This window comes from Elaeis guineensis, chromosome 6 (genome assembly GCF_000442705.2).
Source record: "Elaeis guineensis isolate ETL-2024a chromosome 6, EG11, whole genome shotgun sequence".
NCBI classification, from domain to species: domain Eukaryota; kingdom Viridiplantae; phylum Streptophyta; class Magnoliopsida; order Arecales; family Arecaceae; genus Elaeis; species Elaeis guineensis.
The window spans coordinates 35433437-35505525 of record NC_025998.2 but is presented as its reverse complement, the minus strand read 5'-3'; the positions used below and the strand labels follow the sequence as shown (position 1 = coordinate 35505525).

General features: G+C 35.3%; 2 protein-coding genes and 1 pseudogene across 2 annotated transcripts; 1 reads left to right on the top strand and 2 right to left on the bottom strand.

The window, feature by feature from the left end:
• Nucleotides 1-12196: 12196 nt before the first annotated feature.
• LOC114914315 (uncharacterized) lies at nucleotides 12197-22003 on the bottom strand (annotated as a pseudogene).
• A 31735-nt stretch (nucleotides 22004-53738) lies between these two features.
• Nucleotides 53739-54116, bottom strand: LOC105046817 (uncharacterized). Its single transcript, XM_010925543.4, has one exon. It carries the CDS (start codon nucleotides 54114-54116, stop codon nucleotides 53739-53741), a length of 378 nt encoding a protein of 125 aa, XP_010923845.1.
• Nucleotides 54117-54298: 182 nt separating this feature from the next.
• Nucleotides 54299-60056, top strand: LOC140858791 (uncharacterized). Its single transcript, XM_073260076.1, has 3 exons — nucleotides 54299-54524; nucleotides 58285-58964; nucleotides 60039-60056. The coding sequence occupies exons 1-3, from the start codon at nucleotides 54299-54301 to the stop codon at nucleotides 60054-60056; spliced, it is 924 nt and encodes a 307-aa protein (XP_073116177.1).
• The last annotated feature ends 12033 nt before the right edge of the window (nucleotides 60057-72089 follow it).

Here is a 72089-nt window from a genome sequence, read left to right as displayed (position 1 = left end):
CAGCCTAATGATTCGGGCTCAACCATTGAACCTCAATCAAGGTCTATTTGGTTTAATCAAAGACATGAACTTGATCAACTACAACTATTATATTTGATATAGAGTATTTTTGACCTAATCTAAATCAACTATTGATTAGATTTGATCAACTACTCTTTTAGTCCATTAAGTTTTTGATTCTAACCTTAGGTCTAACTCAATTAAAAGGATCTAATTTGAGCTAATCCATATCCCATATTTTATGCAATGTCATTAGATCTTTAATCATAATTTTAGATCTAAAATATATTTCTTAATTTTTAATTAAGCATAGCATTAATATGGGTTAAGATTATTAATTGAAACTATTTTAATTTTATAAAATAATTTTACATCAATTTTTATGTAAAATTTTTTGTTCTGAAAACTAGGTCGGCTCACCCCTAAACTGAGTTAGCTCACTTCAGTGGATCGATTAAGTCTGATACTTGATCGACTAACTGATCATGAATAGTAACCATTACTGTTCGGCCTGAGACAACTGAGTCGGATCAGTCAATACTAAGTCGATTAAACTAGAAGATTGGATCGACACAGTTCAAAATTGAGTCAGCTCAGTTGCCATACTAACGGTATCATATAGTTTCAGATCTGAAAATTTTTACATAAACTGAAATAAAATCAATCATAATGAACTTTAGATCATATCTAAATATTTTATAATTTTAAATTTTATTTTTTATGATTAAAATAATTTTAATCATATAGATCAGATGTTCTATTTTTCATACAACTCAAATTTTGTATCATATACAACAAATCCTAAGGTTTCATCATCTAGGATTTTGTAAAAAAATAAGTTCTTCCTTTTACTTTCTTCTTCATAGGATCAAATCACATGGTATTCCTACACATCATAAGAGCACCCTATCGAATAAGAAGAGAGGGCTTTTAAATTCTTTTTGCTCTTATGATTGGATGGCTTAGTGATCAATCCAATCCAAGTACTTGCTAATCGGATCATCAATTTACTCACATATCATATATGCAAAAATTTACATCTAATCTAAATTATATTAGATCTGATTTTTATATTAGATCATATCTAAAATCAGATCATAATACATCTCATACATTACTAAGTCTAGATTTCAACTTTACATGCATATATGTTCACGTCATAACGAACCTTCGCTCTGATACTAGTTGAAGGGAAGCATGGTGGTTTTGTGCATATATTTTTAAAATTTTACAGTAGAACATGCATAGATTAAATAATTTAATCGATAATGTATGCATAGATCAAATCTAAAACTACCATACAAGATCCATGATATGAACTAATATGCATATATGTAAATCTGAAATCTAAAATTCAATTTGTATAGATCACATCTATATGTAATTAGATCATATCTAAATTATATTTAAATCATATCTAAATATGAATTGAGTTAAAACTCCATACCTGAGTGTGGGTAGCAGATCACCACATCTGAAATTTATGGTGGTTGGTTCTTCATAATGCTCGGCAGCCACACATGTGTCCAACCTCTACAGGTATTCACACGAAGCCCATGTGCTGATCGATCTCTTCAGGAGTACTAGCTTATGAAGACACCTGCTTTGACTGACCTAAGAGGAACATGAAGAATATAAAGAATAAGGAGATCCTCTTCTTTTCTTCCTAGATCTACGCATCAAATCTCTATGATGGAGATCAAGAGAAGAACCCTTTCTTCTCAATTCTCCCATACGCGAGAAAATTTTTCTCTTTCCCTTCCACACCTTTAAGAAGAACTTTTCTTTTCTAATTTTTCATGATAAAAATCACATAAAATCTTAAGTTCTAGAAGAATCTAAAAGAGAGACCCAAGAGAAGAACCGTTCTTCTCTCTTCTTCTCCCTTTTCTCCTTGATTTAGAACTTTTGGAAGCCCCAAACATCCAATCAAATTTTTTTTAATATTTTTTTTAAAATTTTTATATTAAAAATTAGATCTAATTTAATTTTTATCTTAAAAAAATTTTAAAAAAAAATTGAAAGAAGAACTCCTTCTCTAAGGCTGCGCACAAGAAAGAAGACCCTTCTTCTTCCTTCTCTTCCTCACATTGGAAAGAACCTTTCTTCTTTAATTTTCTACTGTAGAATCAGCAAGAGAAGCCCTCTTTGACACCTAAGAATCAGTAGCAAAAGTCTCACAAAATTCCTTCAAAAGGGGTTGGAAAGGAAGCCAAGGTGCATGGGATATGGGGTGTCCAACTCTTAGATGCCCTTCCTTTCTTTTTGGTGAGCAAAAGAGGAGAAGACACCCCTTGTTTTACATGAAAGAGAGGAGAGGATGTGGGACCTTGTGTGGGGCATGAATATTCATGGTGAAAGGGAGTGGAGGTATGGAGGATCACTTAAATAGATGGGGTTTAATTGGTTTAGTCCTATTCCAAATAGGGCTCATGAATCTTGATCAAACTCTAACTAATTCTTGGATCCAATCCTAACTAATTTAGAAATTAGTTATAACAAATTAACTAATTAGGTCTTAGCCCAATTATAAAATCAATTAGGTTCCAATCCAATTATAAAATTAGTTAGATTAAAATCCTATCCATGGAAAGTATTTTTTATTTAATAGGGCTTGATCCAATCAAGCTTATTATTCAATAGGATTTAATAGTCAAGCACTATTATCTAATAGGATTTAATCTAATCAAAGCTTATATCAAACTAAATTAAATTTTATTTAATTTAAAATTTGATTTATATCCCTAAGATCAATTAGGAAAAGCTCTATTATTCAATAGGGCTGCATCCAATTAATCCAAAGTAAACCTAACTGAATCCAATTCAATTAGATTTGATCCAATCTCCATTGCTCAATCAAATTGAATCAATTAATAATTAAATTATTAATAAATTATTTTTTTAACTTATTAATCATTAATAAATAATTTATTACAACCTTTGCATAGGATTAATTATCAATCACATTGATAATTAAATCCTTCAACGATTCATAATCGTCGATCTGTCATTTGATCAGACAGTACTTCTATATGTATGACCTCATAAGTTTGAATCTAAATCAGTAGCACAAGAATAATTTTTGTACCAATCGATGTTACCATCTAGCAATGATTTTTGACGTCCAAATAGGCCGAATGTATGCCCAACAATACTCTAGAATCTATGTGGATGTAGTTATCGTATAATTCATCCCTTTGACTCTCGATGCTCAAGAATGACTAAGGGATAAACTATCAACTCAGGAAGAGTGTTCCACATTATGTCTCAACCTCAAAATTTTTATGACTCCTCACTAGGTTTACTTTGGCCAAAGTTTTGCTGAATTGAAACATAGTAATGCATCATCTTCAATTTTACTTGGAGCGGTCAATCCCGTCTTGACTCGCACTCAAACTTCACAAGTACTTGACTGCACCCAAAAATCTTTCATCATCGAATTAGAAATTCAAATAGTCCGATATCAAAGTACAGTGAGTTGCTTGTAAGTCACCGAGGCAGTCTCAAATCAGAGGGACACTTATACCCATATCCCATCAAAGCAACCCTTGACAGTAGAGTGCTTCAGAAGTGGTCACGCTCAATGAAATATACTTCTATACATCACTCATATACCATATCCGTGTTACCACATACCTTGGTTAAGAGGACAACCAACTAATATGGCACACAATGACCTACACTTGATATAACTATCATCCTTGTAATAATTATAATATTTGGTCATGAGCAAAATTTAAGAACCACATGATAAATCCTTCTTTATCATTTTGAAAGTAGCTGTTGCCCAGATATAGAGCCCAAGAGGAGAGGTGAATTGGGTCTTTTTGAAATTTTAAAGATTGAACTACTTAAGCAATGTGCCAAGGTGAAGAGTGATATGTATTAACTTGCAATAGAAATAAAATCAAATACAAAGAAGAAGTAAGCAAGTAATGAGTATAAAGAACAAGATAAGAGAGGCAAGCACAACAAACATAAGAGATTTATAGTGGTTCGGTGCTAACTTTATACCTACATCCACTCTCCAAGTTCCTACTTGAGAATTCAATCTATTAAATAGATAACAATGGATTACACTACGTCGGACACCTCCGACCCTTGCCTACCAAGCAAAAATATTTATTTTTTGGGTATAAGCCAACCCTCAACACTCTGATTTAGGGTTCGGATCAATCCAAACGAGTTTTGAAACCCCAAACACCCAAAAATTATTTGAGAAAAATAGAGTGTACAAATTTCAGCACACAAACTCCTTAAATACACATAATAAAGGCAATAGAAATATAATACTTAAGGGGTGGAAGCCTTTGCTGTTCACTCTCAATGAATTTCACACTTGATTACTACTAGAGAGTGGTTGGTGAGGTGCTTAAATACTTCAATCTCTTTTTTAGGGCTGAAAATGGTTTTTCTCAGACTTTATCTTTGAGCTTGCAAACATCTTGTGATTTCTCACTTGAATAGAGCATTTATAGTTGTCATTTACCCTTAAGAATATCTTAGAATTGGTTTAGAGCCATTGGAGTGTGTTTAATGCACATTAAATGATCAAAAATGAGTTGAAAACTAGTCATTACGTAACTCACCCAGAATGGGGCATCCCACTGGCATGGGGCATCCCAAATGGCTAGACAGAAAGTTCTGCTTTCTATTTTGGTCTCAGGGGGCATCCCAATTATATGAAGCATCTCAGTTAAGTCATCCCACAGTGTGCCATGACCCAAAACACTGCGTGCCGGCTACCAACAGAAGGGGATGACTCAGATGGGTCGTGCCATCATATTCTAACCTAGTTTTTTTATGCATTTAAGATTTGAAACTTATCAAAACTCATCCAAATGCTCTCAAATGAATTCAAATCAGTTTGGACACTCTCAAAAGCCTTCAAAACTTCACCAACTTGCTGAAACTTCAACTTTTGGCATATTTGATGAACCTTTTCAAATTCAATCTCTTGGACTATCTGAAATATCATAAAAATAATCTTTAAATATAGAAAACTCATTAGTAGTCCCCTTAAATGGTTTGTGATCATCCAAATTAATTTTTAGAGGAACAATCTCTCTCTTTTGATGATGATAAAATATTTGAGTGTTCATAAAAAATATCTTTAAAGTTCAAGTAATTTGGGTTTGTGAAGCACTAGAAAAACTATGCCAAGAGTTCAATCATAGAGGATCATGATATACAAACTTTAATAAATTAACTCATTTAGCTCAAACAATTTATGAATAAATTAAAAAATTTCTAAAGATTATCCTTATTCAATCAAAATCTTCTTTTTTCTTGTATGGATTAGATTATTTTGATTATTTGAAAACAAATCTCCTTCTTTCTTATATAAAGTGTGTGTATATAAAAAAAATTTTTTGATTCTAGTATCAGAGCAATAGATGTGAGAAGGTATATCTCTTTTCTTTTTCTTGTCTTGATGTTAAAGTAAGAGTGAGACAATTAGAGTAAGAATCAAAAACAAATGTATCGAGTCAATTTGGTATCAATGCAAAAGTAAGATTAGTAAAGCATTTAAGATAAATAGGTTGATCAAAGTAATTTTTTAAATAATTTCAAAATGAATATAAAAATGGATGTATCAAAGTTTTTTAAAAAAAATTGTGAATCAGTATCAGAGTTATTTTTTTAAAAAAATGGGTGAAACAGTATCAGAGCTTTTACCATTTAGTATAGAATACTGTATCAGAGTAAAAATTATTAAAAAGCTTAAAAAGAGTAAAAGATTTTCAAAAGAGTTTAAGAACTACACTATTTTTATACTTTCCCTCAAATGCATGATTTTCTCCATTTACCTTTATTTCTCCCCCTTTATCATTATTATATATTTTTTTTATGTTCCATTATTTCTCCCTCTTTTTGACATCATCAAAAAGAATAAACTAGGATGTTCATACATCATCAAGAGTAGGATGTTCATGGTGTTGAGTCAAGTATCAAGAAAATAGAGCATGATACCACATTCATCCATCCAACAAGAAATGATACTAAGCATTCATTCATCCAAAGGGATATGATAATAAGCATTCATCCAAAAAGACATGAGTAGAAAGGAAACAACCTCATTCATATACACCAAAATAGAAGTTACAAGAGTCATAAGAGCATAAAGCTCTCATACATCCAATTTTAAAAATATAACTAAGTAATTTAATACAAAATAAAGTTAGGGAGACAGGGTATCGAGTACAAGATCCAGAAAGGTGAAGACATGATCAGCCTCATCCACGATCGAAGGGTCTAGTCTGAGAAGAGGATGCAGGAGGACAGAAAGTAATTGGCTGAACAAAGACTGGCTCACTAGATGTAGAGGGCCTAGACTGAAGCTGAGTCCTGATGGCATCAAGTTGGGACAAGATCTCCCTCACAGTAATTTGGAGCCCATCAAGATCAGCAGATAGGAAGTCTCTGAAATCTCTGATGTCTGTCCTAAGCAGCTCAAGAGAGGAACGAAGCTGACTGTGAAGTCTCTCTATCTCTCGAGCTAGGTCATCCATCTGCGATGTAGAAGAAGTCAATGTGCCCACTCCAGCAAAGAGAGAGACTACCATCCGTCTGACCTCCCTCTCTATATCAAAAATCCTACCACTAAATCTGAAAAGGGAGCTCTCCACACCCTCCAATCTAGTGCTCAGAACTGATAGAAGCTCCATCAACGAGGAAATATGTGGCACAATGGATGAATCCAATGATGGAGCAGAGAAGACACTCGAAGAGGTAGGATGAAACTGCTGTGGCTGTTGCTGTACCTACTGCTGTACCTATTGTAGAATCTGCTTCTGGTACAGCTGAAACTAATGGAGCTGCTGCAGAATCTGATCCTGAAATTGTTACTGCTGGAATTGGTGAGACTGAAAAAGTTGATCCTGAAATTGCTACAGCTGAACTGATAAAATCTCTGTCACTCTCTCAGCTAGCTGTCCCATATCAACATCTCCCAAACTGAAAGTAGGCATGGTATGACTAGATGGGGAGACTCTAACCGAGGGTCCTATCTCAAGCTCTGAAATATAGTGAACAACTGGACTCGATCTGGGCACAGGAGAAGATGGACCCTCCCCCTCAGCATGTTCCTCATCCTCATCATTATCCTCCTCTACAGCATGACTCTTGGCCCATCGGCCATCCACTCTCACAAATCCCATCTTCCTAAGAGAGTGGTTGTTGTAGGTGTCAGTGTATAACAGCCTACAAATAGCCTCTCCATCAAAACTGACTCCATTCTCTCTGAAGATAACTGTGAGGACCATACCATAGGGCAAGGGAGCCTTGGACCAGCTCAAGGCATCCCTCATAGCATCAAACATCAAAAATGGAAGGTTCAGGGGAGACTCTGAAATAACATGGTGCATGAGACATGTTTCTCTCTGTCATCATATCATATCTTCTCCCTCTAGGGAAGAAAATTCTGAAAACCATATAGTGGAGCAGTCTCATCTCCACACTCAGATCTTTAACTTCAATTTTTAAAAAATCTTCCACATCATCCCTCCCAAGTATGGTCCCAAGTCTAATTTTTTTCTTAGGTAGTTCATCCAAACAACTACCTTCACAGGGCATTTGAAGCAATCTACCTAGTCTTGGAGTATTTAAAATGATCTGAACACCCTTAACAGTAGATTTTAAGACTCCCTCAGAGAAAACTAGATTTGAATAAAATTCTTTCACCAAATCTATGTAAACTAGTTCGAACTAGCTCAAAAAGAATTTCCAACCTTGCCAAATCATCTTCTCCCCAATAAAAAATCCATCTTGCCTTGAGAACATGAAATCAACATTCCTACCCAATGCAATTTTTCTAGCAGACAAGAGGATCTTACTTGGTGTCACAGGAGGTGAAGCATGGGTTGACTCTTGTGCAATCTTCTTCCTTCTTTCCTCTGCCTCCAGGGATCTCACGAACTTCCTCCTTTGTGGCGTCCTCATCTTGGGGGCCATGATGCAAGAGAAAGGTGGAAAATGATCTTGAGAGTGGAGAAGGGTTGGATTGAACTGAAATCAAGGAGGAGAAGTCAGTTTTCGAGAGGTTTTCCATGGATTTGATGGCTAGGGTTTAGAAATTTAGAGAAAACCAAAAATGAGTCATGAGAATGAAGGATTTGAGAAGAATGAGTTTTGGTTTGGAGGGATTTTGAGGTTTTTGGGAGAGCAAGGATGTGGATTCTTGATTGGGACGAGAGGGAGAGGAGAAGGCTTGGGATTTAAGGTATGCCAACTCCCTATTTTATTGAGAAATGATCGGGTGGGCTCACTTATAAGTGACCTACCCGCATGAATGGGATGTCCCATGGGACACCCCATTCAGGGCTCTTTCAGGCGGTGGAGAAAATAATTTAAATAGAGAGAAAAATTAAAAAAAATCAAAAAATGGTCACATCGAGTTGAGAAGGTCATGGAGGGTCTATGTAAATTTTGATGTGATTTTTGACAGAAAATTTCAACGGATTAAAATCCAAGAAGTATCTGAATAGTATTGAAGAATTTTAAATGATTTGAAAAATTCTCAAAAAATGATAGATGGCTCCCAAAATTAGGATAATGAAATTAAAAAATTTTAGAAGAATTTTGAGAGCAAAAATATGATAGAAATTCAAATAGAAGGATCTAAGATGACCAATTATCTCCTAATTTCATAAAATTTATTTTCATTAAGGGCTTTAGTGAAAATGTTAGCTAATTGATTTTCAGTATTTATGTTTTCAAGCATTATATCATTATTTTGAATATGTTCTCTTATAAAATGATGTCTAATTTTAATATATTTTGACCTAGAGTGTTGAATTAAATTTTTGGTTAAATTGATGGCACTAGTGTTATCACATTTTATGGGAATATTTTTAAGTTCAATGCCAAAATCTATGAGCTGTTGCTTAATCCATAAGATTTGAACGCAGCAACTTTCAGCTGTAATGTATTCGGCCTCGATCGTGGACAAGGCCACTGAATTTTGCTTCTTGTTAAATCAGGAGATTAAGTTTTCTCCTAGAAATTGGCAAGGTCCACTAGTATTTTTTCTATCAAGTTTACATCCAGCAAAGTCAGCATCTGAAAAACCTATTAAGTCCATTGATGATTGTTTTGAAAACCAAAGATCTAGATTTTGTGTCCCTTTTAAGTATCTAAAAATTCTTTTAACAGTATTTAAGTGTGATTCTTTAGGGTTTGATTGATATCTAGTATACATACATACATTGAACATTATATCAGGTCTACTTACAGTTAGATATAATAAATATCCTATCATACCTCTATAAAGTTTTGTATCAACAGTTTTACCTTGCTCATCCTTTTCTAATTTACAGGAAGGGGTCATAGGGGTACTTACAATTTTTGAGCTCTCCATTCCAAATTTCTTTAAAAGCTTTCTTATATACTTACTTTGGGTGATGGAGATCCCTTTCTTTATTTGTTTGATCTGGAGTCCAAGGAAGAATGTGAGTTCTCCCATCATGCTCATTTCAAACTCCCCCTATATAAGCTTGACAAATTTTTAATACAAATTTTTATTAGTAAACCCAAATATAATATCATCAATATATATTTGTATGACTAGAATTTTTTTATCTTTTCTTTTTATAAAAAGAGTAGTATCAACTTTTCCTCTTGAAAAATTATTTTTTAATAAAAACTTACTTAATCTTTCATACCAAGCTCTAGGAGCTTATTTTAATTTATATAATACTTTGTTTAATTTAAATACATAATCTAAAAATTTATGATTTTCAAAACCAGAGGGTTGTTCAACATAAATCTCTTCAGCAATATTACTATTTAGAAAAGCTCTCTGAACATCCATTTGAAACAAATTAAAATTCATAAAGAAGCAAAAGCAAATAACATTCTTATAGCTTCTAGTCTAGCAACAGGAGTAAATATTTCATCAAAATCAATTCTTTCTTATTGATTATATCCTTTAGCAACTAATCTTGCTTTATTTCTTATAACATTTTCATCTTCATCTAATTTGTTTCTATATACCCATTTGGTTCCTATTATTAGATAATTTTTAGGTCTTGCAACTAGTGTTCATACATTATTTCTTTCAAATTGATTTAATTTTTCTTGCATGATAATTATCCAGTTATTATCTTTTTCAGCTTCATTTATTATTTTAGGTTCTAACTGAGAAATAAAAGCTGTATAATTGCAAACATCTCTAAGTGAAGATCTAGTTCTTACACCTTGTGCCGGATCATCAATTATTAATTCTTTAGGGTGATTGTGGACATACCTCCCATTCTCTTGAAAGATTATCTGTGTCTTGAGGTTGCTCTTGAATATTTTGATCATTGATGTTTTCATCCATCTGATCCTTGTTTTGTTGATCCGAGTCATTCAGAGTGAGCTCCTTCATTCCATCTTCTATGATACCTGCATCATCAGCACTCTCTCTCTTCCTTGATGGAAGGTCATTAGTTTCATCAAAAACAACATGAATTGACTCTTCCACTACTAGTGATCTTTTATTAAATACTCTAAAAATTTTACTAGAAGTAGAGTAGGCAAGAAAGATAGCTTCATCAGATTTAGCATCAAATTTATCTAAGCTATCTTTGCCATTATTCAAAAAAAAATACCAGCAACCAAAAACATGAAAATAACCTATATTAGGCTTTCTATCCTTCCATAGTTCATAAGGTGTTTTCTTTAAAATTGATGTTATTAAGGCACGGTTTAGAATGTAACATGCTGTGTTAATTGCTTCTGCCCAAAAGTACTTTAGAAGCTTGCTTTCACATAGCATGGTATGTGCCATTTCTTCTAGTGTTCTATTTTTTCTTTCAACTACTCTATTTTGTTATGGTATTCTAGATACTGAAAAATTATGATCTATGCTTTTTTCATCATAAAAATTTTTAAAATCTTTATTTTCAAATTCAGTTCCATGACCACTTCGAATAGAAATAATTGATAAACTTTTTCCATTTAAAACTTTTCGGTAAAACTTAGAGAATGCAAAAAATACTTCATCCTTAGAAGCTAAAAATAAAACCCAAGTAAAATATGAAAAATCATCAATGATTATAAAATTATATCTTTTTCCTCTTAAACTAGTTATCCTTGTAGGACCAAATAAATCCATATGCAAGAGTTCTAAAAGTTTAGAAGTTGAAACAATATTTTTAGATTTAAAGAAAACTCTTGTTTGTTTACCTAATTGATATGCATCATATATTTTATCTTTATCAAAACTAATTTTTGGCAAACCAAAAACCAAATCTTTTTTAATGATTTTAGAAAGTGGTGCATACTAATATGTGCAAGTCTACGGTGCCAAAACCAACTAGTCTCATTAATTTTAGCATTCATGGTCATAAGACGTTGTATGCTTTGTAAAAAGAGATTATCCAAATCAATCATGTAAACATTGCTATGCTTATGTCCGATGAATCTAGTGCTAGCATCAGTGGAACTAGTTACAATGCACATAGATGATTCAAAAACTACTTTATAACATTTATCATACAATTGACTAATACTTAATATGTAATGTTTAAGACCATCTACAAGTAAAACATTTTCAATATAAGTAGAGGGAGTGATACTAATGTTACCGATATCGATGATTTTTTCTTTGTCATTATCTCCAAAGGTGACCATCCCTCCATTCTTGGCTTCTAATGTGATGAATTGTGATTCATCACCTGTCATGTATCTTGAGCATCTACTATCAAAATATCACTTTCTTTTTATTGCTTGGGATGCAAGACACACCTGCACACATGAGATCAAATTTTAACCTTAGGTACCTAAGCTAACTTGGGTCCTTTGAGGTTAGTCACAATGGTTCCTTTTAGAACCCATATTTTCTTAACCTTTCTATCATTAAATTTATTTGGTGAATATGTATATGCTTTATGCCCTACCATACCACATCTAAAAAAAGTAATATTTGGCAGATTTCTTGTGGATTCATTGACAAAAATATTTTTGAAGGACTTTTGTTTTCTTAGAGTGTTGTAGCCAAGTCCTGCTTTATCATATACAACCTTTTGACAGTCAATAATCATCTAAAGTTTATTTAAACTTAAAGTAAATTTGTCAACTATAGGTTTTAACTTTGATATCTCTTTCTTTAGTTTTTGATTTTTTTTTTATAAGAATTTTATTTTGACTAGAGAGTTCATCTTTTTCTTTTATTAGTGATTGATTCTTTACATCTAATTCTTTATTTTTCTTATCAATTTCTTTTTTTTCTTAATTTATGGTTTCTTGATTTTAGATTTTTATTTTTAATTCTTAATTCTTTTAGGTCATTTAAGAGTTCATGAAAAGCTTCTAATAATTCATCATAAGTAAATTCAGGTTGAGTTTCAGATGATACCTCATTTTCATGTGCCATAAGGCGTAGGTTGGCTTCTTCCTGGATTTCTTCATCAGTGGTGGAGTCGTCACTATCACTCCATATAGCCATCATGGCCTTCTTCTTCTTGAACTTCTTTTAACCTTTCTTGAGCTGAGGGCATTCTGATCTGAAGTGGCCAGGCTTCTTGCACTCATAGCAAATTATAGGCTGCTTCTTTTCTTTCTCTTTACTTGGCTCTCCCTTAGCTGGTGGCCTTCTCTTGGTCCCTTGTCTTTTTCTTCTCATGAACCATCTGAATTTTCTAGTGATCAGGGCTAAGTCCTCATCTTCTTCACTGTTGTCTGATTTTTCTGAGTCATCCTCTTCTTGAGCTATTGACTTGAGGGCTATGATTTTCTTTCTTCTGGTTTCCTCCTCAGTGAGCTGCTTCATGGTCAGTTCATGGATCATGAGGGATCCAAGCAGTTCCTCCAATGGTAGAACATTCAAGTCCTTGGTCTCTTGGATTGTAGTGACTTTCGCTTCCCATGATCTTGGTAATGATCTGAGCACTTTTCTCACAAGATCACTATTAGAGTAATATTTGCCAAGACTTTTTAAGCCATTTATGATATCAGTGAACCGAGTGAACATTTGTGTTATTGATTCTTCAGGTTTCATTTTAAACAGTTCATAGTTGTGTACAAGCATATTGATTTTAGATTCTTTTACTTGGTTTGTGCCTTCATGTGTGACTTCTAGCTTATCCCAAATTTTTTTAGCAAATATGCATGTGAAAATATGATTAAATTCATTAGCATCCAAAGCACAATATAAAACATTCATGGCTTTAGCATTGAGCTGAGCCATTTTTTTATCAAAATCATCCCATTCACCTTCCGACTTAGGGATAGACATGCCATCAATCAATTTGATGGGTGTGTGTGATCTATTTACTATGACACCCCATATGTCATAGTCAAGTACTTGAATGAAAATTCTCATCCGAGCTTTTCAATAGGTATAGTTTGACCCATTGAAAAGTAGAAGTCGGTTTGTGGATTGCCCCTCGGATAGGGATGTGCTAAATTGGGCTACTATGGATCTTTAGCTCTTGATGATTAAATCAAGCAAAAACTAGAGCACGAGCTCTGATACCACTTATTGCCCAGATATGGAGTCCAAGAGGGGGGTGAATTGGGTCTTTTTGAAATTTTAAAGATTGAACTACTTAAGCAATGTGCCAAGATGAAGAGTGATGTATATCAACTTGCAATAGAAATAAAATCAAATACAAATAAGAAGTAAGCAAGTAATAAACATAAAGAATAAGATAAGAGAGGCAAGCATAACAAACACAAGAGATTTATAGTGGTTCGGTGCCAACCTTACATCTACATCCATTCTCCAAGTTTCTACTTGAGAATTCAATCCACTAAATGGATTACACCATGTCGGACACCTCCGACCCTTGCCTACCAAGCAAGAACACTTATTTTTTGGATATAAGCCAACCCTCAATACTTCGATTCAGGGTTTGGATCAATCCAAACGAGTTTTGGAACCCCCCAAAACTCAAACACCCAAAAATTATTTGAGAAAAATAGAGTGTACAAATTTCAACACACAAACCCCTTAAATACACACAATAAAAGTAATAAAAATATAATACTTAAGGGGTGGAAGCCTTTGTTGTTCATTCTTAATGAATTTCACACTTGATTACTGCTAGAGAGTGGTTGGTGAGGTGCTTAAATGCTTCAATCTCTTTCTTAGGGCTAAAAATGATTTTTCTCAAACTTTATCTTTGAGTTTGCAAAAATCTTATAATTTCTCACTTGAATAGAGCATTTATAGTTTCCATTTACCCTTGAGAATGTCTTAAAATTAGTTTAGAGCCGTTGGAGTGTGTTTAATGCACATGAAATGCATCAAAAATAGACTAAAAATTAGTCGTTACATAGCTCACCCAGAATGGAGTGTCCCATGGGGCATCCCACTGGCATTGGGGCATCTCAAATGGCCAGATAGAAAGTCCTACTTTTTGTTTTGGTCTCAAGGTCTCAGGGGGGGCATCCCATGAGGCATCTCAATTATATGAGGCATCCCAGATGGGTCATCCCACAACGTGCCATGACCTAAAATACTGTGTGCCGGCTGCCAACAGAAGGGGATGACCCAGGTGGGTCATCCCATCATGTTCTAATCCAGTTTTTCATGTATTTAAGGTTTGAAACTTATCAGAACTCATCCAAATGCTCTCAAATGAATTCAAATCAATTTGGATACTCTCAAAAGTCTTCAAAACTTTACCAACTTGCTGAAACTTCAATTTTTGACATATTTGATGAATCTTTTCAAATCCAATCTCTTGGACTATCTGAAATATCGTAAAAGTAATCTTCAAACATAGAAAACTCATTAGTAGTCCTCTCAAATGATTTGTGATTATCAAAATCAATTCTTGGAATAACAGTAGCTCTAAGGACTTCATCATAATATATGAGTTCTATTTAGGAAGATGTATTTCTTATGATGAATCTTGTCAGATAATATTTATTATTTTATAATTCATATATATATATGGAGCACAATCATCTACAACCTAGATGATTGGCTTTAAGACATATTTTCCAATATCAGATTTTGTGCAAGACATCAATCCATGGCTGGTATCGGAGCGGTGCCAGGTTCCCTTCAGGTAAGATTCAATGGCTCTAAGGAAGCAAATTGTATACTGGATCAAAAGATCCTGCCAACATCATCCATCAAGAAGCATTGGATTTAGGAGGAAAAAAGAACCAAACACCAAATGGATGCAACAGTCAGGAGAGAAGCACTTGTATCTCAGTCTTCTAAACCTAAATGAGTTTCTCCAATCAATATAAGAAGACCACCTCTATCTCCTTCTCAACCAATAGCCCCCTGTTCTTCATCTCCTAGGAAAACCATTCCCTTATCTTCAAGATCTGTAACAATCGGAAGGAACGTTGATTTTTGATTCTTAAAATCAAGAGGATTTGAAATTGGAAGAAGGATTAAGAACCTAAGTTGGGAGTTCATCTGTACATTGAATCTTCCAATGTACCCCAATCTAGTCAGAGAGTTTTATGAAAATGTCAAAGGAGAAGGGAATGTCCTTGAAACTGAAGTAAAAGGAATAAGGATAATGTTAAATGCTACCTCCCTTGGTCGGATTCTAAAAGCTCCAACAATTGAATCAGATGAAATTGTGAACAAGGAAACTACTCTAAAGACTATTCTTGGGATAGTGGATGTAGTAAATTTTGAGGAAATTTTGGCAAGCAAACTCTCTGTAGATTCAAATTACTATATCATATGATTGTCAAGATCTTCATTCCCAGAATTGGAAGGTTTGATTTTGTCACAGTAAGGAATATGATTCTAATGCATCATATTATAAATAAGCTTCCCTTTAACTTGCCAGAAGTAATGATCAAAATCATGCAAGAAGCAGCTTTAAGAGCAAAACCTACACTACCTTATGGTATGTTCCTCACATTGATCTTCAATGAGTTTGGAATTAATTTAGAAAAAGAACCCTCAAGAAATTTGAAACATTTTGATACCAACAACATGAATTCTTTGAGGAGAATGGGGTAAACTAAAATTGATAACCTCTGGTTTAAGAAAGGTAAAGAAAGAGAGGAAGATGAAGGAAGAGAAAGAACTGATACTGCCTCTCAGCCTATGGATCATCAAGCTACTACTTCTTTAGCTCAACCATCTCAAATGGAACCTTCTACTCCTCCCTTGGTCCAACTGGGAGAAGATCAAATTGAAGACATTGTGCAGGGGGTTCTCACCAGGATTCATTCTGTTGTCAAGATGGCGGTCAAGGAAGCATTAAATGAGCCCGATCATGCTTTTGAGCCATTGGATCCTCTTCACCCTTCTACCTTAGATCCACCTCCTTCCTTAGAATAGAGACCATACACCACATGCATTGCCTGTTAGTGTGTTTTCTCTTTTTGGTTATTTTGCCTGCTCCTAACCTGACTCTTTTTGTAAAGGACAGGCATATCTTATACTGTAAAACTCTTTAGTTATCTAATGCTTAAATGTTTGCTTTTCCATGCTATGGGTCATCTTGTTTGAATATTATGCATAATGCTATGTGATAGTTATATGTTGATTGGACAACAAATTGATAATGATTGCATAATACTCTACAAATCTTAAATCACTTAAAATTTAATTAATTGTGATAATTGCAACCTTATCCCTACTTTTGGATATGACAAAAAGGAGGAGAGATAGGAATGGAAATAAAGATTGCTAAGATTATTAAGATGATAAAAGTAGAAAGAAAATCATATTAAGATGATAAAAGCAGAAAGAAAATCATATAGAAGCTAAAACTATGATGATGTCAAAATTATGTTGAATTAAATAACCAAGGGGGAGAAATAATGAGATTTGATTATGTTGCCCAAAAAGATAGTAACCCAAGAGGCGGGTGAATTAGGTTATTTAAAAATTTTAATTAAATTAATAATTTAAACAAGTATGTGCTTCAAATTAAACTTATTTGAATATTTGTAGAGAGTAAATAATGTATAGCAGCGGAATAAGTAAAATTGTGCAAGAATAAAAATGATACAAGGCATGCAAATCAACAGAGCACAATACAAACACAATAATTTATAGTAGTTCGGTGCAACTTCGAACCTATGTCTACTCTCCAGAGTCTCTTGAAAATTTCACTATAATCCTCTTGATTACAACATGTTTGTTTTATACGAGCTCACAAACAAACCCAGTTGGTTTTTTCTAGATCACCAACCAAAATCTTATATGATTATTTTTTTGGGATCATAATTAAACTTAGTTAGTTTTGTAGGCTCATTAATTAAAATCTACAATATCCAATTTTGGGCTTGGACGGGTCTTTACCCTAAATTTCTTTCCTCCAAAGAAACTTGTAAAGAAAATAAAATACAAGATATAATTTTTTGTATAAATAAAAAAATAGAAAAGAGGAACTCTTTTAAGTCCGAAGAAGTTACTGATGAATTGCACAAAAGATGCTTTAACTTGTTTTGAATGATGCTTGAGAGGATGTGGAAGATGATCGAGAAAATTGATCTTGAAAGCTTACTAAAATCTGTGCACAAAAATCTTTTTTTTCTATCTTTTCAATGATATTCAATGTTCCTCAGTTAAACTGATAATTTTTACTTTTTAATCCTCTTGACTTCCTTTTCAATTGATTCTCTAGCTTTTAATAGACTTGGAGTTAGCTGGAGAATAAGTTTTGACCATTAGAAGAGCTGAAATAGCTGTTAGAAGCAAAAATTAGCCATTAGAAGTAGTGCAAAAAATTAGTCGTTAGTGTTGTCCCAGGTCAGGGTCGACTCTAGCTGTATTGGGGTCGACTCTATATTTTTTAGAGGTTGACTCTAACTACAGTTTTAAAAATATAATCTTCTATTTTCTCTGAGAGAGTCAGCTCAAATTGATTTCGAGTCGACTCGAGCCTGTTCCAGTCTTTTTCTAATATGTCAGAGTCTCCAAACCTTGTGGAGTCGACTCCAAACCTTTCAATAATTTTTTTCTTCATATTTTGATCTTTCAAACTTGAATTTCTTAACCCCAATACTTTCAAATAATATTTATTTTTTATAATTTTATTTTTTTTAAAGTGAGCCATTCAAACTTGTGAGAACTTTTTTTTTAAGCACTTTGGCTTGGCATCTTAAGAGGATTTGTTCTTATATTACAAGAAAACTGACTATTAGTGATGGCTATTTATCATTGCTAATAGTCATTTTGCCATTGCTAATAGTATTAGTGATGGCACCCTGTCACTAAAAAATCGATGAAAATTTTCTAGTCAGTAATTACCATTATTAGCGACGGTAATTTTACCATCGCTAATAATGATAATTAGCAATGGTATTAGCGATGCTAATAATTTTTTAATTTTTTAATTAAAATTTTAAAAAAAAATTATTAGCGACATCATTAATACCATCAGTAATAGTTTTTTTTAATTAAAATTTTAAAAAAATTATTAACGATAATATAGTCGTCGCTAATAGTTTTTATTTTTTTAAAAAATTTATAATTAAATAATTTAAAACTTATTTTATAATTATTTTTAAAATTTATTATAAATAAAATAATAATTATTTAATATAATTATAAATAAAAATTAATTATATTATATTAAAAATATAAATTATATAATTTTATAAATCTAATTTATAAACTTAAAAATTATATTCATATAAAAAAATCATGTAAGATCCTCCTCATCCTCCTCATCCTTCTCTTGCACATGTACATCCTCTCTAGCAGCTGGTGGATAAGAGCTGAATGTCTCAGTATCTTGTAACGAAGAAAATAAAATATTATTAATAAGTTTTGATACAAAAGCATATATATCGATACGGAGATATATATTTCGATACACTACTCTGATTCTTGAATAAATTATTTTTAAATATTTTATTCGATGATACGAAGCTATAGAAACTCTCGACCCACTATTTGTATGGTTAGATTAAATTTTTACCCTCAATATCTCTTTTCTGGATTCAAGACTAAATATGTGAAGCTTCTAAATATAAAAATTTAAAATAAAAAAAAAAATTATTAATAGGCTTACCTGCTGTAATGGCTGTGACAACAAGCCCAATTGATGGTCCAGATGTGAGTCTCAAAGAATCTCAATGACCATATTGCAAACGACGTCTCGAAAGCTCTGAGGTCACTGACGGCATCCCAATTGCCATCGTTAATGCCATCTCTAATGCCATTCCTAATAATTTTTTATTTTTTTAAAAAAATTATTATTAATTTTTTTTTAAATTTATTTTAATCACAATAATAAATAATTATATTTTTTAAAATTTATTATAAATAAAATAATAATTATTTACTATAATCATAAATATAAAATTAATTATGTTATATTAAAAATATAAATTGGAGTTGATCCTAGGAAAATTGGAGTCGACCTCAGCTCATTAGCATGAAAATGGCACATAGAGGGGATGCCCCATGGGATGACCCCTATGCCAAGGGACGACCCATGGGTCGACCCTTATTGAACAGAAAGCATAGATAGAAATCTAATTTTTTCAGAATCCAGGAGGAGTCGACCCCTGAAGAATTGGAGTCGATCTCAGAGCGGATGGAGTTGACCCCAAAAAAAATGGAGTCAACCCCAAGCACGAGACATGCTATAACTTTTGCGTTATTACTTTAATATCTTAATTCTACTATAGCTTATTACACTCACCTCACAACCACACTAAGATTAAGTTAATTCAAAGTACATACTTGTTAAGAGTTTAAATTTGGTTAAAATTTTATAAGAACACAATTCACCCCCCCTTGGGTTGCTACCTTTGGGCAACAATATATCAATACAGAGGTATATATCTTGATATACTACTTCAATTTTCGAACAGATGTATATTTAGATTGAATTTTTACCCCTTAGGTCTCCTTCCAGGATTCAAGCCTAAACATGTGAAGCTTTTAAATATAAACATTTAAAACAAATAAAGAAAATTATTAATAGACTTATCTCCTCATCCTCTTCCATCATCCTCTTCATCTTTCTCCTACTCCTGTACATCCTCTCCAACAGCTAGTGGATGAGAGCTGACTGTTCCAGCATCCTGTAATGAAGAAAATAAAATATTATTAATAAGTTTTAATATGAAAGTATATATTTTGATATACTACTTTGATTCTCGAATAGATTATTTCTATAGATTTCATTCGATGATATGGAGCTGTAGACACTCCCAGTCCATCATTTAAATGGTTAGATTAAATTTTTACCTCCTAGATCTTATTTTTGAATTATTAATAAGTTTTGATACAAAAGCTATATGTTGATATGGAGGTGTATATTTCGATATACTATTCTGATTCTCAAACAGATTATTTCTACATATTCTATTCGATGATACGGAGTAGACACCCCCGATCTATCATTTAAATGATTAGATTGAATTTTTACCTTCTAGATCCTATTTTTGAATTCCTAATAAGTTTTGATACAAAAGCGTATATATCGATATAGAGGCGTATATTTCGATATACTACTTCGATTCTCAAACAGATTATTTCTATGCATTCCATTCGATGATACAGAGCTATAGACACCTCCGATCTATCATTTGGATAGTAGATTGAATTTTTACCTCCTTGATTCTATTCTCAAATTATTAAATGATATCATATGCATTTAAATGTCTTCTTAATTTTTAATGATTATAATTTATTAGTAGTATCATCACAACAACCTATCATGCATACATCAATATACTCTGCAATGATATTTAAGGTACCTTCTAAACTTGATTTCTTTATTTTTTATATTTTATCTGATTTGAACGCCTTTTTTTTTCTTGCCTATTCTTTTTTTTAGTTGAGATTTAAGAACTCAAAGCAAACTCTACAAAGCTGTTGAAACTACTGAAAAGAAAACTTCATCTGCTTGGTCTACATTGAAAGAAAACTGACTTTTGACCCTAAACCTTGGACATTTAGGCAATGTTGCTAAAATGGGGTAGAATGGACAATCTAGATGCATTAGGCCATAGTAGTGGTATTTTTTTTTTTTATCACTGCGCAGTGCTCAAACATACAAGAGATGCCAACACAAACACTAGTTCTACCTTTTTTTATTGTGTGCGTGTGGGTGGGGAAGGCGGAGGAGGGGTGGAGTGGCATATGGATGTAGCATCTTCATGAGTGAGCATCTTAACAAATTGAAATCTAAAAAATAGATACAAGAAGAAAATATACTAGAAAAATTATGTATAGGCATACAATCAAGATAATAAAATGGCACTAACTTACATAAACCAATTAGGGTGATTATAAAAACTATAACATAGTTTCAACATGTAAAAGAGAAACAAGCAAATCATTAGATGCTAGCATTAACAAAGATGGAGATTTTAATGACTTGCTAGCTCATGCATGTTTTTGATGCACTAAATAAAAAATAAAAAAATAAAAAAAAACATATATACAAATTAATGCTCAACACATCATAACTAATTATTCTATATTATCCGATGTTAATGTCTAAAATTAATAAAATATGAAGTTAACATAAATATCTGAAGAGTAAAGTTTACTCTTTTTGAGGTCATCAGGATCGGCATGGATAACAACAGCCCTTCCAATAATGAAATTTGGTCCACTGAGAGGAATCTATAAAAAAAATAAATATGAAAGAGTTTAAAAGATAGAAAGAATAATATCTCATTAAAAATATATTAAATATAAGAAAAAAATAAATAACCTACTTATCAATAATGCTAAAATTAAGTCCCTGAAACATCAAACCAAAACTACATAAACATCTCGTATTCCAGTAACCAGCTATGCATAATGCTTCAGTAAACCTGTTTAAGCATAAGTAAAGCACCACTTTTAATACCAAGTTGTTATTTTTAAATGTTATGGAAACAATAATATAGCACCATAAAGTGGCCATGACAAGTAGATCATACCATCTTCGCCAGCAGTCACATTTCCAAAATCACCAACATGATGGTTCTCATCTTCAAGTGCCCCATGTTTCTTTCTAATAGGATTAAAATGCGGTCCTACATTTGAAAAGAATATTAGAATAACCCATAAATCAAGTACTTCAATCACAAACAATGTTGAATCTCAAAACAAAAACTTGCTACCAATAGACATGCAACTATTGGTGGTGTCACCAAGAGCGTGAACATGAAATCTATGAGGCCCTCGCTTGAGCTCAGAGATGTTTGCAATTATCTTAGTAGGATCATGACTGAGGCTCGGGGAGGTGGAAGGCGATCGGGGGCTCGCGGTCGGAGGCTTGGAGAGGCGGGAGGCAGTCGAGTGCTCATGATCAGGGGCTCAGAGAGGTGGGATGCGGTTGGGGGCTCAAAGTGGTGGCCGAGTGCTCGTGATCGAGGCCTCAGGGAGGTTGGGAGGCGGCCAAGGGCTCGGAGAGGTGGGAGGCGGCTGAGGGCTCAAGGAGGCAGTTGGAGGCTCACGATCGGGTGCTTGGGGAGGCAGGAGGCAGCTAGAGGCTTGAAGAGGTGGCTGGGGGCTTGCGGCCAGAGGCTCCGGGAGGTGGAAGGTGGGAGACAGTCGGGGGCTCGAAGAGGTGGGAGGTGGTCGGGAGATTGGGGATGCTGAATCTGACGGTGCAGCAAGGGAAAACATGGATCGAAGGATCGAAGGTGGGGGAAAGAGGGGGTGGGGGAAAAGGAGGGTACATGGGTGCACGAGGGAAAATGAAGGCGTGCTGGGGAAAACAACGGCGCATGGGAGAAGAAAAAAAAATAAAATTACTTATTAGTGATGGTAAGTCACTATCGCTAATATCTTACCCACCATCGGTAATAAGTTTAATAAATAATTTTTTTTTGTAATGGCTAATTCCATCGCTAATAATGTTATCGCTAATAAGTATTAGCAACGGTAAATACCATCGCTAATACTTTTTTTACCATCGCTAATAAGTTTAATAAATAAAAAAAATTAAAACAACTAATTTCATCGCTAATAGTATCATCGCTAATACTTCTTTCACCATCACTAATAAGTTTAATAGAATTTTTTTTTGTGACGGCTTATTTTTTTGTCGTAATTGGTGGTCGGTAAAAACTATTATTAGCGACGGCAAAGTTACCATCATAAAAGTCATTTTTCTTGTAGTGTTGTGATAAATTCTTTATTTTGGATATTTAAAAATTTCTATATCCAACCGTAAAATACATGATTAGTATTATAATTACTCAAAATTTTGTTATCATCAAAATCAATCATAAGATCAACAATTTCTCTCTTTTTGATGATGACAAAACTTTGAGTATATGCACAAATAATAAACATAACATAATGTGTTTCAATTAAATTATCTACATGAATCATGAAATAATAGGATAGATATATATGAATATACACTTTATGAATGCTTTATTAGAAGTATACATTTGATGTCAAAATGCTCGTTTCACATGTTTCAATCAAGCACATGAGCATATCAAAAAAATTTAAGAGCATTTCAAATATTTTAAGTATATAATTATCTCAAGCATATACCCAATATAACTCTCTCCCTTTTTGACAGCATCAAAATCATCCAAAAAAATTTAATTTTCAAAATTTTATTTAAATTCTTCCTCTTTCAAATTCAACTTGAGTTTAACTTTTAAATTCAGATCAAGACTTCTTTCTTTTTTTTCAAAAACATAGTTGCAAAAATATTTTCTGATTTCAATTAAAAGTACTTGGGCTTTAAAGATTTACTAGAGATCAAATTTTTGAACAATATCAGCTTGAAAATACTTCTCTTCTTTTGGATATTAAAGTAGATTATTCAAAAATATATCATAAAAATTCATCTCAAATAATATAATAGCAAGAATATAGTCATGAAAATTCAAATTTGAGACATAGCATATTTTCCTTTTGCTAAAAGAAAAAGTGATAGAATTTAAGGCAAAATTAGACTATTTGATATCAATTGTAAGAATTATGATACCAATTGTGATAATGTTCTTGAAAAATTCTGCTTGATACCAATGGGAAGAAGTTTGAGTTTATATCTTTGAAAAATAATCAATTTAATTCTTTTTGATATCAAATATCTTGAGATTTAATCTAAATAGCAACTATCAAAAGAATTATCTTTCATCATTTGATCAATATAGATTTAGAAACGTATCTCTCCATTTTGAATAAAGTTGATGCATTAAAAGGCATCTCAAATTTAATTACAAAATAGCTTTGAACTTCAAAAATTTAAGAAGGATAAAGCTTTTTAGAATAATAATTTTTTAAAAGATAAGTTCAATTTTTTAAATTTTTTTTTTTTGAAAAGCATCAAACACTTAAATTAAAAAATGATATCAATTTTCTTAATTTATCTCAAATAATATCGTACCAAGAATATATCAAAGCAAAATATGGTATCAGAGTAAAATAAACTTAAGATAGGGCATTCTTTTCTTTTTGTCAAGAGATAAAGTAATGGAGTACAAAGCAAAGCTAGGTTGTCTGATACCAATTATAAAAAATAATTTTTTTGATACCAATTATTTTGAAAATCAAATCAAATAGCAATTATCTTGATACCAATTAGAGATTTTAAAAAGAACATATTTTAAATTCATTTCTCGAAGGTAATCAATCATAGTAAAATACAAAAATATGTTTCAAATTTAGCTTGATACCAATTATTTTGAAATAACTACTTTCTCAAAAAAAATTATATACCAATTGTTTTAGTTTTGAAGTGATAAAGATATATCGATTCAAATCAAATAGTTTTGATATCAGCAAATTATTCAAATTAAAAGATTTTTAGTTATTATTCAGAAAGATCATCTTATCCTTTTCATAAGAAGTATTAAACAACTAGGTTTAAAAATGATATTAATTTCTTAGATTTGTCTCAAATAATATCTTATTAAGAATATAGCTTTACAAAATCAGATTTTAGATAAAGATTTTTCTTCTATTTTTATCAAAAAATAGATCAATAAAATACAAGGCAAATAGTAAGCTATTTGATATCAATTGAATAAAACTAAAGTTTTCTTTTTAAACATTTAACTTTAAAGATAAATGGTACCTTTCTTAAAATATTTTATTTGTTATCAATTTCAAAAGATTCAAGAACAGCATTTTTCAAATCTATTTTTTGATATCAATCAATCAAAGTAAAGTATCAATGTTCATTAATAAAAATTTTTTCAGATCAAATATAATTTTTTGATACTAATTAATTATCAAAAATTGATGATATGATCAAAATATGTGAAGTATGAATAGTTTTTCAAAACAAATTAAATGATTAAAATCATAAAAATGCTTAAATAAATCCATAGGACAAGCAAAATGCAATTATTTATCAATGATCTCTCTTTTAAGTTGAATAATAATTTCTCTTTTTATGTTCAAAAATGATTCTTCCAAAATAAATCACATGAACACAATAACAAGAATGCTCAAACAAATTTATATATCTAAGTAAAGTACAAAAGTTTATCAATAATTTTTTTTTAAAATTTAAAAATTATTTTTCTTATAATTCTAATTTCTCCCCCTATTTTTAATGATAAATGCTAGAAAAAAATTTTTTGATACTACCCCCTTTTCTTCCAAATTATGCATATTTAATTAAAAGACAAGCATTGCATGAGCATATTTTTCACCTCCTTAGTTTTATAAATAATGTATAATTTCAATAAGATAGGTAGAAACAAATGTGAGCATCAAACATACTTTATTTTCAGAAAGATCAGATTTTCATTGATTAGCCAAAACATGAATACCAAATATGATGAAAATACAAAGACATACAAAATATATGAGAGCTAATTCCTATATCGATGTCAACAATGGATTGTAAGATCACTAAAGCTCTATGAAAGAAATCTTGACATCCTAAGTAAGGATAGATCAGGATAATTCTAAGATGTAAGTCTAGGCTAGATAGAAGAAGAGGGTGGTCTGATGTTTCCAGATGACTATCCCTGAATATCCCTTACTGTAATGAAAGTCTGAATCAGCCTGGTGGACTCCTCTCTGATCAGTGCTAGATCATCCATCAGCTCTCTTCTCACCTACTGTGCCTCTAATGGGTACTACTGAAGTTTTGCATAGACTGAAGTGATGATCCTAATGGAAACTCTCTTAACAAATGCATCCTCATTCAGTATATCAAATAATCATGAGCTACTCTTTAGATGGCTAGTCTGTGAAGGTGAAGTGGTCTCTCACTGCTCTGTTGGCTCCTTAATCCTGATATCTACTATAATGAGTTTTGCTGAAGGAGTCTCATCATCATCATCTACTGTAGCATGAGTGCTGACACTGATATCCTCGATATGCTTGACATCATCTCAATTCAATATAAATTTTGAATGTACTGCTACTTGAGATAATCTGAGATGTTCCTATCAGTCTATATATGTAGTGTGTGTTAGAAAATATATCCTAAAATCAATCATTTGGATGATTGTACTCTTTATAATTATTATATAAATTATGAATTAATAAAAATTATTTGGCATATTCATCACAAGATTACATCTTTGTTGATTGAACTCTAATATTATGATAAAGTCTTTAGAACTATATGAAAATGGATAAAAGAAGATTTATCGAATAGTTCTTAAACATGTTCACGATCAAATAATATGTCATTAAAGGATGATGATGTTTATCGAGTGTAGATCGTTGTGTACCATATAAGTTAGTTATCCTCGTAACTAAGGAGTGTAGAGACACTGGTATGGCATATGGATAAGATATAGAAGTACATCATCACTGAATAAGTGACTTACCTATGGAGCACTCTACTATCAAGGGCTACTCACGGAGAATATGGGCATAAGTATCTCTTAGATCTAAGATCACCACGGTGACTTGTAAGCAACTCACTGTACTTTGATATCAGACTATCTGAATTTTTAATTTAGTGATGAAAGATTTTTAGATACAGTCAAATACTTGTGGTAGTCAGTGTGTGGATCAATATGGGATTAACCCCTCTAGATTTTAAGAGTTAATGCATCACTGTATTTCAATTGAGGAAGATCTTGGTCAGGATAATCCATGTGATAGGTCACAAAATTTGAAAAAGATTGAAATACAATGAGAATGACTAATCCAGGGTTGATAGTTAAACCATAGGTCATCCCGAGCATTCAGGGTCAAAGGGATGAATTAAGCAGTAACCATATTCTTAGGTTCTTGAGTGTTGTCCTATAAATATTTGACCTATTCGAACATCAAAAATTATTGCTAGATGGTAAGTTCGATTAATATAGAAAATAGTTTTCTATGCTACTGGCTTAGTATTTGAACTTATGAAGTCATACACAAAAGTCAGACAAAGTAGGAAAGAATTGATCTAAATTTATGTGTTCAATTTAGAAGTACGTGACTTGATTGAATAAATAGATTAATTTAATTAAAAATTAAGTAAGAGATCATACAGAATTAAATAGTTGACTATGTCTAGCTAGCATTGGATATGAGATTTAGATTTAATTTTGGGGATGATAATGATTAGATCAATGATCCAAAAGATTCATCAGAGATTGAATTTATATCATAATTAATTTTAGATTAGATATAATTTAATTAAGGCTTAATTGGGTTAAAAATTTAAGTTAGATTTAGACCAAGATCCTAATTAGATTAGGATGGACAACCTCATTAAGTTTGGTTCAAAACAGGTTTGAATCAGATTTGAATCGGATTAAATTTGAGCCAAATTGGATGAGATCCTTAGAGTCTCAAATAGCAGGGACTCTCTCATGTATGGCCGACCAAATAAGGGAGTGGGCGCTGGTTTTTCCACCCCAAAACTTCTCTTGTGCACGTGAATAAGTTCATGTGAAGGATGGCCGGTCTCCTTTCTTTCTTAGGTCTCCTTATTTGATAAGGAATGATGTCCTAAATTAGTTAGGACACAATCAGATGTGGGCATCACCTATAAGAGGGGAGAAACCAAAAAACATCGGTGGTTAACATCCTATTTTGTGCAACAAAATATGAGTGAGAAAGGTCTCGAACAAGCAGTAAGAAAGAAGGGTATGCGACAAAAGGGTTTTGGGTGCTAGTTTTCTTGGCATGGCATCTTTTAGGTGTCTTTCCTTTGGGTGTGGAGACTCCCTTTTTAAGATCACATCAAGCCACGAGATTGGATCTCTAGCCTGCTTGCTTCCCTTCTAAAGATTAATGCCTAAAAAAGTTCATCCCTCTTCCCTGCGGAGCCTGGCATGCATGCGAAGTAGAGGGTCTGTGCATTCAAACCTCGTGAGGTATCAAATTCGAGCAATCCCTTAGAGATTTGATCCTTATTCTGTTATGATTCAGATAATTTATAAAGATTATAAATTAATAGTATAGAAAAATTTTTCAGATGCATCCTGACGATCCAATCTGATCGGATAATTTTTTCATTTAATGTGCATCCAATGCTATTAATATCCATCTCAATCTACATGCCCCGCATTTTGAAAACTAGACTTTTGATTATTTCGATGCTAGGTCTTTTTTTCTTTCTTGCATAAGAGAATGACTTGGAGAAGCCCTAAACTTTTGAATTTTTGTATGGGACTTCCTCTTCCTTTATGCGAGTTGCTTCCAGGGTACCATTGGAGAACAAGGACCAAAAGAAATCAGATAGACATGGAGAGGGGAGGTCCAATTTTGAAGGGAGAGGAGTTTAAAAGTAGTTTAGCTTAAAAAAAAAAAGAATAGAATGATAGAGTCTTAGAATAATTTCAATTAAGAAACCCATCTAAGACATAGAGGTTGATTCTTGCTAAACAAGAGTCGGCTCCTCAAAAAAAAAAAAAATAGTTCAAGGAGTTTTTGATTCAAGAAGAATGGATCAATTTGAATAGAAATCAATGGAGAATCAAATCAAGGATCAAGAATGATATTCAAATCAATTTGGAGGTTCAAAAATTAATCAATTTGAGGAAATTAAGAATCAATTTGAATTAAATCAAGGAGAATCTAGATGTAGGCTCTAAGGGTGAGATTCAATTAGAAGATTTTCAAAACCTTAAGGATCAACCTAAGATGCAATCATACAAATCAACAATATCAAGTATATAATCTTTTATGATTTGATGACTTATCTTGATGTTCTTTGAATCATATAATTTTTGATATATTTTAATAATTACATATCTTATGAGAATGTCAAAAATTAATTTAAGAGTTTTGCACCCAAATATTTTCATATGTCATCAAGTTTATTTTTATTTAAGTTTCACAAGTAATATCATGTTATAAAGGGTTTGTGAGCATACTAGATTTAAAATGAATCTTATGCTTCTTACAATCAATATGATACCATAATTAAGAGAGCATATTCAATCAAGCAATAAAAGATCATCACAAATTCATGTGCATCTGTGAAGCATCAAAATCAATCATTCAAGTAAAATAATATCAGAAAATAGTAATGGTATGATGTGAGAAATTTTAGCTTTTACCAAAATATCATCATCCATTCACTTTAAGTTCTAGGCATCCAATTTTAAGAGTTTGCTCCTTTCATTCCCTTGGATGCTTGGCATATCTGCAAAATTACTTCTTAATTTTTGGTACTCAAGCTACCTTGAGTCCATATGAGTTAGAGCACATGGTTCTTTTTAGAACCCAACTTTGTTTAATCAAAATATGACCATTTCTTTTAATATTACATTCAGAAATCTTATGGCCTACTTTATTGCATTTAAAATATGTGATAGAATGATTTTTAAGATGAGCTCTAGCAAACATATTCCTTATAAATTTTATTTTCTTAAAGAATTAAAATCAATTTCAATTTTATTGAAAATAGTTTTTTGATTATTTAACATCAATTGAAGCTTTTGTGAACTAAGTGTGAACTTTTCAACCGTGGGCTTTAATATTTCAATCTCTTTCTTAGCTTTGCATTTTCTTCCACAAGAGATTTTTCAAATTTCAAAAAAAAATCTATAGCCAAAGAGTACTTTTCATTCAAAAGTTGATCTTTTTCAATCAAAATTTTATTCTTCTCCTTAGCTAAAAACATATTAGAATTTTTGATTTCTTTATTTTTCGGCCGTATCTTTTTGTATTCATCCATTAGATCATGAAATGCTTCAAATAATTCTTCAAAAGTAAATTCGGATGAGGTTTCAATGTTTACCTCATTGTTATGATCCATGAGGTAAGAATTTGCAATACCATCTTTCTCTTTCTCATTTTTCTTTTCTTTGTCTTGCTTCTTCTTAATCAATGTTTTTTTCTTCTTTTGTTTCTTCTTTTTTATCTTCTTTTTATCCTCATGAGCCATGAGGCATAAGTTGGATAGAGCTTCCTTATCTTCTTAGGAGCTTGATTCCTTCTTTTGATTTGCTCCCTCATAAGTTGTTTCTAACTTCTTCCAAGCTTGTTTCACTAAAATGCAAGAAGAAATTAATTAGATTGAATTCATCAATGTCTAATGAATAATAAAGTATATTCATGGCCTTAGTATTCGGTTGGACTATTTCCTTATCATCTATTAATGCATTGGGTATATGTGGACCATTAACTATAATTTTTCATAAATTATTATCATATGATTATAGGAAGATTTTTATTCTAGCTTTTCAATATATGTAATTTGATACATTTAATAGTGAAGGATGATTTATAAAATGGCCTTCATTAAAAAAGAATTTCATTTGGATTGTTAAGATCTTTGGCTCAGACTGCTAGGTCAACAATAAATAACAGAGTACCTGCTCTGATACCAATTATTGTTCAAGAAGGTAACAACCCAAGAGAGGGAGTGAATTGAGTTGTTTAAAAATTTTAATTAAATTAACAATCTATGTGCTTCAAATTAAACTTATTTGAGTGTTTGTGAAAAGTAAATAATGTATAGCAGTAGAATAAGTAAAATTATGCAAGAATAAAAATGATACAAGGCATGCAAATTAAGAGAGTATAATACAAACATAATAATTTATAGTGATTCGATGCAACCTCATATCTATATCCACTCTCCAAGAGGTCCTTGAGAATTTTACTATAATCTTCTCGATTACAGTATGTTTGTTTTATACAATCTCACAAACAAATCCAGTTGATTTTCTCAAGATCATCAATTAAAATTTTATATAATTATTTTTTCAAAATCATAATTAAATTCAGTTGATTTTATGGGCTCACCAACTAAAACCTACAATATCTAATCTCGAACTTGAACAGACCTTTATCCCAAGTTTCTTTCTCCCAAAGAAACTTGTAAAGAAAATAAAATACAAGATATAATTTTAACACAAATAAAAAATAAAAAAGATAAACTCTTTTAAGTCTGAAGAAGTTGCTATTGAATTGCATAAAAGATGCTTCAATTTCTCTTAAATGATGTTTGAGAGGATGTGGAAGATGATAGAGAAGATTGATCTTAAAAGCTTGCTGAAATGTTTGCACAAAAATCTTCTTTTTTCTCTCTTTTCAATGATATTCAATGTTTCTCACTCAAATTGATGATGTTTACTTTTTAATCCTCTTGGCTTTCTTCCTTATTGATTCTCTAACTTTTAATAAGCTTAGAGTTGGCTGGAGAACAAGTTTTGACCATTTGAAGAGCTGAAATAGCTGTTAGAAGCAAAAACTAGCCATTAAAAGTAGTGCAGAAAACTAGCCATTAGTACTGTCTCAGGTTAGGGGTCGATTCCAATTTTTCAGAGATCGACTCCAGCTATCTTGGGATCGACTTCAGATTTTTAGGGGTTGACTCTAACTACAGTTCTAAAAATATAGTCTTCTGTCTTCTCTGAGAGAATCGGTTCGAATTGACTTCGAGTTGACTCAAACCTGTATCAGTCTTCTTCCAACGTGCCAGAGTCAACTCTAAACCTCCTAGAGTCAACTCCAAACTTTTCAACAATATTTTTTTTTATATTTTGACCTTTCAAATTGGATTTTTTGGCCCCAATACCTCCAAATGATATTTACTTTTTCTAATTTTATTTTCTTTAAAGTAAGACATCCAAACTTGTGAGAACTTTTTCTTTTAAGTACTTTAGCTTGGCATCTTAAGAGGATTTACTCTTATGATAAATTCTTTATTTTGGATATTTGAAAAATTCTACATCCAATCTTGAAATATATGATTAATATCATAATTACTCAAAATTTTGTTATCATCAAAATCAATCATAGGATTAACAGATTAATTCTTCGATAATTGAGTTATAATTACAATGAAGATATGCTTGTATTGAAAAATTATGTAAGAAAGGAAAAGTTTTATATTGAAATTTGAAATGTATTCAATGCTTGAATGGTGGTACTTAAAAGGTTTTGTCATCATTGGAAAAGAAGAGATTGTTAGCCTTAGAATTGATTTTGATGATATCAAAATAATTTGAGTACAAGATTATGTTTACTAATGATGTGCTTGAGAATAGTTGTAGATCTCCTTAAATGCTTAATAACTCTACTCATATGCCTTGGCCATATCACTTAAGAAAATTCAAAGGCCATATCACTTAAAAAAATTCAAAGGCTATATCCTCAAGAAACACTGAAAGGCAAAAAGAATTCAAGTCAAAAAAATATCAAGGTCTTACTCTCATGAAAAGTTAGTTTCCTCACTTAAAATTCTCAAAATTTGGAAGTAATTGAAATATAAGAATTAAAGGGTTTAATCTAATCTAGATGTGCTTCTAAAGAAGCTCAAAATATGTTTATGAAGACAAGTCTATTCAAGAAATATTCTGATTCAAAAAATACTATTGAAACTCCCTATGTATGCTTGGTGCACTTCTGAGTTGACCCAATCCAAAGCTAAGCTGACTCAGCCTCAGAGCATAGAAAAGACAAAAGCCTTTAAAATATAAAATAATTTACTAAGCGACCCCAGTGATCAACTTAACCGATTCAATCTGGAGCTTAGTTGACTCAATAAAGAGAAGAACCGACTCAGTCTCAAAGGAAGATGAATATAGAAAATAGTAGAAATTAACATTTCTTCTGAGCCGACTAATGTAGCTTAGGATCATATTTTGATGGAGAGAGAAAGAAGATGCACGAAACAAAAAAAAATAGCAAAGTAAGAAGAAACTCTCTTCTCTAGAGTTTTTAATTCAATAATCTCAAAAAAAGTAAATTGATTACAATGATGGCCAAAAAGGTCGTAGTTATAGAGTAAAAGTCCTAACTAAATGGCAAAAGAAATTTGAACCAAATTAGAAAAAAGATTAAAAGACTAAGACTAGAATTAAGACTCCAGATTGGACTAGAATTCTCTTAGACTCCTGTTGACCGATCAAATAATAGAATTAGACTCCAAAATTTAGAATGACAGTGAAGCACCAGCCTCGTTAAGCACAAAAAGAGCTTTCCGAAATGAGATCATAATAGCGATTCTGACACTGGATGAGGAAGTTATGGCCGTTCTAGTGTAACAGTATCAAAATCGATAGGATCAGGTGTAGTCAGTTTGATTATCGATCCTTTCAGGCCTAATCTATCAAATCGAGGTACTGATCAGCTATGACATCTGCATCACCAATCCAGAAGATCATTGAGCTGACTTACCTATCAAATGAGTCGACCAAAATAGGATCTGCGTGACCCTATTTTAGTTTAGCAGAGTAAGATAGAATGCTAGATTTTTGACACTTACTGATAAGCCAACTTAGTCTTCTAATTAGCCAACTTAATGCTGAGATAAGTCAACTCAATATTTGGATGAGCCGACTTAGTTAATGTAGACAAAAAAAGGGCTAATTTTTAGAAATACAAAATCAAGGTAAATTGATTCCAAATAGATATCTTCTTGATTCAAACAGAGCATTAAATGGAGTGATTTTTGAGCCAATATATATAAGGAATTGATGGAAGGAACTAAGGAGAATGAACATTTGAACTTATTGAGCATTCATTCAAGTGAAAAGTGTAAGGAACCTTAAGAGAAAAGGAAGAAAGTTAAGAGTGTCATAAATCCTATCCTTCTTATATTAAAGTCAGAGTAAAAGAGAAAGAGTGAGTGAATTTCAACCAGTAATTATTGGCAAGAAGTATTAAAGGCTGCCTCAACATCTTAAAGCCTTCAAGAAAGAAGTTCAAGTATTGAATTCTTAACTACCACGATTTCTGCCGCATTAAAAGAGTTTTATTATTCTAAACTTCATTTCTTTTTTTTTTCTTTATTTGTTGCAAGTTTCTTAGGCATAGAAACTTGGGGTTGGCCTAAGCCTTGTAACTTAGATGTTGTAATGGTTTTAATTGGTATCTCTGGAAAATCCAATCTAGATTGATTATTATCTAGGAAGAAAACAATCATAAATTGATTATGAGTCTGAAAGAAAATAATCAGTTATAAGATTGTGGTTGGTGATCTATTGAAAACCAACTGGGTTGGATTGTGAACTCGAGAAAAGAATCGGACTATAATCTTTGATAGGTTATAGTTGAATTCTTAAGTAGGTTGCTTGGAGAGTAGATGTAGATGCTGAGTTTAGTACCAAACCACTATAAAATTATTGTATTATGATTGAGTTTGTTGTCTCTTCATTTTTATTTTCACTATTACTTTACATTACCTGCATATCTCAATACTTACACAATCTAAATTACTTTGGGCACAGCCTTGCTTTTAGTTTAAAGTTTTAAATTTTATAAAACCCAATTCTCCCTCCCTCCCCTACTCTTGGGTTGCTGCCTTTGGGAAGCACCAGCCTTCGAGGGGTTGAGCTCGAAGGTCAGGTTTAAATGAGGACAATCATGGCTACCGATGGCGATCACCAGAGGCTTATTGAAAATTGCCTAAGGACCTTACCTCTCTCTCCTGCAATAGTGGAATTGTAAAATGGTAAAGGTGAAAATCTGAGGAAGGAGCACCTATTTATAGGAGCTCAAATGGCCCCAATCAAGTAGCAATTCACCTAGCCATCATTGATGATTGCCAAGTGACGGCCCAAGGATGGCCGTAGCCGAACTTGCATGGATCCATGTCTCCAATGGTCCAAATCAACAGATCGAAGAGATCGAGCGCATGGATTTATGACACATGGAGATCACTATCCATGCCTGAGTTTGATTGCCTAAGCGCATTAATCAAGCCTGCCTGGACGGCCTCGGCCCCAAGTCTCTACTCTCTTCACCTAACCCCAACTTGAGCTTGGATTCGAGAGTGGGGGGCAAATGTTATGGACCTCCATCCTGGCCTTGGCCAACCTAGTCCTCAATTTTGGCCAAGGTGAGCAAGGATCAGCTATGACCGACCTGATGAAATCTGAGGAGCATGGTCCTAGTTCAATGGATCGTTCCAATTCAATAAATTAACTATTTCAAATGAACAATCCTTCTCAAAATCATGGGGAGGCAAGATGAGAAAACTCCAACTACCATGATTGGATCATGCCCTAGAGAGGCAACTACTAGCTAGCTTTGCATCCCAAATGAAGAGCATGATCCTCGCTAGTGCAGTCTGTGCATATTTTTCGGGAATGGCCAGTGCCCTCGACATACATGACTCTTACTCATCCTTTGTAAATAGGAGGAAAAAAGAGATCTCAGGTAAGTTCTCGAAAAGTCTTAAGATGCCCCACTACTCTCTATCTCACTGTTCTTCAAATCTCAGCTTACTTGAGGGTCAGACGGTCCCCATCCAAAAACTTTTTGATCAGGGACCTTTTGTAGGTCTAGCTCTAGCATCTGGGAGCCATCTCCCCCAGCACCTTATCGCCAGTTGAGGATTTTTTCATCTCATCTTCTGTTGAGGCCTCCTTCACCTCACCTTCTTTCAAGAAGACCAAGTCCAACCTCACTAACCTGAGTTTTGGCAGCAACAGAGAGATTGTTGATCGAAAGGCTTCAAGCCTCCCACCTGATTAAGAGTCTGAGACTCTTAAGGAAGGAAAAAATAGAGAAAAAACTAGGGGGAAACAAACAAAAAATCAAGGAAAACAAAGGAATAACAAAAAAAATTGAAAGGTAAGACCTTTTCCCACATAGATTGATTTTTTTCCTTTTCGCTTCTTTTTTTTTTTCATTTCGCTTCTCTTTCTTCCATTTCATTCTCTTTGGTCAGGCGGGTTTAGGTATCCGAATAATCCAACCCGAATAAAGGACAATCAAGTAGGTTTGGGTACTCGATGGGCATAACAATTTTACATAGGATGGGTTTGGAATTTTTGGTTAATTTTGTAATCGGGTTTGGGATGGGTTCGGGAAGTAAGACTTCAAATAGGTTCAGATACGGGTAGGGCAAATTTTGTGGGTACCCTATCCGTTGCCATCCATAGTTTTTACCTTGGAAAAGAGAAACTTAAGTTAGGAAATATGGACAATCCTCGAAATTTGGTTCATTGATATTTAGACTCTTAAATTTAAAACTTGTTAATTAGCTATCAAAATTTTAAATTTGTTGCAATATGGCTCAATCGTTTGTCTCCGTTATAAAACATCATCACATGATCATCACCTTATAACTAAACTTTTGTAAAATCTCAAAACTACTCTTCCCACTAACTTAAAAAAGGATTCTTATTTTGGTGCGAATTGAAAGTGTTGCCCAGCTATGCAACCCAAGAGGGGGGGGTGAATTGGGTTTTTAAAAATTTTAAGCTTAACTAATTACTTATGATGAATTGAGAAGAAAGACTTTAATTCAAGATTAAATTTCTAAAGCAAGAATGCAAGGATATAATAAAGAAATAAAGAGAAACAATAAAGCACACCACAAACACAAAGATTTATAGTGGTTCGGTGCCAACCTTGCACCTACATCCACTCCCCAAGCTCCTACTTGGGAATTTCAATCCACTATACTTGTATTCAACCCGAATACAAATCGTTGAAAACTCTGACACTAGCTATCCCAAGCTAGTCCACTTGTTTCCCGGATACAAGCCAACCCAAAAATACTCTGATTTCAGGTTCGGATCAACCTTCCCTTGTTTTGGAAATCCTCCAAAAACAAGAACAATTACTCACAAAGAGTAAGACAGTTTAAAGCATAAATTAATACAATAACAGCTCCTTAAATGAGCGAATATAACAATAAAAATACTTTACTCAAATGAAGAATCCCCTTTTGTATTTCCTCAAGATGGATGAAAAGTTGAATGAACGCTTGAGGAGAAGATGATCTTTGATTGAAGACTTCTTGAAGGCTTTGAAAGATCTCTTGATCAAGGTTGAACAATAGGTGTGAAAAATCCTCTCTTTGAATGCTCTTGAATCTCTTTCACAATCTCTCATGTATATTGTGGATCACCTGTCTCTCTCGTGTAGATTTTGGATCCTCTTTTCTTTTTCTCTCGAGTATCTCGTTGATCACCTCGTGTATATTTTGGATCCTCTCAATTGTATCCTGTATTTTCACCTTTTGAAATATTTTATAGCATTAAGAAATAAGAGAAAATATATTAGGCAGAAAAAGAGCCATTAGAGCATTTTTAGGAAGCATAAAAGGCAATTAAAACGGGCAAAAAACTAGCCGTTGTGAATATTTTTCGTCGCAGGGGTCGACTCATGAGTCGACTCATGCTTCAGGAGTCGACTCATGAGTCGACTTCTGTTGCAACAACCAGACAAGTTTGATTTCTGGATTTTTTGGCTCAAATCAGCAGAGGTCGACTCATGAGTCGACTCACAGGTCGTGCCAAGTCAAAAATCCAGCGTGCCAAGAGAAATTTTTGCGTGCCAATCAGCTCATAGTGCCATGAGTTGACTCATGAGTCGACTCATGCACTTCAAACCTTCATAACTTCAAAAATATAAGTCCAAAAATAATAAAATTTTCACCAATAGATTACAAATCATTTGTTCTACCAAATGATGCTATCAAATTAGGATTTTAGTAAAATTATGATTTTGCCCCTGTAGAGCATAAAGACTTTTAAAAATATTTGTATCTCTTCAATCTGCTTTGTAATCATCAAAATCAATCTAGGAGCAACAATCTTCCCCTTTTTGATGATGACAAAATATTTGAACAAAAGCATTTATGTAAATGCATTATAGATGCTTGAAAAGAATATGATTCTTTTGGCATGTAATATAAATAGTCATATACAAAAATAGTTTATCCATTTTCTTAAAGATTTGAAAAGAGTATTAGATCATTTTGAGTTTAAGATGTATCAGAGCAAGAGAAAAATAAATTTTGCAATGTATCAGAGCAAGAAAAATAATTTTTACAATATTATCAGAAAAGATTTTACAATGTATCAGAGAAAATTTCACAATGTATCAGAGCAAATTTTATAATGTATTAGAGCAAGTTAAAAAAATTTTAAGATGTATCAGAGTAAGTTAAATTTCTTAAGATGTATCAAGGTAAATAAAATTTCAAAAGATGTATCAGAGCAAGTTGAAATTTTGAAGTATATCAGAGCATATTTAAATTTTTAAAGCACATCAGAGCATATGTAAAGAAGTAATTTAAAGTTACTTATTTGCATTGTACTTAGCATTGTACTTTTGACATTGTTCTTTAAATTTTCCAATTCATTCATTAATTTCTCATAATTTGTAGTTTTGCTTTTGATGGATTGCTTTTTCTTTAATTGCTCATCATTTATGGTTTTGCTTTTGTTGAATTGCTTTTTGTTTAATTGCTCATCATTTTTGTTTAATTTCTCCAATTTTTGTTTAATTTCTCCCCCTTTTTGACATCATCATACATGGTTAACTCCTCTTTTTTCTGAAATATTCTTTAATTTCTCCCCCTTTAGAGTTTATCACAGATGTTTGCTCTCCCTAAATACAGCAATTATTAACAGCAAACAACAACAAAGAGAAGACAATATTTCAACAAGGAGAATATATATAACCAAAATATGATCAACATCATTACAAAAGGTAGAGATATAAGTAAAAGATGATTCCATAAAACTATAATTATTTCATTACATAGTTCTTAATACAAAAGTCAACCAGCTAATTGTCAATACATGGCCCCAAAATACAGATCCTAGAACAAGACACTAACACCTAGGATCTAGTAATGATCATGAGAAGTCATGGATCGGAGTCATCAGATATGGGATGAGAAGCTGATGGATCAGAAGTGCGTCCTCTACCCCGTCTGCCTCTGGCACGAGCAGGAGAGCGAAAGAACTGGGTAGCTGAGAACGCTGAGAGGCTAAGGACTGAACAGAAAGGGTGAGTCTAATGGAATCAAGTACGTTCAGTGCTCTGGAAACAGATTGAAGTAGAGCAGTGAACTGAGTGGTTGCATGCTCACTCGATCCTCGGATCTCTTTCCTCAGTAACTCATATCCACCTTCTAGTGCTCCTCTGAGCCTGCCAGCCTCTGCAGTGAGGTCTGTGACCTCAATAGTGGACTCCTGTGGCTTAGGATGGGCCAAAGCAAGGACTTGCCCCTGCAAGTCAAGAACTCTGTCAGTCAGTCTCCAGACTGTGTCTTCAAGCTGCTGAATCCGGATGGACTGATCTGATATCATCTGAAATACAGTGAAGATGTGGAGAGTCATGGTCTGATCAGAAGAAGTGGCTCCTGGTGCAAAAGTAGTACTGCTCCACTGACTAGATAGCAAAGAAGCCACACACTGTGATATCTGCTCGATCTGATCGTCAGCCAGTCTGAACTCTGATTGAGGTGCTCTGCTCTCTGGCTGATACACTGGTGTGGGCATCCTAGTAAACTCTGAAGGGCCAGCCTCTGTATCAGGAATGAACTGGATATTTGGTGATGCTGCCCTGAAGTCATGGACAGGAGATGATGGACCTTCTTCTTCAGCTCTGTCTTCAGTTCTGTCTTCAGCTCTCTCCTCAGCTCTCTCCTCAGCTCTTTCTTCAGAGCTCTTGATCCAACCACCATCAGTCTTTGTAAATCCCATTCGGTGTAGGGTGTGTTGGTTGAAAGTATCCACATGAGAGAGCTTAGTAGAAGCCTCCCCCTCACAGCTAACTCCAAACCTCCTAAATACTCTAGTAAGGGCCATACCATAAGGCAAGTGTGCCTTGGATCTGTTCAAAGTTTCTCTCATGGCCTCTATCATAAGTGCAGGGAGGTTCGGGGGGTCTGAGTGATGACATGAAACATGATACAAACATCTTTGCTGGAAAGTAAGTCATGCCTACCACTCCTAGGAAAGAAGAGCTTCGTTACCATTTGATGCAGGATCCTCATCTCAATGGATAAAATCTTTGCTTCCAATTTATTTAAACTTCCTGAATAAGTTTCTCCTAAAATAATTCTGATCCCCTCTTCTTTTACTGGGAGTTCCATATAAGAGTAACCCTCACTAGGCAACTGAAGTATTTCTCCCAATATACTAGAATCCAAGCAAATATCAATTCCCTTGACTGTTGAAGTCACTGACCCATTTCCATAATGTAGGTTCTGGTAGAATTCTCTAACTAGGTCAACATAGGTGACTTCCTTAAGGGAGCAGTAGAAATCCCATCCTTGGTTTTTAATCTTACTTGCAAATGTAAAACCCTCTTTCTCAAAGAACCGAAAATCTATATTCTTCCCGGTTTCAACTTTTCTATCTGAAAGAGGATTCACACTGGGGCTTAGGAAGGATTGAGGGAGACCTTGAGCAGATACTGAAGCTGGAGTGGGAGCAGTGGAAGACTGACCAGCTTGCCTTTTCTTTCGGACAATTTCTTCAGGCTCACGGATTGACTTTCTTCTTTGGGGAAGCTTCATCTTTGGAGCCATATTCACTACAGTAGCAGACTAGAAGACTTGGAGGAACACGTGAATGAGTGGAGGAGGGATCACAAGAGAGTGAAGAGGGATTTTGGTGGAGAAAAGAAGTGGATTTGGGAAGAACGGTGGAGTGCTAGGGCACGTTCCAACCGTGCCAAACAATGGGAGAAAGCACAGAAAATCCCTTTCCAAGGTGGCGATTTTTGGTGGAGTGGAGGAGGGAGAAGTGCTTCGAACTAAATCCTTGGATTTGGAGCAAAAGGAATTGGAGAAGTCGGCTTTTGGAAGGAAGAAGATGAGAAGATGAGTCGTCTCACGAACAGGGACCCTTATAAAAACAATGAGCCCGTGGGAAGTTTGAGGAAATAACAAGTTTGCCATTGAGTCGACTCATGGGGGTCGACTCATGAAGTTCAGAAATTCAAAAAAAATGTGAATAAATTCCAGAAAAATTCGAAATTTTGGGAGAAGTTTTGCTCAAAGATAAGTTTTTAGAATGATAAATTTGAGCTTTTGGGATCAGGATTGATGTTGGAAATTGAGCTCTAAGAATTAATTCTTGGAAATTGAGAAAGATTTAGGCATAAGGATCTAGAATTCCTAGATTTCTCCTAATTTCACAGAATTTATCCTCACTAAGGGCCTTTGTAAAGATATCAGCTAATTGATTTTAGTGCAAACATATTCAAGAATTATATTTTTGTTTTGAACATGTTCTCTTATGAAATGATGTCTTATTTCAATATGTTTGGATCTTGAGTGTTGAATTAGATTTTTAGATAGATTTATGGTACTTGTGTTGTCACATCTTATTGGTGTTTCATTAAGTTTGATTCCAAAGTCTTCGAGTTGTTGCTTAATCCACAAGATTTGAGCACAACAACTTCCGACTGCAATGTATTCAGCCTCAGCCATAGACAGTGCCACCGAATTTTATTTCTTGCTAAACCATGAGATTAGGTTAACTCCAAGAAATTGGCAAGTTCTACTTGTGCTTTTTCTATCTAATTTACATCCAGCAAAATCAGCATCTGAATATCCTAATAAATCAATTTGTGAGTCCTTAGAGTACCATAACCCTAGAGTTTGAGTACCATTTAAGTATCTAAGGATTCTTTTAACAGCATTCAAATGAGATTCTTTAGGATTAGATTGATATCTTGTACATAAATAAACACTAAACATGATATCAGGCCTACTTGTAGTTAAATATAATAATGAGCCAATCATACCTCTATAGTATTTTAAGTCTACACATTTACCTTCATCATCCTTGTCAAGCTTACATGAGGGACTCATTGGTGTGCCAATTGGTTTGCAGTTCTCCATTCCAAATCTTTTGAGTAGTTCCTTGGTGTACTTGCTTTGGGTGATGGAGATTCTCTCTTTTGATTGTTTGATTTGGAGTCCGAGGAAGAAGGTGAGTTCTCCCATCATGCTCATCTCGAACTCCCCCTGCATAAGCTTAGCAAAGTCTTGACAAAGAGATTCATTAGTAGATCCAAAAAGTATGTCATCAACATAAATTTGTATAACTAGCATATCATTTTGATTTCTTTTAATAAAGAGGGTTGTATCTACATTACCTCTTGAAAAACCATTATTTAGTAGAAATTTGCTTAGCCTATCATACCATGCTCTAGGTGCTTGTTTTAATCCATATAAAGCTTTATTTAATCTAAAGACATGATTAGGAAAAGCATGATTTTCAAATCCAGGGGGTTGTTCTACATATACTTCTTCAGCAATATATCCATTTAAAAATGCACTTTTAACATCCATTTGAAATAATTTGAATTTCATAAAGCAAGCATATGCAAGTAGAAGTCTAATAGCTTCTAATCTAGCAACAGGTGCAAAGGTTTCATCAAAATCAATTCCTTCTTCTTGATTATATCCCTTAGCAACCAGTCTTGCTTTATTTCTAATTACATTTTCATGCTCATCTAATTTATTTTAAAGACCCATTTTGTGCCAATTATTGAATAATTTTTAGGTCTTGATACTAAGGTCCAAACATTATTTCTTTTAAATTGATTAAGTTCATCTTGCATTGCATTAATCCAATTATAATCATTTTCAGCTTCTTCAAAAGTTTTAGGTTCAAGATGAGATACAAAAGCACAATGATTAACTACATCTCTAAGTAAAGAACGGGTTTTTACCCCATGCATAGGATCACCAATAATTAACTCCTTAGGGTGGTTATGAACATACCTCCATTCCTTGGGTAGGTCATTTGTACCTTGAGGTTGTTCTTGAATTTCTTCACCTCTCTCATCTTGTTTGTCTTCTTGATCCTTGTCTTCTGGAGTTGCTGAATCTTTCAGAGTGATCTCCTTCATACCTTCTATTAGTGGATCTGCATCATCAACACCCTCATTCTTCCTTGAAGGAAGATCGTTAGATTCATCAAAAACAACATGTATTGACTCCTCAACTACTAAAGTTTTTTTGTTGAAAACTCTAAATGCTTTACTAGTGGAGGAGTAACCTAGAAAGATTGCTTCATCTGATTTTGCATCAAATTTACCAAGTTTTTCTTTGCCATTATTTAATACAAAACATCGGCAACCAAAAACATGAAAGTATGCAATATTTGGTTTTCTTCCTTTCCAAAGTTCATAGGGGGTTTTCTTTAAAAATTGTCTAATTAACGCACGATTTAAAATGTAACATGCTGTGTTAATTGCTTCCGCCCAAAAATATCTTGGAAGGTTGCTTTCACAAAGCATGGTACGAGCCATTTCTTCTAAGGTTCTGTTTTTCCTTTCAACTACCCCATTCTGTTGGGGTGTCCTAGGAGCAGAGAAGTTATGGCCAATTTCATTTTCATCACAAAAGTTTTCAAAGTCTTGATTTTCAAATTCAGTTCCATGATCACTTCTAATATTTTGAATTGAAAACCCTTTTTCATTAGTGATTTTTCGGTGAAATTTGGTGAAAATATGAAAAGTTTCATTTTTGTGTGCCAAAAAAAAAACCTAAGTAAAACGAGAGTAATCATCTATAATTACAAAGCCATATCATTTTCCTCCTAGACTAGTGGTTCTAGTTGGTCCAAATAAGTCCATATGTAAGAGCTCTAGAGGTCTAGAAGTTGAAAGAGTATTTTTGGATTTAAATGAAACTCTAGTTTGTTTTCCTAATTGGCATGCATCACAAATTCTATCCTTTTCAAAATTCAGTTTTGGTAAACCAAGAACTAATTCTTTCTTAATTAATTTTGAAAGAGAATGCATGCTAATATGTGCAAGTCTACGATGCCAAAGCCAACTAGTCTCATTAGCTTTAGCATTCAAAGATACTAGGCATTGCATGTCTAATTTGGCTAAATCATTCAAATCTACCATATAAACATTGCCATGCCTATGTCCTATAAATTTAATACCATCGTTCATAGGACTAGTCACAATGCAAACAGATGATTCAAAAATAACTTTATACCCTTTATCACAAAATTGACTAATGCTAAGTAAGTTATGCTTTAAACCTTTAACTAATAAAACATTCTCAATGTATTTGGAGGGAGTGATACCAATGTTACCTATCCCGATGATCTTTCCTTTGCCATTATCTCCAAAGGTGACCATCCCTCCATCCTTAGCATCAAGCGTGATGAATTGTGATTCATCACCAGTCATGTGTCTCGAGCATCCACTGTCAAGATACCATTTCCTGTTTCCTCATTGGGATGCTAGACACACCTGCAAGCAAAGGTCAAGTTTCTGTCTTAGGTACCCAAGCTTTCTTGGGTCCTTTTAGGTTAGTCAAAATGGTTCCTTTTGGAACCCATATTTTCTTTATAGTTGTGTTTGCAGATTTGAGGCATGTGTATGATTTATGTCCTATTCTACCACATTTGAAACAAGTAATATTTGTAGACTTGTTACTTGAATAATTTACATAAATATTCTTCAGAAATTTTTGTTTCTTCAAGGGGTTATAGCCAAGTCCAGCCTTATCATATACAGCTTTTTGATTATCAAGAATCATATTTAGTTTGTTTGAACTTAAGGTGAACTTATCTACTATAGGTTTCAGCTTGTTAATTTCATTCTTTAAGTTTTGATTTTCTTGAATCAAGGTGGATTTTTCAATTGAAAGGTTTTCAGCTTGTTTCACTAAGGACTGATTTTCCAATTTCAGTTCTTTGTTTTTCATTCCTAGTTTCTTTAATTCATCAATTAAGTCATAGAATGCTTCATGCAATTCTTCAAAAGTAAATTCACTAGTGGATTCAGAAGTTACCTCATTTTCATGTGCCATAAGGCACAGGTTAGCTTGTTCTGTTGAGGTTTCCTCATCGGAGCTTGAGTCGTCACTCGCACTCCAAGTCGCCATCATTGCTTTCTTTTTGAACTTTTTGGGACCTCTCTTCAGTTGTGGACATTCGGATCTGAAATGTCCCGGCTTCTTGCACTCGTAGCATATAAGGGGTTGATCTTTCTCTTTCTCTTTGCTTTGTTCCTCTTTTGTGAATGACTTCTTTCTCATCCCCTGTTTTCTTTTTCTTAGAAACTTCTTAAATCTCTGGGTGATGAGTGCCATCTCTTCATCCTGTTCTTCATCTTCAGAGTCATCCGTTTCATAATCAGGCGAAGCTGTGGATTTGAGGGCAATGGTTCTTTTCTTTTTGACTTCATCCTCTTGATGTTGCTTCATGCTAAGTTCATGAGTCATCAAGGATCCAAGAAGCTCTTCTAGAGGTAGAGTGTTCAAGTCCTTTGCTTCTTGGATGGCAGTCACCTTGGCTTCCCAAGTTCTTGGCAATGACCTGAGAATCTTCCTTACAAGCTCACTGTTAGTATAAGATTTGCCAAGACTCTTCAAACCATTAATTATATCAGTAAAATGAGTAAACATAACAGTTATGGACTCATCATGCTCTATTTTGAATAATTCATATTTATGCACTAGCATGTTTATTTTAGTCTCTTTTACTTGATTTGTTCCCTCATGGGTTACTTTTAACCTATCCCATATTTCTTTAGCAGATGCACAAGTAGAAATACGATTAAATTCATTTGCATCTAGTGCACAATAAAGAACATTCATAGCTTTGGCATTTAATTGTGCCAATTTCTTATCAACCTCATCCCATTCTTTCTCGGGTTTGGTTGACTCCTCACCATCTATAATCTTGGTGGGTGTGTGAGGACCGTTCACTATGATACTCCACATATCATAGTCGAGTGCTTGTATGAATATCTTCATCCGAGCTTTCCAATAGGTGTAATTAGACCCATTGAAAAGTGGAGGTCGGTTTGTAGATTGCCCCTCGGCTAGAGAAGTACCGACATGGGTTGCCATAGATCTTTAGCTCTTTGATTGTTAGATCAAAGAAGGGCTAGAGCACCGGGCTCTGATACCACTTGTTGCCCAGCTATGCAACCCAAGAGGGAGGGGTGAATTGGGTTTTTAAAAATTTTAAGCTTAACTAATTACTTATGATGAATTGAGAAGAAAGACTTTAATTCAAGATTAAATTTCTAAAGCAAGAATGCAAGGATATAATAAAGAAATAAAGAGAAACAATAAAGCACACCACAAACACAAAGATTTATAGTGGTTCGGTGCCAACCTTGCACCTACATCCACTCCCCAAGCTCCTACTTGAGAATTTTAATCCACTATACTTGTATTCAACCCGAATATAAATCATCGGAAACTCCGACACTAGCTATCCCAAGCTAGTCCACTTATTTTCTGGGTACAAGCCAACTCAAAAACACTTCGATTTCAGGTTCGGATCAACCTTCCCTTGTTTTGAAAATCCTCCAAAAACAAGAACAATTACTCACAAAGAGTAAGACAGTTTAAAGCACAAATTAATACAATAACAGCTCCTTAAATGAGCGAATATAACAATAAAAATACTTTACTCAAATGAAGAATCCCCTTTTGTATTTTCTCAAGATGGATGAAAAGTTGAATGAACGCTTGAGGAGAAGATGATCTTTGATTGAAGACTTCTTGAAGGCTTTGAAAGATCTCTTGATCAAGGTTGAACAATAGGTGTGAAAAATCCTCTCTTTGAATGCTCTTGAATCTCTTTCACAATCTCTCGTGTATATTGTGGATCACCTGTCTCTCTCGTGTAGATTTTGGATCCTCTTTTCTTTTTCTCTCGAGTATCTCGTTGATCACCTCGTGTATATTTTGGATCCTCTCAATTGTATCCTGTATTTTCACCTTTTAAAATATTTTATAGCATTAAGAAACAAGAGAAAATATATTAGGCAAAAAAAGAGCCGTTAGAGCATTTTTAGGAAGCATAAAAGGCAATTAAAATGGACAAAAAACTAGCCGTTGCGAACATTTTTCGTCGCAGGGGTCGACTCATAAGTCGACTCATGCTTCAGGAGTCGACTCATGAGTCGACTTCTGTTGCAACAGCCAGACAAGTTTGATTTCTGGATTTTTTGGCTCAAATCAGCAGAGGTCGACTCATGAGTCGACTCACAGGTCGTGCCAAGTCAAAAATCCAGCGTGCCAAGGGAAATTTTTGCGTGCCAATCAGCTCATAGTGCCATGAGTTGACTCATGAGTCGACTCATGCACTTCAAACCTTCATAACTTCAAAAATATAAGTCCAAAAATAATGAAATTTTCATCAATAGATTACAAATCATTTGTTCTACCAAATGATGCTATCAAATCAGGATTTTAGTAAAATTATAATTTTTCCCCTGTAGAGCATAAAGACTTCTAAAAATATTTGTATCTCTTCAATCTGCTTTGTAATCATCAAAATCAATCTAGGAGCAACAGAAAGGAAGAAAAAGTCATATTGGTGAAGTACTTTAAGATCCATGCAAGTGGATGACTAGTCAAAGATTTACTATTTTGAGATCTATATAGGTAGATGGATGATAAAGGATTGATTGCTTTGATATTTGTGAAGATGGATGAATAATATATCTATAAGTACTTTGAGTACAGGCTAATGCATGGCAAAGGATGGATTATTTTGAGATTTGTGCAGACGAATGAATGATAGAGGATGGAGTAATTTGACTATACAAAGGTAGATAGATGGCAAAGGATAGAACACTTTGAGATCTATACAAACAGATGGATGATAGAAGATAAAATGCTTTGAGATCTATGTAGATAAATAGATGATAGAGATTGGAGCGTCTTGAAATATAGACAACCAAATGGATGATACAGGATAGAGTGCTTTGAGATTATGCAGATGGATGAATCATAAATTATAAGATGGAGTGCTTTGAGATTTATGTAGATCAATAGATGAGAGGAGGGCTCTGAGATCTATGTAGATGGATGGATGATGGAGAATGAAGCGATTTAAAATTTATGCAAATGAATGAATTATAGAGGATAAAGTACTTTAAGATTTGTGCAAGTAAATGGATGGTAAAGGATGTGAATGGATGATAATCAAAGTGCTTTCAGAGCTGTGCAAATAGATGAATGATAGAGGATACAGTACTCTGGAATTTTTGCAAGCAGATAGAATGCTTTGAGATCTATATAGGTGACTGGATGACAAAAGATGTAGCATTTTGAGAGATCTATGCATATGGATGATGACAGAGGATAAAGCACTTTAAGATCTATGCAGATGGATGAATCCTAAAGAAAAAAATACTTTGAGTTCGCATTAAAACCATGATCTAAACTTCCTAAATCAAGAGTATTTTGATTTTTTTCTCACTCTATTAACCATATTAAGTTCTAGATAGATGGTTGGACTTTATTGCAATGAAAATAAAGTTTTGATGGGTGATTAAAACTTTTAAACTTTTGGGGTCTAAATTAGGACTGGCAAAATATGATCCGACCCGCCAACCCGATCCATATTCGACCCACCATAAACAGGTTCGGATTTAGGCTAAATGGATTTGGATCATAAACGGATCAACCCGTTTAACCCGTTTAATAATTGGATCGGATTTAGGTTTTAAATATCTGACCCGTTTAACCCATTTAATATCTAGATCGGGTTGAGTCAGATAATCCATTTAATCTGTTTAACCTGTTTAACCTATTTCTGATCCATTTAACCCGACCTGTTTAACCTATTTAACCCATTTAAGATCCGTTTAATCTGTTTAAAATCTGTTTAACCTATTTCTGATCCATTTAATCTGATTTGTTTAACCTGTTTAACCCGTTTAATCTAATTTGACCTATTTAATAAACGGATTAAATGGATCGAGTTGGGTTACCTGTTTAATAAACAGATCGGATTCAGATTTGAATTTTTGATCCATTTAATAAACAGATCGAATTTGGATTGACGATTTTCTGACCCGACCCATTTATGACCCGACCTGACCCGATTGCCACCCCTAGTCTAAATGTAACTTGCTAAAAACGTGAAGGGATGGATATCTCTATAATTTTTTTAATCCAGTATAATAGTTTGATGTCTATGCTATCATTACTTTTGACATGCATCATACTTGAGCATAATTGTCATGCATTGCAATATATGATTTAATAGTTTACATGTATCATATCATCAAATGGTTTGATAAGCATATTTGATCCAATATATATCCCTTGCTCCTAACCCTACGTACGTTATTTTTTTTATTTTTTGAAAATAAGGCTTAGCCATCTATTTTATTTATAATTAGAAAATATGATACAGCATAGAAAGGAGAGAAGAATATACATAGAAGAGTCAAAGCAAATAGATAACAGAGTTCTGCATGAAAAATCAGAAAGCAGAACATTGAAATTCATCATGTAGAGACTGATCTTCCAAGACACTTCAATGGTAGAAAATTCTGGCTACTGGGCTCATAAAATAGTCGACTTTTCCTCCATGAAATTTGGGGTGATAATCCACTATTTTTAGGGCTAGAAGTGGGCCGGGCCGGATCGAACCAGACCCCAGCCCGAGCCCAGCCCGAAATTTTTTATCGAGCTTCAGGCCGAGCTTAGGCCCGAAAATTTTTAAAGGACTCAGACCCGAGCCCGACCCGAGCCCGGGCCCGAGCTCGGCCCAAATAGATTGGGCCAGCCCACCGCCAACATCACTCCTTATTCCCTCTTAAAAAATAAAAAATAAAAAAATCAGCCCTAACCCATCAACAATGCCTGCTAGGCCTTCAGCGACGGACAACGACGATCTCTTGGCTTCTGAAGCTCGAGCTTGGCCTGGGCGGCACCATCAATTTCGGTGAAAATGATGTCGGTCTCAAGGATGTGGGCATGCTGGCATGGACGGTGAGGAGCCAAGCGGCAGAGGCTGCGGTCAAGATTGGTGTGGACGGCGAGACCGACCGCAGGCCTCACTGACACCGTCGAAGAGCTTGTTGGACTCTTTGAGAGAAGCCGAGACGCTCGAGGGAGACTGGGTAGTGGAGCTTGGGAGCGACGATTGGGGGGAGACAGGGGCTTGGAAGCGATGGTCTAAGCCCGAGAGAGCGACAGTCGGAGGGAGACGGGGGCTTGGGAGCAACGATCGGAGGGAGACGGAAGCTCGAGGGCGACAGTCAACTAGTCGAGGCCCAAAAGAGCGACGGTCCGGGGGAGAACAGGCACGATGGAGCCATGGAGGCAGACTGGTGGAAAGAAGAGCACCTACAGGAGATTGGAGGGGGGAGCTCGACACTACTGAAGACTGGAAGGAGATCGACGGTGAAGACCGACGGCCTATGGGAGAGCAGAGAGGATCGGGAGTGAGGATGGCAATGGTCGACGGACGGTGGACAGGGTTAGGGCTCTTCGAGACGAGACCTCCATGAGAAAAATTAAAACTCTGAAGGGAAATCGAAGGATGGAATCATGGAATGAAAATCTGGGTTTATGATCGGGCTAAATTCGAGCTCGGGCCGGGCCAAAGGTAGGCCCAAGTCCGGCTTGAAAGTAAAACGGGCTCTATTTTTTGGCCCAAGCTCGGCCTGAATGGTTTCGCGCTGAGCTCGAAACCCGGCCCAAGCCAGCCTGGTCCGATGGGCCTCGGGCCGACCTGAGCCCACTTCCAGCCTTAACTATTTTGGTATAAGAGAAAAAAAAAAAAATCAACTTCTAAGGGGAAAAAAACAAGGGCAAGATGGAAATTAATTAGTTGAAGTGCTAAAAGGAAAACAACTGTTTTAGCAAAAAAAAAAAAAAACTCAACTTTGAAGGACAAATAAAGCAACAGCAAGATGGAAATTAATCAGTTGAAGTGATTTTGAGTAGTCAAGTATAACAGTAAAAGCTATTATTTTTTACCATAAAGAGCTGATTTGACATGTAGTGGACTGTATCTGCTGTGGAACAATAAGAAGCCAAACTGATATTGGTTAATGCATTCTATTGAGTTGGGATAAAATGAAAGGTGAGCAGTCAATTTTCTTTTCTGCAATACTCCATTCAGGAAATCAGATGATGAAGTATCAGCAGGCTTTGAGGCAACAAAATCTTATTTACCTTAAATAGCAGTCAGCAAATGTCACAATTATATTATTTGTAAACTCCTCTGAAGTACACTAATATCAGGATATGATCACAGTTATGCAAGTGATTTCAATGAACTCAGAGAATCAGATAAAACAAATCCGCCCATAATTTAGGAAAATGACCATATGGAGCAATAACTCGGGCATTACATCTATACACCAAATTTCATCAGCCATGCACCACTCATCAACTAGATCAAACACCTAAACTCCAAATTGAATCACGCGAGAAGCATCTACAGTGGAGTTAAGATAACAAAATTTTCCTCATATGTTTGTCAAATCCCTTTCAAGACAAGTCTTTCCAGTCAAGATCACAAAATATCCAACACAAGGTAAGATTATCTTGAGTTTAAAAATAAATATCCTTTGTAGGGAAATCCTAACATCCAATTGATCTCAAGCAGACTAAAATGGAAAATCAGGACCTTGATAAATTAGAAATTAGGATGTGACACACATTCTCTTCTACAGTCAAGTCCTAAATATATGGCAGAAAATAAGGAAAGTAAATTAAGAACTTTGATTTGAAGATAATTTCATAATATTCTTTTCCTTTTCTAAGCACCACATGCATCATTCCTCTCCATTACATCAATAAAAATAAAGAACAAGAGGTCAATGAAGCACCAGCGGAGCTTTTAATGGACAATTGTAAGCCTGGATCAATCATGCTTCAAAGTCATTCTTAACAAATACAATAAATTTTGCATGACATATCCCCATAGAAATTCCAAGACAAAGGCCTTTGAAGGACATGGAAGGCATTTCTCACTTGAAGGAGTCAACCCTCCAAGTAGAAACATGGAGTCAACCCTCAAAACCAAGACATGGCAAGATGGAAATTTGATCAAAGCGTTTTTGATAAGCATATGAATGTGAATAAGAGCTAATTTGGCATGACTAAACATAAGAGACTTCATGGATTCTATCAGCTGAGCACAACAAGCCATGATGACTTTGGCTAACAGAGCCATAATAGTTCAGGGTAAATGTAAGAGTAGACTAACAGTTTATAACTTTTCTCTACTGTAGTACACCATTCAGGACATCAGTCAGTAAAATTTTAACAGGCATTGAGGTGACAAAGTCTTATTCATAAGCCTTAAACAGCAAAGTCAGCAAACATCACAATCCTATATTTGTGCATCTTACTATTGCCATCGCTTTTGTAATCAACATTCAGGACATCAGAGGGTAAAGCTTCAACAGGTATTGAGGCAACAGATTCTTATCCATAAGCCTTAACAAGCATAGCTTACAAACATCAATATTTGTGTTTATATACTCTTAGGTCCTCACCTTGCCCTGCTTGCACGATTCCCGGGCCATCATGAGCTCAGGCAGGGGGTACTCAGTGTTCCCTGCATTGACCCGGCGTGCTAGGACCATCTTTTTTGTAATACGCCATTCAGGACATGAGACAGTAAAGTTTCAACAAGCATTGAAGCAACATATTTGTAACCATAAGCCTTAAATAGCTTAGTCAGCAAATGTCAAAGCTATATATTTAGACTCTTAAGCATTGAATTTTAAAGCAATGATCACAATTATCAAGTTAAACATGCCAATGATCTCAGAATAATCAGCTCAACTTTATCAGCTCCAAGTTCAGGAAAATGAACACAAATATTAAATTGACATCATCAAATTCTATCAGTCTTATACCATTAATCAACTAGAGCAAACACGCCCATTAAATCATGTGAGAAGAATCTAAATTAATCTGCTTAATTAAATGAGTGGGAAGAACATAAAGAAGCTTGATTGGAAATGGGAAACAAGATTTAAATCTTTCCTTATCATGTTCGACAAGCATGAACTATTAATTCAAGCCACTTCATAGGCACATCAAAGATAAATTGAACTAAGCCATAATCTCCAGATAAAAGTTGATTTGAAGGACACGGTAAGCAGTCATCACTCAATGCTGAAATCAGTCATTGGTGGAAAGACCAAATTTACCAAGTTGGATAATTGGTCTGATATAGTACCTATGGAAAAGGAAGGCACGGCAGTTCAAGCGGTGACTTTGCTGTATAAAAGCAACTAATATGGCTTGATTGAAGGAAGATAAGGAAATAAGATTACAGAAGATCCATTATTAACACGAAAACTGAATTGATCATACTGGAGATCCAGGGGATAACTAAAAAAGATGAACTTGAACTCAATCAAAAAGATGAGAATGCAGATGACAGTAAACTAACTCAGCATAAACCATAAAAGAAACAGTTCTTTAAGTTTCAGGAGGAAAAGAAAATATCTTGATTAGTTGCAGATATATTGGAGAATAAACCCAATCAGAACGGCAAGTAACACGTGAAAGACACAAACACATAAAGTTTTATATTTCTGGATGATTAACTACTCCCCCACGATTACATTTTAAACCTGAAAGTTGACTGGTAATAACCAAATCTGAGAAGAACCGATGATTTCCACGGCAAAAAAGTTTTATTTTTCCTTTAATTTTATCTTTTGGAGGGAACAGATTGAGCAAACCATAATCCATTGGAAGTGATCTACGGTAACAAAGATCCTTTCTTTCGAATTAAATGCTTCCCATCTTTCTCATAAGATCTACATAACGAACCCATTCAACCAATTTCCCCATCTCATCAACCGAGATAAAGGAAACCCTAAACCAGATATATGAATAATCCGATGTTAAGAATTCTTGATCTATCAAATGAGCATTTAATAATCCACAACTATCACAAAATTTGTAAAAAAATAGCATCCACAACCATCCAATTTTTATTTTTTCAAAAACGAACAAGAGGGAGAAGGACTTAAGAAAACTCTACACAAATGAAATCCCATTCTTCCCCTTTTAGTGAGCTACAACGAGATCGGAGTTAAACAAGTCCACGGCAGCATCCGATATCTCCGGTCCCGACGGGCTCGATGGCACGAAAAAGATGGACTTGGCGGCAACCAGCTTCTTCCGCTGCGGGAACCGAGGGCCATAGCTCCTGATGACGAAGCATGGGGAGCCGTCCATCTGGGCGGCGGCCGCTGGCGGGGCCTGGGGCGAGGAGGGGGCCGAGAGGCGGGGGATCAGGATCTTGAGGGTAGATCGGGGAGATCGGGCGCTGATCCTGGAGTCCCGGAGCCGGGCTAGTGCCCCCGGCCTCAGGTAGCGGTGGAGCCGCTCCTCGATCTTGGACGGTGAGGCCTTGGCGTTGGGGCTCCGAAGCCTTCGGTTCATGGCGGAAGGGGGGCGAGAAACAGAGAGAGACTGGGGTTCCTCTTCAGAGCGAGAAGGAGAGGGGGTTGACGAGAAGGGGAGGGGTTTGGGGGATTTTAAGGACCCGGAGGGGTGCGGGTGAAGAGGCGGGAAGATGCGAGGGAGCGAATCCAGCAGACGGGAGCGAAACAGTGGATTTTAAAATGCGAGGCGGGACTGCTGCGTTACTAGATATGGGGTCCACAATGGTGGCGGGGTACTCTGGGAATTGGCGTTTTTCACGTGTTTCGATTTTTGGTGAGGTGCCATTTTGGGAAGGAATATGCCGTTATATTTTTATTTTTTCGTTGGATTTGCCGTTGCATAAAGATGCAACGAAGACAGCAGCCGTCTTTCTAAGTGCATTCGTTTGCGTTCATTCAGACCATCGTAATTTTATCTTCCGTTCGGCCGTTACTTCGGTAATTTCGGGGACGATGTCTAGGAGCCGTTATAACGGGATAATTTTGGTCGACGGTTACTTGGGGGAGCATTTTGGGAAACGGGATAATTTTGGTAGACGGTTCCTTGGGGGAGCATTTTGGGAAGTTTAGTTGGGGGTATTTTGGGAGGAGAAGGGAAATTATACGGGTGGCTTTTGGTAAGTGGGGCGCGAGGGTCGCCTCTCTTGGTGACGTGGGACGCGACTTCTGCGGTGCGCTTTCTCGCGCGCGCGCGGGGGTGCATGGAAAATACAACGCGATCAAACTCAACGGCGAGGATTCACATGATGAGAGTTTTTTTTTTTAATTGCTGCTTGCAAGTGGCGAAATCATACAAACTCTAGTCTCTATACGTCCCATAAAATTGAAAAATAAAATATCACAAAAAAATATAAACATCACTGTCACATCCAACCATAAAATATCATCTGAGTGATAAACCACATATAAGACAACTCAATCTGCTGCCTCGTTCGCCTCATAATACATGTGCCTGATCAAAAAAAATGTGCACCCTCACAGTATCCTATAGTTTCACGGAGAAGAGGGTGGGTGTGCATAGACCTTGGCTGCATCTGATCCAACCAATCACCATGGTTGAATTGTCCTCAATGATGAGACAACCACCCAAAGCACTTCCCGCACATAGTCGATGCTTTTTCAAGCCGCTCTCAGCTCTACACCTATGACCGAGATGTTAAATATGTGACTTCTCCCAGCCGCCACCAAACCCTAGCTTAGGTTGCGAATGACAAATTTAGCTCCCCCTCTACTGTCAAAAACACTTCCATCGAAGTTGACTTTGAGAAAATTTGGAGATGGAGGTTCCCAAATGATTACACAAAACTGGTCACTATGGAAGTATGAAGGGAGCTCAGGTATCCCAAGATATCAATGCCGCACAATCCGAAGGGAGTCCTATAATCTCAACCATCTACAATAACGCTCTCTTCAGGACGAACCTCGCAGGCTGGATCTGATCCTCAAAAATCCGATTATTCCTAGCCAACCAGATCTGATAAGCAATATAAATCAATCTGACACCTCAACTCTGGTGTTCATCGATATAGTGCTGCACTGGAGATAGCCAAGGAAGGCCTAGACTGGGGTATCAAACTAGATGATCTCGGGGGCACACTGGTCAAACTCCACACTTGGCTGGTCCATTAGAATCAGAAGAGAACGTGCGTAATTGACTCCATGTTAGAACTGCATAACAAGCACATCGGAGAACTATCCATCCCACGATCACTAAGCACCTCTCTCATTGGTAGTCAGCCCCATGCCACCTTCTAAAATAAACAGGCTGACTCGAGGGTGGACCCCCTGCCTCCAAATCCATACTGCATCCAACCTCCTAGTGGGCTCCTCTCTGTAAAGAAAATATAGATCTCTAGCTGGACCCTCATATCACAGGAATCTCTCCAAACCCTCGTGTCTAGGCAAGCCTGGGTGGGGATAGCTAGGGACAAAACTCTCTCTACCACCGATTATCGAGCAAGCGGTCCACCCGATCAATGTCCCATCACCTCTTCTCTGGCTGAAATGAGTCAAGATTGTCACACCCTTCATCACCTCGATGCTGATCATTGTTGGCCATCGCTCCAGTAAGATATCAGCCAACCAAGCATCACGGACCACATCCACTAAGCTTCCATCCCCTATCAACCATCTAGAGTGGCATAACACCTCCACCGCATGAGCATAGATTTTCTTCCACGGGAAAGAAGAATTCCTCCCACCTCGAATGTCTATAGTATTAGTCTATGTGCTATACTTTGCCCTTATCATTGTGCTCCAGAAGCTCCTTGGATCTAACAAATATCTGTGACATGCCTGGGTATCATGGCCTTAGGGTCAATGTTGCTCCTAGATTGATTTTGATGATTACAGAGCAGATTGAAGGGATACAATATTTTAAAATGAAAAAGTCCTTATGCTCTTCAAGGGCAAAATCGTAATTTCACTAAAATCCTGATTTGATAGTATCATTTGGTAGAACAAATGATTTGAAATCTATTGGTGAAAATTTCATTGTGTTTGGACTTATATTTTTGAAGTTATGAAGGTTTGAAGTGCATGAGTCGACTCATGAGTCAACTCATGGCACTATGAGCTGAATGGCACGCAAAAAATTCTCATGGCACGCTGGATTTTTGGCTTGGCACGACCTGTGAGTCGACTCATGAGTCGACCCACAAGGCATGAGTCGACTCATGAGTCGACCTCTGCTGATTTGGGCCAAAAAATCCAGAAATCCAAGTTTCTGGTCTTTGCAACAGAAGTCGACTCATGAGTCGACTCCTGATGCATGAGTCGACTCATGAGTCGACCCCTGCGATGGGAAAATGTCAGCAACGGCTATTTTTTTTGCCCGTTTTAATTGCCTTTTATGCTTCCTAAAAATCCTCTAACGGCTCTTTATCTGCCTAAATTATTTTCTCTTGCTACTAATGCCATAAAATGCTTAAAATGGTGAAAGAAAATTACAGATTAAATAGCAGATCAAATTGCAAAGAAAAGGTGTGGAAATCGGGAGATCAAACGTGAGATCAAAAGAGAAGAGAGGATTCTAAATCTGAGATCAACGAAATATTCAAGAAGAAGAGAGAGGATCCACAATATTCAAGAGAGTTTGTGAAAAGAAAAGCAAGAGCATTCAAAGAGAGAATCTTTCAAGTCGATCGTTTCAACCTTGATCTAGAGATCGTTCAAAGCTTTCAAGAGATCTTCAATCAACGATCAACCTCTTCTCAAGTATTCGTTCAACCGTTCATTCATCTTGAGAAAATCTGAAAAAGGGGTTCTTCATTTGAGTAAAGCTTTTATTGTTATATTTGCTCATTTAAGGAGCTGTTATTGTATTAATCTGTGCTCTAAATATTCTTACTCGTTATGAGTTTTTGCTCTTGTTTTTGGAGAATTTCCAAAACAAGGAAAGGTTGATCCGAACCTGAAATCGGAGTATTTTGGGTTTGCTTGTACCCGAGAAACAAGTGTTCTAGCTTGGGATAGCTAGGGTCGGAGTTGCCGACGTCTTGTATTCTAGCTTGGGATAGCTAGTGTCGGAGTTTCCGACGTTTTGTATTCGGGTTGAATACAAAGGATAGTGGATTGAAATTCCCAAGTGGGATCTTGGGGAGTGGATGTAGGTGCAAGGTTAGCACCGAACCACTATAAATCCTTGTGTTTGTGGTGTGCTTTATCGCTTTATCTTATTTCTTTATTATATCCTTGCAATATTACTTTAGGTAATTAAATATTGATTTAAAGCCATTGTTTTGTTCTTCATAAGTTATTTGTTGGGCTTAAAATTTTTAGAAACCCAATTCACCCCCCCTCTTGGGTTGCATAGCTGGACAACAAGTGGTATCAGAGCCAGTGCTCTAGCCCTTCTTTGATCTAACAATCAAAGAGCCAAAGATCTATGGCAACCCATGTTGGAACTTCTCTAGCCGAGGGGCAATCAACAAACCGACCTCCACTTTTCAATGGGTCTAATTACACCTATTGGAAAGCTCGGATAAAGATTTTCATACAAGCACTCGACTATGATATGTGGAGTATCATAGTGAATGATCCTCACACACCCACCAAGATTATAGATGGTGAGGAGTCAACCAAACCCGAGAAAGAATGGGATGAGGTTGACAAGAAATTGGTACAATTAAATGCCAAAGCTATGAATGTTCTTTATTGTGCACTAGATGCTAGTGAATTTAATCGCATTTCTACTTATGCATCTGCTAAAGAAATATGGAATAGGTTAGAAGTCACCCATGAGGGAACAAATCAAGTAAAAGAGTCTAAAATAAACATGCTTGTACATAAATATGAATTGTTCAAAATAGAGCATGATGAGTCCATAACTGCTATGTTTACTCGTTTTACTGATATAATCAATGGTTTAAAGAGTCTTGGCAAATCTTATACTAACAGTGAACTTGTAAGGAAGATTCTCAGGTCACTGCCAAGAACTTGGGAAGCCAAGGTGACTGCCATCCAAGAAGCAAAGGACTTGAACACTCTACCTCTAGAAGAGCTTCTTGGATCCTTGATGACTCATGAACTTAGCATGATGCAACATCAAGAGGATGAAATCAAAAAGAAAAGAACCATTGCCCTCAAATCCACAACTTCACCTGATTATGAAACAGATGACTCTGAAGATGAAGATCAGGATGAGGAGATGGCTCTCATCACCCGGAAATTCAAGAAGTTTCTAAGAAAAAGGAAACAAGGGATGAGAAAGAAATTTACAAAAGGGGATCAAAGCATAGAAAAGGAGAAAGATCAAACCCCTATATGCTACGAGTGCAAGAAGCCAGGACATTTCAGATCCGAATGTCCTCAATTGAAGAAAGGTCCAAAGAAATTCAAAAAGAAGGCAATGATGGCGACCAGGAGTGCGAGTGATGACTCAAGCTCCGACAAGGAAACCTCAACCGAACAAGCCAATCTGTGCCTGATGGCACATGAAAATGAGGTAACTTCTGAATCCACTAGTGAATTTACTTTTGAAGAATTGCATGAAGTTTTTTATGATTCAATTGATGAATTAAAGAAACTAGGGAAGAAAAACAAAGAGCTGAAATTGGAAAATCAGTCCTTAGTGAAACAAGCTGAAATTCTTTCAATTGAAAAATTCACATTGATTCAAGAAAATCAAAACTTTAAGGATGAAATTAACAGGCTGAAATCTATAGTAGATAAGTTCACCTTAAGTTCAAACAAGCTAAATATGATCCTTGATAATCAGAAAGCTATATATGATAAGGCTGGACTTGGTTATAAACCCCTGAAGAAACAAAAATTTTTGAAGGATATTTATGCAAATTATTCAAGCAAAAAGCCTACAAATATTACTTGTTTTAAATGTGGAAGAATAGGACATAAATCATACACATGTCTTATTAACAAATATGCAAACACAAAGAAAATATGGGTTCCAAAAGGAACTATTCTGACTAACCTGAAAGGACCCAAGAAAGCTTGGGTACCTAAGACAGAAACTTGATCTGTGCTTGCAGGTGTGTCTAGCATCCCAAGAAGGAAACAGGAAATGGTATCTTGACAGCGGATGCTCGAGACACATGACTGGTGATGAATCACAATTCATCACGCTTGATGCTAAGGATGGAGGGATGGTCACCTTTGGAGATAATGGCAAAGGAAAGATCATCGAGATAGGTAACATTGGTATCACTCCCTCCAAATACATTGAGAATATTTTACTTGTTAAAGATTTAAAGCATAACTTACTTAGCATTAGTCAATTTTGTGATAAAGGGTATAAAGTAAGTTTTGAATCATCTGTATGTATTGTGACGAGTCCTATTAACGATGGCATTAAATTTATAGGACATAGGCATGGCAATGTTTATATGGTAGACTTGAATGATTTAACTAAATTAGACATGCAATGCCTAGTTTCCTTAAATGCTAAAATAAATGAGACTAGTTGGCTGTGGCATCGTAGACTTGCACATATTAGCATGCATTCTCTTTCAAAATTAATCAAAAAGGATTTAGTTCTCGGTTTGCCAAAATTAAATTTTGAAAAGGATAGAATTTGTGATGCATGCCAATTAGGTAAACAAACTAGAGTATCATTTAAATCCAAAAACACTATTTCAACTTCTAGACCTTTAGAGCTCTTACATATGGATTTATTTGGACCAACTAGAACTACTAGTCTAGGAGGAAAACGATATGGATTTGTAATAATTGATGATTACTCTCGTTTTACTTGGGTTTTCTTTTTAGCTCACAAAAATGAAACTTTTCAAATTTTCACGAAATTTCATCGAAAAGTCACTAATGAAAAAGGGTTTTCAATTCAAAATATTAAAAGTGATCATGGAACAGAATTTGAAAATCATGATTTTGAAAATTTTTGTGATGAAAATGGAATTGGCCACAACTTCTCTGCTCCTAGGACACCCCAACAGAATGGGGTAGTTGAAAGAAAAAATAGAACCCTAGAAGAATGGCCCGTACCATGCTCTGTGAAAGCAACCTTCCAAAATATTTTTGGGCGGAAGCTATTAACACAGCATGTTACATTTTAAATCGTGCTTTAATAAGATAATTTTTAAAGAAAACCCCCTATGAACTTTGGAAAGGAAGAAAACCAAATATTGTCTATTTTCATGTTTTTGGTTGCCGATGTTTTGTATTAAATAATGGCAAAGAAAAACTTGGTAAATATGATGCAAAATCAGATGAAGCAATCCTTCTAGGTTACTCCTCCACTAATAAAGCATTTAGAGTGTTCAACAAAAGAACCTTAGTAGTTGAGGAGTCCATACATGTTGTCTTTGATGAATCTAACGATCCTCCTTCAAGGAAGAATGAGGGTGTTGATGATGCAGATCTACTAATAGAAGGTATGAAGGAGATCACTCTGAAAGATTCAGCAACTCCAGAAGACAAGGATCAAGAAGATGAACAAAATGAGAAAGGTGAAGAAATTCAAGAACAACCTCAAGGTACAAATGACTTACCCAAGGAATGGAGGTATGTTCACAACCACCCTAAGGAATTAATTATCGGTGATCCTATGCATGGGGTAAAAACACGTTCTTCACTTAGAGATGTACTTAATCATTGTGCTTTTGTATCTCAACTTGAACCTAAAACTTTTGAAGAAGCTGAAAATGATCATAACTGGATTAATGCTATGCAAGAAGAACTCAGTCAATTTGAAAGAAATAATGTTTGGACCTTAGTAAAAAGACCTAAAGATTATTCAATAATTGGCACAAAATGGGTCTTTAGAAACAAGTTAGATGAGCATGGAAATGTAATTAGAAATAAAGCAAGACTGGTTGCTAAGGGATATAATCAAGAAGAAGGAATTGATTTTGATGAAACCTTTGCACCTGTTGCTAGATTAGAAGCCATTAGACTTCTACTTGCTTATGCTTGCTTTATGAAATTCAAACTATTTCAAATGGATGTTAAAAGTGTATTTTTAAATGGATATATTTCTGAAGAAGTATATGTAGAACAACCCCCTGGATTTGAAAATCATGCTTTTCCCAATCATGTCTTTAGATTAAATAAAGCTTTATATGGTCTAAAACAAGCACCTAGAGCATGGTATGAAAGGCTAAGCAAATTTCTACTAAATAATGGTTTCTCAAGAGGCAATGTGGATACAACTCTATTTATTAAAAGAAACCAAAATGATATGCTAATTATACAAATTTATGTTGATGACATAATTTTTGGGTCTACTAATGAATCCCTGTGTCAAGACTTTGCTAAGCTTATGCAGGGAGAGTTCGAGATGAGCATGATGGGAGAACTCATTTTCTTTCTCGGACTCCAAATCAAACAATCAAAAGAGGGAATCTCCATCACCCAAAGCAAGTGCACCAAGGAACTACTCAAAAGATTTGGAATGGAGAACTGCAAACCAATTGACACACCAATGAGTCCCTCAAGTAAGCTTGACAAGGATGATGAAGGTAAAAGCGTAGACTTAAAATACTATAGAGGTATGATTGGCTCATTATTATATCTAACTGCAAGTAGGCCTGATATCATGTTTAGTGTTTGCTTATGTGCAAGATATCAATCTAATCCTAAGGAATCTCATTTGAATGCTGTTAAAAGAATCCTTAGATACTTAAATGGTACACAAACTATAGGGTTATGGTACTCTAAGGACTCACAAATTAATTTGTTAGGATATTCTGATGCTGATTTTGCTGGATGTAAATTAGATAGAAAAAGCACAAGTGGAACTTGCCAATTTCTTGGAGTTAACCTAATCTCATGGTTTAGCAAGAAATAAAATTCGGTGGCACTGTCTACGGCTGAGGCCGAATACATTGCAGTCGAAAGTTGTTGTGCTCAAATCTTGTGGATTAAGCAACAACTCGAAGATTTTGGAATCAAACTTAATGAAACTCCAATAAGATGTGACAATACAAGTGCCATAAATCTATCTAAAAATCCAATTCAACACTCAAGATCTAAACATATTGAAATAAGACATCATTTCATAAGAGAACATGTTCAAAACAAAAATATAATTCTTGAATATGTTAGCACTGAAAATCAATTAGCTGATATCTTTACAAAGGCCCTTAGTGAGGATAGATTCTGTGAAATTAGGAGAAATCTAGGAATTCAAGATCCATTTGCCTAAACTTCTCTTAATTGATATCAAATATTCTTAGAGCTCAATTTCCAATAACTATCCTGGTCCCAAAAGCTCAGATTTATCACTCTAAAAACTTATCATTGAGCAAAATTCCTTCTCCCAAAATTTTGAATTTTTTTTGGAATTTATTTGTATTTTTGCTGAATTTTTGAACTTCATGAGTCGACCCCCATGAGTCGACTCAATGGCAAACTTGTAAATCCCACCAACTTCCATCGGGTTCATTTTTTTTAAAACGGGAAACCCTGTTTATGAGACGACTCATCTTCTCGTCGTCTTCCTTCCGAAAGCTGTCCTCTCCAACTCTTTTTGCTCCAAATCCAAGGATCAATTCTGAGGCAATTCTCCCTCCTTCTCTCCACCAAAAATCGCCTCCTTGAAAAGGACTTTTCTATGCTTTCTCGCAGTGATAGGCGCGGGTGGAACGTGCCCTAGAACTTCACCGTTCATTCAAAATCCACTTCTTTTCTCCACCAAAATTCTTCTTTACTCTTTTGTGATCCCTCCTCCACTGAATTCAAGTCTTCTTGTCTGCTACCTTATTGGATATGGCTCCAAAGATGAAACTTCCTCAAAGAAGGAAATCAATCCGAGAGCCTGAGGAAATTGTCCGAAAGAAAAGGCATGCTCAGTCTTCCACTGTTCCCAATCCAGTTTCAGTACCTGCTCAAGGTCCCTCTCAACCCTCCATAAGCCCCAATGTAAATCTTCTTTCTGATAGAAAAGTAGAAACCGGGAAAAATATAGATTTTCGGTTCTTTGAGAAAGAAGGCTTTACTTTTGCTACCAAGATCAAAAATCAAGGATGGAAACTTTATTGCTCTCTTAAGGAAGTCACCTATGTTGATCTAGTCAGAGAGTTCTACCAGAACCTAAATTATGGAAACGGGTCTGTGACTTCAACTGTAAAGGGGATTGACATCTGTTTGGATTCTAGGATATTGGGAGAGATACTTCAGTTGCCTAGTGAAGGATACTCATATATGGAACTCCCAATTAAAGAAGAAGGGATCAGAATTATCTTAGGAAAAGATTTTTCAGGAAGTTTAAACAGATTGGAAGCAAAGCTACTATCCATTGAGATGAGGGTCCTGCATCAGATTGTGACAAAACTATTCTTTCCTAGAAGTGGTAGACATGACTTACTATCTGGCAGAGATGTATGTGTCATGTTTCATATCATCACTCAGACCCCCCTAAACCTCCCTGTACTTATGATAGAGGCCATGAGAGAAACTTTGAACAGATCCAAGGCACACTTGCCTTATGGTATGGCCCTTACTAGAGTATTTAGGAGGTTTGGAGTTAGCTGTGAGGGGGAGACACCTACCAAGCTCTCACATGTGGACACTTTCAACCAACACAGCCTGCACCGAATGGGAATTACAAAGACTGTTGGTGGTTGGATCAAGGGCTCTGAAGAAAGAGCTGAGGAGAGAGCTGAGGAAAGAACTGAAGACAGAACTGAAGGAAGAGTAGAAGAAGAAGGTCCATCTTCTCCTGTACATGATTTCAGGGCAGCTTCACCAGATACCCAGTTCATTCCTGATACTGAGGCTGGCCCTTCTGAGTTTACTAGGATGCCCACACCAGTGTATCAGCCAGAGAGCAGAGCACCTCCATCAGAGTTCAGACTGGCTGATGATCAGATCGAGCATATATCTCAGCGTGTGGCTTCTTTGTTGTCTAGCCAGTGGAGTAGTACTTCTTTTGCACCTGGAGCTACTTCTTCTGATCAGATCATTACTCCCCACATCTCCACTATATTTCAGATGATTTCAGATCAGTCCGTCAGGATACAGCAACTTGAGGATACTGTCTGGAGACTTACTGGCAGAGTTCTTGACTTGCAGGGGCAAGTTCTTGCATTGGCCCATCCCCAGCCATAGGAGTCTACTATTGAGGTCACAGACCTCACTGCAGAGGCTGGCAGGCTCAGAGGAGCATTAGAAGGTGAATATGAGCTACTGAGAAAAGAGATCAGAGGATCGAGTGAGCATGCTACCACCCAGTTCACTGCTCTACTTCAATCTGTTTCCAGAGCACTGAACGTCCTTGATTCTATCAGACTCATGGTATCAGCCCTAGCATCTCAGCATTCTCAGCCACCCAGTTCATCTCGCCCTCCTACTCGTGGCAGAGGCAGACGGGGTAGAGGACGCACTTCTGATCCATCATCTTCTCATACCATATCTGATGACTTCGATCCATGATTTATCTTGATCATTGACTTATCTTGATCTTTATCTAGATCTTAGGAGTTAGTATCTTGTTCTAGGATCTATACCTTGGGGCCATGTATTGACATTTAGCTGGTTGAATTTTATGTATTGAAACAATTATGATATTAATGAAATCATCTTTTACCTATATCTTTGTAATGTTTATATTTTGGTTATATTTCAATTTCTGATACATCTATTGAAATATTATCTTCTTCTTGTTGTTGTTTGCTATTGATAATTGCTATATTAAGGGGGAGCAAACATCTGTGAAAAACTCTAAAGAGGAAAAAATTAAAGAATATTTAAAAAAAAAGGGGGAGAAATTAAAAAAAGAGTTAACTATGTTTGATGATGTCAAAAAGGGAGAGAAATTAAAATTAAACAAAAATTGAAATTAGACAAAAAGCAAAACCCTAATTTATGAGAAAAAAAGGGGAGAAAAATTAAATTAAAACAAATATTGAAGAAATTAAACAAATATTGGAGAAATTAGACAAAAACAAGGATTGAAAGATTAAACAAAACTTTGAGAAATTTTGGTATCAAAATTTGGTATCAGACAGAACTTTAACAAAAAGTTATCCATCAAAAGCAAAATCATGAGTACAATGCAAATAAGTATTTTTTATATATAAGCTCTGATATTCAAACTTGTTTTTGAAATTTTACTCACCTTGATACATCAATAAGAAATTTGTTTTACTCTGATACATCCTACAATTTCTTTCAACTTGATCTGATACATGATAACATTTGATCCGATACAGTGTGAAGGTTTCCCTAACATTTGCTCTGATACTGTATGAAATTTTCTCTGATACATTAAAAAATTTCTTGCTCTGATACATTATAAAATCTTTTCTGATATCATTGTAAAAATTATTTTTGCTTTGATACATAGAAAAAGTTATTTATCTTCTCTTGCTCTGATATATCTTGAACTCAAAATGATCTAATACCCTTTTCAAATCTTTAAGAAAATGGACAAACTATTTTTGCATTTATATTACATGCCAAAAGAATCATACTCTTTTCAAGCATATACACCTATAATGGATTCTTTTGAAATTAATGCTTTAACATAAATATTTTTGTTCAAATATTTTGTCATCATCAAAAAGGGGGAGATTGTTGCTCCTAGATTGATTTTGATGATTACAAAGCAGATTGAAGGGATACAATATTTTAAAATGAAAAAGTCCTTATGCTCTTCAAGGACAAAATCATAATTTCACTAAAATCCTGATTTGATAGTACCATTTGGTAGAACAAATGATTTGAAATCTATTGGTGAAAATTTCATTGTGTTTGGACTTATATTTTTGAAGTTATGAAGGTTTGAAGTGCATGAGTCGACTCATGAGTCAACTCATGGCACTATGAGCTGAATGGCACGTAAAAAATTCTCATGGCACGCTGGATTTTTGGCTTGGCACGACCTGTGAGTCGACTCATGAGTCGACCCACAAGGCATGAGTCGACTCATGAGTCGACCTCTGCTGATTTGGGCCAAAAAATCCAGAAATCCAAGTTTCTGGTCTTTGCAACAGAAGTCGACTCATGAGTCGACTCCTGATGCATGAGTCGACTCATGAGTCGACCCCTGCGATGGGAAAATGTCAGCAACGGCTATTTTTTTGCCCGTTTTAATTGCCTTTTATGCTTCCTAAAAATCCTCTAACGGCTCTTTATCTGCCTAAATTATTTTCTCTTGCTACTAATGCCATAAAATGCTTAAAATGGTGAAAGGAAATTGCAGATTAAATAGCAGATCAAATTGCAAAGAAAAGGTGTGGAAATCGGGAGATCAAACGTGAGATCAAAAGAGAAGAGAGGATTCTAAATCTGAGATCAACGAAATATTCAAGAAGAAGAGAGAGGATCCACAATATTCAATAGAGTTTGTGAAAAAGAAAAGCAAGAGCATTCAAAGAGAGAATCTTTCAAGTCGATCGTTTCAACCTTGATCTAGAGATCGTTCAAAGCTTTCAAGAGATCTTCAATCAACGATCAACCTCTTCTCAAGCATTCGTTCAACCGTTCATTCATCTTGAGAAAATCTGAAAAAGGGATTCTTCATTTGAGTAAAGCTTTTATTGTTATATTTGCTCATTTAAGGAGCTGTTATTGTATTAATCTGTGCTCTAAATATTCTTACTCGTTGTGAGTTTTTGCTCTTGTTTTTGGAGGATTTCCAAAACAAGGAAAGGTTGATCCGAACCTGAAATCGGAGTGTTTTGAGTTTGCTTGTACCCGAGAAACAAGTGTTCTAGCTTGGGATAGCTAGGGTCGGAGTTGCCGACGTCTTGTATTCTAGCTTGGGATAGCTAGTGTCGGAGTTTCCGATATTTTGTATTCGGGTTGAATACAAAGGATAGTGGATTGAAATTCCCAAGTGGGATCTTGGGGAGTGGATGTAGGTGCAAGGTTAGCACCGAACCACTATAAATCCTTGTGTTTGTGGTGTGCTTTATCGCTTTATCTTATTTCTTTATTATATCCTTGCAATATTACTTTAGGTAATTAAATATTGATTTAAAGCCATTGTTTTGTTCTTCATAAGTTATTTGTTGGGCTTAAAATTTTTAGAAACCCAATTCACCCCCCCTCTTGGGTTGCATAGCTGGGCAACAGTCAAAAACCAATAATGACTAAATGCCCAATTTCCCCTTGTGGGTTGGGTGGCAAATCACATCCTAGGATAATATATGCACACCACTCCCACCTCCATAGGAGCCCCATAGAAAGCTCCTAAACATCCACTCCATGTTGAGAAGGAGTGTCTTCGGAAGTATAGTGCTGGACAGAAGATAAACAAGCATCAAACTAAGTACAGATCTAGGAGAATGACCTATCCATCTAGGAGAATGACCTAGCTTGCCAGCCCTCCAGCCATGCTTGGATACTCTGCTCCATCTCCCTACACTACAATCTTTGAAGCCACCTGCCAGTGATGGGCACTTCAAGATAGCGCCAGCTCTCTGTTTGCTCAATAATCCCCAAATAGTCTTTGATCGCATGCTTCACCTGGGGCTTGGTCCGTTGGCTAAAATAGACAATGAACTTTGTGAGATTCACCTTCTGCTCAGATGTCGCATAGTACTCCTCCAGTGTTCTTTAAAGCACAATAGCATTTTATGTAGAAGCCTAGTCGAGCAATAGGCAATCATCTATAAAGAGTAAATACGAAATCGACTGGGTTGCAGAACAGGCACATATGCATCTAGGCCCTAGCTCATGGTGGAAGCATGAAGAGCATGCAAGAGGGGGTTAGCACAAATAATAAAAAGGTAAGAAGAAAGAGGGCAACCTTGACGAAGGCTGATGGTGGATCGAAAGAAAGCTGAGGGAGATCCATTCATCAAAATGGCAAAAGATGGAGCCCTCACACAGCCCATGATCCAACTGATCCAACGACATGAAAACCTAAAGTCCACCAAAGCAGTCTGGAGGAACTCCCAGCACATGCAGTCATAGGCTCTCTCCATGCCAATTTGATAGCCATCAACTACGTCTAGGCAACACCCTTCGGAGGTCATGCATAAACTCCTGGGCAACAAGAATGTTGTCTACTATACTGCGATCTAGCGCAAATGGCCCTGCTTAAGACTAATCAGGTGAGAAAGAAGAGGTTGCATCATGTTGACCATAATCTTGGCATAGACCTTATAAACGATCATACAAAGGCTGATGGGTTTGTAGTGGCCTGGCTCAGATGCATCTGCCCTTTTCGAAATTAGGATGATAAAATTCCTTTGCCAAGCCTCCGGCATCATGCCTCTGGTGAAGAACAAGTGCATAGCCTCGATGGCTTCATGTCGGATGATGGGCTAGTATTTCCTGAAGAAGAGGGGTGGGAAGCCATCAGGGCCTGATGCCTTGTCCTCTACCATAACCTAGACCACATTCCAAATCTCCGTAGTAGTGACATCATGCATGAGTGCCTCATTCTCTACATCAGTAATCTGAGTATTGGGCGGGGGAAAAGGAGAACCCATCCCACCAAGTCTAGCAGTCCATCTTGATCTAAAAAAGAGTAAAATCACTTTATCGACAGATTCCTCATCCTCATCCATTGACCATTGGAATCCCTCAAGCTTTGAATCTGGTTCCTATGTCTCCTAATGATGGTGGACTAGTGAAAAAATCTAATGTTTCTATCCCCCTCCCTTATTTATTGAATCCTTGATTTCTATCACTACAAAGTCTCCTACTGATGAAGAAGGAAATGGTGTGAGGACAGGGCACGTCGGAGCTCCACCAAATCGACCTCACAAAGCCCCCATCCCTATCTTCCTTCTCTGGAGCTCAATGATAGAAGCCTCAACAGACTTGAGGCATCGAAAAATATTGCTGACCTACTCTCGATTCCATTGGCGTAACCTATGCTTGATCAGCACCAGGCTACGAGTTACTCGCTATATGGCATCCCCCACACAAGCAGATAGCCAGACCTCATGCATAATGCTTTTTAGAATGTATTTGGTTCACAACTAGAATCGAAATCAAAATTAGAATTGATTTAAATTAAAATAGGAATGATCATATTTTTTGATGCACTTGGTTCATGATTGGAATTGAAATCAAAATGGGATTTGAATACTAGAAGAATTGGGATATCCTATTTTTTCTAAAATTGGAATGAGAATGAGATTCCTCTCAAGCAACCAGTTGCAATGGGGTTATTCATTCTGATTCTCATTCTACAATCCAGCTCCACCCAAATAAACATGCCTTTGATGAAATCGAATAATTCTGATCCAATAAATATAGGTGCCTAAATCTTGAATTACCCTTAGCTTTGGAGTATGGGAATTTACGATCCGAATTCATAATTAGAGTAGATAGAAATGGTGAAGCTAGGTTTGATACTAGATTTGAGACAATGCGAAACTAGAAAATTTTCTAAAAGTATTTATGCCCACTTTTTGATATAGATAGAATGTGTAGTTGCCTTTTTGGCCATTTGCATATATGTTATATATAATATCAAAATTATGATTCTTTATTGGGATGGGGATGACAAGATATCGCTTTTATCAATATTTTGTGTTTATAGGTAATGGACAATGTTCTTGTTATAATGGTTGGCAGATTATTTGAAGTAGTTGCAATAGTAGCAAATTAACTTTCAAGTATTGCACCCAGCCAGAGTTATCCAAGTTGATATGAGGACATTTTAAAGATAAATAAGTTTCTAGAAATGACTAAAAGAAAGCTTGTTAGGGCTAGTTAACTTAAAAATTGAACATCAAACTATTGTAGTTTGATTTGCAACAAAAAAAAAAAAGCTTCTTTTCTATAGGGCCAAAATAGCTTTTTAATGTGTAAAGAGTCATGTCAACCAACATTTTAAACAATAAAAATATAATAGAGTATGAAGACCCTGGGCATGTTAAATATGCTATGGATTATCAACAAAGAATGGACCAATGAAGATATACTCAGCTAAAGGAGAAGTGGCCGAAGAGGAAGAGGATGTTGGGATGCGTAGGGGTTTCATGCATGCATTTCAAAATTTTTCAGCGAAAGAATATTAGATTAAACTATTTAATCTATAAATACATGCATAAGATCTGTTCTAAAAATTTTTATAAATAGATAGATGATATAAATTTATATGCATAAAAATCTGAATCTAAAATGATAAGCATGTGAACCAAAAATAGTATTTAGTAATAGATCTAATCTATCACTTCTAAGATTCCGAACCCAATATCCGAGTGTGAGTAGTCGAACTCCATGATCAAGAATGTAGAACTGAAAGTCTTCTCTGGTCGTTTGCAACCGCACAAGCGTCCGGCCTCTACGGATGGTCCACATGAAGTTTTCGGACCGATCAGCCCTCGATGGGAGTGCTTACTCGTGCAGTCGGCTTCTGATGGTAAATCTGATTTGATCTCTTTCTTCGATCATCTTAGACCTTTTTGATATCGAAGATAGAGTAAAGAAAGATACTGGATCATGGAGAAAAATTGGATGAAGACTCTCTTCTCTATGATTTTTCTCTCACCCAAAATCCTAAAATAGTTTTAGGTCACTCACCCGAGAGAAGATCAGTCTCCTCTTTTGTTCACACCAAGAAGGAAGGAAACCCACCCAAAGCTCATATTCCAAAGAAGGATTTTCACCCCACTTTCTCTCTGGTATCTCACGGTGAAAAGCTCTCTTCTTTTGGCACACAAAATTGTGTTCTTTTTATGGTTGTCGCACAAACCAGATAAGACAGGATAAGGACTGGAGTTTGTTGCAATTCAAACCATTTTGAATTTCAATTTGACTCTAACTTTTTTTCACCCTTATCTAACTTAAAAAGAGACATACCAAAAAAAAATAGACATGAAAATTAATTAGAAAGATTTTTTTTTCTCATACACAATGGGTACCTTCAGAAACTACCAAAGTGTGGAAGGATATGGATAAGATTTTAAGTTGAAATTCAAATCAATTTGAATTAAAATCAAAACCAATCAATTTCTATCCCTAATGGGTGACAAAAGAAGGATTATTTTCTAGTTTTCTCACATATAAACTAATTTTATGTGGTGAGAAAAGGCATGAGATAATTTAGGTGGCGCAAGGGATAGAGTCCCATTCATTTGGGACTCTAGGGTTTAACCAATTGAATTTCTTTCAAACCCAAACCAATTAAATTCAAATAAAATATGATGAATCTAATCTAATTAGGCTCCTATAATCTTAATTAAATTTTATCAAATCAATAAATTAATTAAGCCATAGATCCGATCAAATCAGGATCATTTCTCCCTTACCGATTAGGTCATCTCATAACCTAATCAGACTTGACTTGATTGAATCCAATTCAATCAAACTTGATCCAGACTTTAATGCTTAATCAAATTAAGCTAATTAGTGATCCAATCACTAATTATCCTTTATTAATGATAGAGTCCAAGTCTAATGGGACTCTTCTCTAGAGTCTCCATCCAGTGGGATTCTTCACCAAAGTCTCCATCCACTGGAACTCTTCAGATTAGTCATGTGATCGGAGAAGAACTTCTAATATATGTGACCTTATAGGTTCGAACCTAAGTCGGTAGTACAAAAACTAATTTTTATACCAATCAGAGTAACCATCTAGCAATAGTAC

Coding starts and splice junctions, on each gene's coding strand:
- LOC105046817 (XM_010925543.4), bottom strand. CDS start 54,116: ATGAACCGAAGGCTTCGGAGCCCCAACGCCAAGGCCTCACCGTCCAAG.
- LOC140858791 (XM_073260076.1), top strand. CDS start 54,299: ATGCGAGGCGGGACTGCTGCGTTACTAGATATGGGGTCCACAATGGTG. Junction 54,525..58,284: donor TTGCGTTCATTCAGACCATC/GTAATTTTATCT, acceptor ATTGTGCACTAG/ATGCTAGTGAATTTAATCGC.